The sequence below is a fragment of the Gastrolobium bilobum genome, unplaced genomic scaffold (assembly GCF_033153095.1).
Source record: "Gastrolobium bilobum isolate Gb01-03AN ecotype WA unplaced genomic scaffold, APGP_CSIRO_Gbil_v1 utg5629, whole genome shotgun sequence".
Taxonomy (NCBI): domain Eukaryota; kingdom Viridiplantae; phylum Streptophyta; class Magnoliopsida; order Fabales; family Fabaceae; genus Gastrolobium; species Gastrolobium bilobum.
In genome coordinates, this window is record NW_026897402.1 from 276,663 (window position 1) to 329,574 (window position 52,912).

A 52,912-nucleotide genomic window follows, 5' to 3' on the forward strand; every position below is an offset into this window, starting at 1 on the left:
TAGTTTGTGAGATGGTTGAAAAGGTGTTGGAGAGATCTGCTTGCGTGGGATAGATGAGGACACTTCCGAGGCGCTCTAATGCTGAAGTTAGTGTTTGAGTAATGAGCTTAAATAAATTAGTAGAGATGATCATATATGGGCTTTGAGCTTTACTTTTATATTAACGACATGACCTATTTATGACGCCTTGGTATGGAGGCATGTATTCTTATTGGTGGATTGTGGTGGCTTTGTCAGCCTATCCCGTTTGCAGGATGTTTTTGGTGAGCTATGATCATAGCCTTAGTTGGAATCTTATGTGTGTCTCTTGGCCATTGGCTATTAAGGGGGCTTATGAGCTATGTACTGCTGCCAATCCTAGTTGTGCATGTGTGGAATTGCGTGCACACATGGCATACATGTTTCCTTACTTCTTAAGTGTTTATCCTTGGACTTCTTAGGCTATTATTGGACTGGACCTTACATCCCACTTAGTATGGGTTTGGATTAAGACTATTTCTCTTATAGTAAAAATTTAAAAGTTTTGAAATAACAAAGAATAAAAAAGCTTGAAAATAATTGTTAGAGAATAATATAAACCATTAAAAAGACCCTCACCCAACACCTTAAGATTTTGAGTTAAAACGGTTCTTTACATGGTATCCGAGCTTCAGTGACCACAAGGTCACGAGTTCGATCCTTGCCCCCCCTCACTTTCTAGTGAAATTAAAATAAACATAAGGTAAAACAAAAAATTGGACCTATGTAATATCCACCTTCAGGCCCAAAGGGCTCTTTCATGAGAGGATGTTTTAGAAAATAATGTAAATCATTAAAAAGCCCTCACCCAACACCTTACAATTTTGGATTGAAATGGTTCTTTACAAGAATGCTGAAAAAAAGTTATTCGTGCCCTAAAAAAATTAATCAATAGATTTTTTATGTTTATACCCATGCATATTACTAACAAGTAAAAATAGCTTTTATAATGAAAAAACTCTCATTTGTTGTGAAATACATTTATGGATGTTTCACTTTCCCCACTTCTATATCTCCTTATCTATGATGAATAGTGTAACCATTTGAATACAGGTTAAAATTTGTGAGGTTACTATTCATACGGTACTATTCATACGATCATTGTTCATACGACGACTTTACTGTTCACCGAAGTGTTTACTATTCACGATTATTGTGCAAATAGTGAAGTTACAATTCACGGTTACTGTGCAAATAGTAAAATTTTCTTTTTTTATAAATAGGAGCTTTATGTATTTTTTTGTAATCAATTCTCAATACACTCATTTCTCTTACATCTATTTCCATTTTAGAACACGTTGTCAGCACGATAGCCTCTACCATATCATATAAGAGACCTCTGCACCGTTGTACACTCATTATCATAATCCTTCATTTTGTTATTCTCTCCCTTTACACGATAGTCTATGCCATATCAAACTAAGGTTATCATATCCACAAAGGGAAGAGCAATTTTGCATCTCCAAGGTTGGTATTTTCTTATCAATTTCAATTTATCTTCTTTTACCCATTCTCTTTTTATTTTTATTATTCCTGCTCTTGAAGTAGCAATTGGTATAATATTGACAATGTTATGGCAAACATTGAAAAACCCAAATTCCACATCCTTGAAGTGAATGGAAGTAATTATTTGTCTTGGTGCCTTGATATGGAAATGCATATACAAGGGCTACGTCTCGTGAATACTATTACAAAAACTGGAACTTCTAATGAAAAGGATAAAGCAAATGCACTGATTTTTATGCATCGTCATTTGCATGTGAGCCTATAGACTCAATATTTATCTGTTCGAGACCCGCAGATCCTTTGGAAGAGGTTGAAAGATATGTATGATCATACTAAGACTGTCATCCTTCCTCAAGCACAGTATGATTGGAAGCATCTCATGCTGCAAGATTTAAATCAATGTCTGATTATAATTTTGCTTTATTTGATATTTGTAAGAACCTGCACCGATAAATTAGGAATTTAAATAAATTAATTATGAGTTTAAGAAATAACTCAATAATTGACCTTGGATAAATATAGAAAGATTAGAATAATTATCAAGAAGAACAAATAATGCTTAAATTATTTTTCTGATGAAAAGTGTGTACCGGTGAAGTATTCCGAAAAATTAGAATAAAAATATAAATATTTCTAAAAAAATATCTAGGTCTAGGATATCAAGTTTGGAATAAGAATAATGATCGGTGATATCAGAACTAATAGAGGCTACGTATAAAACACGTATCGGCAAAGTGCTTCGAAAATTATAACAAAAATGTGATAATTCATAGAAAAATGTCTAGGTTCAGAATATTAACTTTGGTAGAAAAATGATTAGTGGAGCTATTAGAACTAATACCGATGGATTAATTAAGTGCAACTATAAATAGGAATTTGCACACAGCCATAGGTCAGAAATTGCAAATCCTACGTAGCTGCATTGCACTCCCTCATTGTTGCCACCTTCTTCCACCGAACCCCATAGCCTTCCATGCAAGAAACCACCAAAGACACCACCTTTTCTATTGGTTCTTCCTCTCTAATCTTGTAAACACTTGAGAGCAGACTTGGTGAGGGGGGAAAAACCACTTCTTGAGATGTTTTGAACTTTGTTTGTGGGGGTTAAGTTGCTGACTTCTTGGTTGAGAGTGTAAAGCCCATTTTCACTCACTCTAGTGCTTCAAGAGACGATTTTGTGGAGGAAAGAACATTGTGGCGAGACCAAATTCGTGGCCTTGTTGAGTCAAAGTTGTAAGGTGGTGAGGACAGATTCAAGACACTTCCTTTTTCTGTATTCAAAAGCCTTAAGGTGTGAGTCCTTAAAAAGAAGAACTTTGATTGTTTAAGTTAAGGGTTGTTAATCTATGTTCAGTAAGTGGTAATAAACTTCTATTTATGGAGAAATTAGACTTAGAACCATTGGGGAACCCTTAAAATCAAGTTTATGCAGAAACTATTAGAGTTTCTGCATTCTGTCTGAAAAGTATTCGAATACTTTTCGTGGAGTATTGGGATACTTTTGGTATTCAAATACTTTTATAAAAGTATTTGGATACTTTTATGGGAATGACAATATTCGAATACTTTAGTACAAGTATTGGGATACTTTTGGTATTCGAATACTTATAATGGAGTATTGGGATACTTAGTGGTATTCGGATACTTTAGTAAAAGTATTGGGATACTTAGTGGTATTCGGATACTATAGTAAAAGTATTGGGATACTTTTCTAAGAACAAGAAGTATTCGAATACTTATCGAGGAGTATTCGAATACTCTTGGTAGATTGAGCCTAAAACCAATTTTAACAAGTTGGGAAGCCTTAAATACAATATAGGAACTCAATGAATCAGTGTGGGCTTGTCCTAGAAGTGTTCAAGTGATAAAAGTGAAATAACCCATTGTTAAGGCTTTGGGAGAAGCCGATAATCATTAAACAAAAAGGAAACGGTGTCCTAATGCAATGAAATTCTAGACTATGGATATTGACGATGTGAATGTTATGAAAACAGATCCTTGACTTTGTTGGACCTTGTTATTACTTGTGACCCTGTGGACACCGAGTTATGAGGGAGGATTTAGCTTGACAGGTAAGCTTCTGGTCCTCGGATTGATCTGTTGCTTGTTCCACCGACCTCCATGGGGGGGGTGATTTATATGCATGGTATGCTTTTATGAAAATGATATATGCATTGCTATATGCCTGAGATATGTGGATATGCTTGTTGATCTAATGTATGGATGTGATGTTGGGTACTTACATGATCAGGCAGCAACCCTGGTGTGTAAGGCATAGGGCAACAACCCTCATGTTTTGGTAGGTGGCAGACGTGCGTAATGCCTATCCTGTTCTCTGGCCAGTTGAACCGCACTTGCATACATCACATGAGATATGAACTGCGGTACATGACTTTCTGAGTATTTGGATACATTGTCATAATTATATTGCCCTAACATTGAACATGCATTGTACTTAGTGCTTCTGAACTTATTATACACTTGTAAGTGAGTTTGGGGCGGAAGAGTCCTTAACGACTCCTTGCCTTACTGAGATTTCTTGTTAGAAATCTCACCCCGTGTGGGGCATATTTTCAGGTACAGGTGTTCTTGAGGCTGAGACCTCTGGTGGCAGGAGGCCAGAGTTGAGCTGATATGTTGCATATTTTTACTCGCATGTTAGATATGATTATGACTGATTTTTATTATATGGATATTGTATTCGAGACATGATCTTACTATGTTGTTCTATTTGGTAAGCATGGAAGTTGTCCATGCCACATTGGTATAAGCTATGTTTAATTTAGACTTGAGTTGTAATGTTGTATCAGTGTATTGTCTGGTCTACGTATTGTAGTTCTATGACTTGATACTTATTTATACTATGAGATTATTCAGTGTAGTTATTTATTGCATTTACATACATACGATATTTTGAAAAAGAATAAGTAAATTCACTTGGTTAATTGTAATAAGTTTCATAATTGAAAAAATTTAGCTTCTGCATTTATTGAGTTGCGCTATTACCATTTATATGTTTAATGCACCGGGTGCATACAGGGTGTTACAATATTGTCTCACAACTTGAGTTATGTGATAAAATGCTAACTGATGCAGAATTGCTAGAGAAAATTTTTTTCGCCTTTCATGCTTCTAATTTAATATTACGCCAATTTGCCATATATTTCGAGTTAATCTCAATGCTCTTGACTGTTGAACGAACCAATGAGTTATTATTGAAAAATCATGATTTGAGGCATGCGAGTTCAAAAGCATTGCCTGAAGCATATGCTAATTCAATGACAAATTTTAGTCGTTTTAAGGGCTATGATCGCAGGCAAGAAAATTATCATCATAGGAGTGGTAGAAAATTTAACGGCCCTAGAAAGGCCAATTTTGGCCTAAATCATGATAAAGGGAAAAAGGAAATGAAATTGGAAAATGAAAGGAAATTGGTCAATGATAGTGTCTGCTATCGTTGCGACATTATTGGACATTGGTTGCATACATGTCGTACGCCAAAATATCTTGTTGATTTATATCAAGCATCTGCGAAAAAGAAAGGTGAGCGTGGTAAATCTCACGCTATTGAAATTAAGCCCACTGCTAAGACCAATAATACTTTTGTTGGTGGGACTCCTCATGCTCCTGAAGTATCAAATACATCTTTAGATGTAACTGATTTTTTTGAAGACCTCCAAATGATCTAATTAAGCATCAGACTGAAAATAGGTGCTTGCATTATTATTTTGCAATATTTTATTTTGTTTGTTCATTTTTATTATTTACTTCCTATTGAATTTCCTTATTATGTTTTTTATTTTCTGCTATTTTATTTGGTTATGAATGAAATGCTTATATGTTTATATAATATGTCTTAATTGTTCATATTTTATTATTCTATAACTAATACGAATATTATGTTATATGACACCTGTAGTTGTCAATATAAGTGCAAATGGATAATGTTGAGAAAAATATGGATATATGTCTGCTTGATAGTGGATCAACACATTCCATATTTCGTAATAAATATATTTTCTCAAATATGACATTGCGACCAACACATATTCATACAATATCGAATCCTATTGAGATTATTGATGGTTTTGGAAATGTCACAACAGTATCAGCGAATAATACTATTCTGCATCTTGAGAATGTTTTCCTAAGCAATAAATCTGAAAGAATCTGCTTAGTTTAAAGGATATACACTGAAATGGGTATCATATTGAGACGATTTCATAACAAAATAAGGAATATCTTGTCATTATTATTTCTTTTAAGATAGGCCAAAAGACCATCCATGAGAAGCTAGAAGCTTCTCAAATGGGTTTATATTATGTCATGATTAAGACAGTTGAAACATATGTTACCATACAACGAAAATTTATAAATCCCGATGAATTTTGATTATGGCATGATTGTCTTGGTCACCCAAGCGCTACAATGATGCGCAGAATAATCCATAATACAAAGGGACATCCTTTGAAGGATACAAAGATATTGTTATCCAAAGATTATAATTGTGAAGCTTGTTCGCAAGGAAAGTTTATTACTAAACCTTCTATGACAAAAGGTTCATCTTGAATCGCCTTTATTCTTGCAAAGAAATCGGGGTAATATTTGTGGCCCAATACATCCATCAAGTGGACCATTTAGATATTTTACGGTATTATTTGACCCATATTGCATATGGTCTCGTGTTTGCCTATTATCAACGTGCAGTGCTGTTTTTGCACGATTACATGCACAGATTATAAAGTTACAAGCATAATTTCCTGATTACCCATCAAGAGCATAAGGATGGATAATGCTGGTAAATTTACATCAAAAAGTTTTTATGCATATTTTGATTTATTTAGCATTGAGATTGAACATCTGGTCCCACATGTTCATACTCAAAATGGATTGGCGGAATCATTGATTAAACACCTTCAAATTATTGCTCGTACTCTATTATTGAGAACAAATCTCAATATTCCAGCATAGGTTCATTCAATTTTGCATGTGGCAGCTTTAATTAGATTGCTCCATACTGCTAGTCTATTACAATCTCCCCTTCAAATGGTTCTTGGCTATGAACCTAATGTTTCATATTTACGCACTTTTGGATGTGCGGTTCAAGTGCCTGTAGCACCACCAAAAAGGACAAAAATGGGTCCCAAATATCATTTGGGATTTATGTTGGCTTTGATTCACCATATATTATAAGGTTTTTGGAACCTATTAGTGGTGATCTATTTACGGCTAGATTTGTCGATTGCCATTTTGATGAGATATTGTTCCCCTAAGTTGGAACACCTGAGAATACAATGATTGCAAATAAGAAACCATTTGAGGATATCTCCTGGAATACAACAAATTTATCTCAATTAGACCCAAGAACTCGTGAATGTGAAAATGAGGTACAACGTATAATTTATTTGCATGTTATGGCCAATAGACTTCCTGATGCATTTAATGGTGTTGTTAAGGTAACGAAGTCTTATACTCTAGCTGCAAATGTTTTAGCTAGGATAGCTTTTCCTGAAGAACATGCTGAAATGAATCAAAATCCACCACAATTGAAGCGTGGTAGACTGATAGGATCAAAAGACGTTGTACCTCAAAAATGAAGGGAAAATAATCACTAACATGCTCCGGCAGAATCTGATGTTATGATTAATCCTTAAGAGCTTAATCATGAACACAATTCACCCCCTATTGTGTAATTGTTTGTGATTGTTTAGCCATCTTTACTTTACACTTATTGCCCCCGAAGAGGTATATACCAATGCAAAGAGCTCTAATATAACACCTCGTAAATCTAAATATGAAATTATATGCTATAATGTGGGTCAAAAGGGAAGGATTAGTGAAAATCCAGAAATTAAGGCCAAACTGAGTAAAAGGGCAAAATGGTAATTTACCAAACACGTATCCCTAGGCATAAAAAATTGAGTAGAAGACCTCAAATGATACAAATAATGCCGGAAATGGATTCAGGACGAAAAATCGAGTGAATAGGCAAGTTTTGAAAATTTTGATGAATAGTAATTTTACTGGTGTAGAAATATTGCGGTATAATGGTACCGATAAGAGTGAAATTTTTATCAGTATTTTTAGGAAACAAAAATATGTCATGAACCAAAAAAATACGTAGGTTATGAATTTGTGGTTGAAATTAGTAATTGATTAAAGTTAAATCGCGTGTGGGACCCACCTAAGGAACTAAATCACTTAAGTTACTCATGACCCATGTTTTCCCTCATTTTCTCTCTCTTCCCTCTCTTCTCTCCCCATGCGCGTGTTCTTCCATGGAAGGGGCTCCAAGCTTTGGATTTTGGGGCTCCCTTCTCTAGCCACCCAACCACAAAACACCCAACATCAAAGTTGTTCCTCTACCCCTTGTGATCACCTTTCATCCTAAGAAATCTTCCAAAGAGTGAGTGTGTGAGGAGATCCTCCTTGGTGATGGGGTGGCGGTTTTGAGGAGTTTGGGGGCCATTGGTGGTGCTTTGGCTTGAATGGACCCTTGATCATTAATGTTTGGAGCCTTAGGAAGCTATTGGTTGTAAGTATTCCTAGTTTCATGGAGTTTTTGTGGAAATCACAATTTGGGTTTGTGTTTAATGAGGTATTGATGAATGTGATGTTTAGGAACTTTTAATGATGTTACTCCTTTATAAATTGTTGCTTGTAATGATGAATAATGATGATTGAACCAATAAAATTTATGGTGATATATAATTTTATAACTTAGTGAAATTTGGTGGAAATTGATGAAATGGTGGGTTGTGATCATGAATGTATTGGTTGAAAATTTTTGATTGTTGGTTGGTATGAATAAATGGTAGGATTATATGAAGTGCATAATTGTTAGAATGGATGAAAAACCTTGGGAGTACCATCTAGTGAGGAATTCGAACCATGTAATGGTTGGAAGGAATTATGGAGGTGAAAAATGTGTACAATCGATGGTTGGTAATGTGTAAATAATACGATTATATGATGAGTATGAGTGTGGAATTGGATTGAATACCCCTAGGTTGATGGGAATGAAGAATTCGACCTATTGAGGTCATGGATGGTTAGATGATGCAAAAATGTTATAGTTGATGCTATATGATAGTGGTTGGTGTTTAAATGAATGGTAGGTTGGTTTGATGTAGTGAAATTGAAAGGAGAAATGTTGGATGTGTTGTGTGTGTGAGATTTCAACCATATTGAAGGAAATAAGGAAAATGATGTGAAAATGTGGTATAACCATTGAGTGATGCCTTAGTGCATAAATGGTGATTTAGTTTAAGGACTAAAATGGTTGAAGTAATTGGAGTAAATGTAATTGGCCATTAGGCCTAAGTTTTTTTGTTGAGAATTATTGTATTTTGAAAGTGAGTTGGTTGTCTTGAAATTGTATTGATGATCATGTTGATTGATCATTATAGGTTTCCCCTCTCGGACTCAATAGAGGAGAATTAAGCTTGGAGCTTACGTTGACGAGCATTGGCTTCAGAATGAGGTAAACCTTTAGAACTTGGGTTTTATTCCCTCATGTGTTCCACCACACCTAGTGGAAGGTTGTGGTTGGATTTGATGCCTTTGATTATGTATAAATGTATGTTCATGCATTATTGACATGATTGTGTGACATGCTCTGAGCATGTTGTGTGATATAATTGTGATCTCTGGCCAGTAGATGTGTGTTGGTTTGGACTTCTGGTAGAGATATCCTTTGGGGATTCCGGTCGGGTTTTGCCGTGGAACCGACTCTGTGAGCGGTACCAGGATGATCCAAACGTGGGACTTCCGCTGGATAGGGCTCATGAGGAGTTCCAGTTGGGTTTTGCCATGGGGTCGTCTCAACCATGAGAGAGGCACCAGGAAGATTCCGGGAGTTATACGATGGGGTCCTTTAAGGGAATCCTGATGTGGATGTCCTTGGATTTGTGCCCAGTTGTTGTTATGTGATATTGTATGTTATGCATTTTATATGATGATCATTGTATGCACATTGAGTGAGCCATGGGGTGGAGTGATCCTCTAGTACCCTTAGTTTACTGAGATATATTTGTATATCTCACCCCGCGTTTGGGGACATCATTTCAGGTCTTGCTGAGCATGGTGGATCTTCGGGCAAGAGGCCCGCTTAGTGGAAGAGTAGAGCGTGAGGCGCATTTGGAGAGCATGACATATTGAAAGAGTCCATTTGATGTACATAATGTAGTATGTGATATTTTGGACTTAGGATATGAACTTGTTGCATGTGGATATTGCCTTGCTTTTGTATATTATGACTATATGCTAAGTCCTTTAAAAATTGATGTATAGTTATGCCTCTTGTTATTTTTGTATCTTGAGTGAGCATGGGACTTGTCCATGGCCACATAATTGTATTTTGAGGCATTGGAAGACTTGAGTTGTAAATGGACCATTGGTTGTGTAAAATTGCTATGATATTGCAAATGGTTGTAATGATGCATTGATTAATGAATATGCATGATGGAAGGGCCTAGAGCCTACGTTAATACTTGTGTAAGGTGTATAATAAGTATCAAGGTGTTAGGAGTATGTTACATCACTCATTTTGGGTCTTAAAAGCTGTCATCTGTCATTTTTGTTGCATAGTAATCGATTACTTTTCACTGGTAATCGATTACCTGCAACAAGGAACGAAAAATTGAGCTTCTGTCTTCAAAGTAATCGATTACCAGAGCATTGGTAATCGATTACCTAGTTCAGTAATCGATTATCAATCCTTGGTAATCGATTACCAGAAAACAGGGGAGCCCAAATTGAGGTTCTGACTTCTACAGTAACCTTTGGTAATCGATTACCTCAAGGTGGTAATCGATTACCACAGTGTAAATTTTGAAAATGTGTTTTTCTAAACTCTAAAATAAATGGTATTGCTTAGAGAGATTATATTTGGTATGTTTTATTCTTCCGTGAGCTTTGCATTTACAATTATGGCGTTGTTTTAATTGATTACGGAAATGGTTAATGTTTAAAGCAAAGAATGTAAGAAAGGAAAAAGTTTACCCGTAATTTAATTAACTCAATTACTGTGATTGTAACTGCGCTTAATACCATATGCAATGATAACATTACCGGTACGTAACAGGCTGTTACATCTAACCCCCATAATACTAAGAATTCCATTGCATATTATTATGAAAGTTGGGACCGCAATGAAATCATCATTGATGATCTTTTTGCATTCTCAGTTGCTCATAAAATTATGACAGATGATTATGAGCCACACTCTATAATTAAATGCCATCAAAGGCAGGATTGGCCTAAATGGGAGGAAACAATTAAGGCTGAATTAGCTTTCTCAGCCAAATGAGAAGTTTTTAGGCCCATAACTGAAATCCCAGACAATGTAAAGCCTGTTAGATATAAATGGGTATTTGTCTGAAAATGAAATGATAAAAATGAGGTTGTGAGGTATAAACCTCACCTCGTTGCCCAATGGTTCTCTCAAAGACCTGTGATTGATTATGATGAGACATATTCACCTGTGATGGATATAATAATATTTTGTTTCCTAATTTGCCTAACAGTCTTTGAAAGACTGGAAATAAGCCTTATGGACATTGTGACAACATATCTATATGGCTTATTAGACTCTAATATTTAAATGAAAGTTCCTAAGGGGTTCAAAATGCCTGATGCATACCTGCAACTTATTCTCAATTAAGTTGCAAAATTTTTTGTATAGTTTAAAGCAATTCGGTCGCATATGGTATCAACGTCTAAGTGATTACCTAATTAAGGAAGGGTACAAAATGATCTTATCTACCCATGCGTGTTTATTAAGAATCAGAAACTGGATTTGCTATTGTAGCAGTTTATGTTGACAATTTGAATTTAATTGAAACTCCATAAGAGTTAGAGAAAACTGCTGAATATTTGAAAAAGGAGTTTGAAGTTAAAGATTTGGGTAAAACCAAACTTTGCCTTAGTCTTAAGCTTGAGCATAAAAAGGACGAAATTATTGTCCATCAATAAGCATATATTGAAAGAATACTAAAACGATTTAACACGGATAAAGCTCATCCATTAAACACCTCAATGGTTGTAAGATCTCTAGATCCCCTAAAGGATCCATTTTGACCTAAAGAATCTGATGAAGAGATCCTTGGTCCTGAAGTACTATATCTTAATGTAACTGGGGCTTTGATGTACTTGGCACAAAGTATAAGACCAGATATTGTTTTTGCAGTAATTTTATTAGCGCGTTTTAGTTTTGAGCTAACTCGAAGACACTTGAATGGAATTAAACATATTTTCTGTTATCTCCGAGGAGCCGCAGATTTGGGATTATATTATTTCAAAGGTTACATTATTTATGGTTTAATTGGATATGCTGATGTTGGATATAAATCTGATCCACATAAAGCTCGTTCTTTAGCCTGTTATTTATTTTGTTATAATAGTACTGCAATTTCTTGGTATTCTACCAAGCAAACGCTAGTAGCCACATCTTCCAACCACTCTAAAATTATTGCTTTATAAGAAGCTAGAAGAGAGTGTGTTTGGTTAAGATATGTTATAACACATATTCACAATTCTTGTGGTTTAACACCGGTTACAAATTCTGCCACTATAATTTATGAAGATAATGTTGCTTATATTACACAAGTTAGGGTAGGATATATCAAAGGTGATAAGACTAAGCATATCTCGCCAAAATTTTTCTATACTCATGAACTCCAAGAAAGTCGACAAATTGATGTTAAGCAGATTCAATCCATGAATAATCTTGCAAATTTTTTTACCAAATCATTTCCAACATCAAGTTTGGAGAAGTTGATATATGGCGGGTATATAAGATAAATGATTGATTAGCTCCAGAAGTAGCTATATGGCTCAATTGAGGGGGAGATATTATCAATGATGATCTGTACTCTTTTTCTTTTGTCCAGATTTTATCCCAATGAATTTTTCCAGCTTAAGTTTTTTAATGAGGAAGAGTCATTCAATATGACTACAATGAGGATTATATGCACTGCATTCTTTTTCCCTTTATCAAACCAGATTTTTCTTGGAAAGGTTTTTAACAAGGCCGTCTAAATTAACATATAATAAAAGGTGAACATCCAAGGGAGAGTGTTATGGAATATATTTATGGATGTTTCACTTCCCCACTTCTATATCTCTTTATCTATTATGAATAGTGTAACCATTTGATATGGGTTAAAATTCGTGAGGTTACAATTCATATGGTATTGTTCATACGATCACGGTTCATGCAGCGATTTTACTATTTATCGACGGCTTTACTATTCATGGTTGTTGTGCAAATAGTGAAGTTACTATTCATAATTATTGTGCAAATAGTAAAATTTCTTTTTCTATAAATAGGAGTTTTTTGTATTATTTTCTATAATCAATTCTCAATACACTCATTTTTCTGTGGAATTCTACTACTTTCTCTCATATCTATATCCATTTTATAACATCTTTCAAAATATTTAAACATTCTCAAAACATGCACTTAATATCTCCCAGCACCCGATTAACCCCAAGGAAAAGTGAGAAAGTAGGATGAAAAAGACACAATTGGAGATGTCAATTTGGATTAGGTCAAACTTTGCTAAATTAAAATTTTGACTAATAAATTGTTAGTTTAGTTTAATCCGATAGAGATCCCTAGGTGCCGCCTTATGGGACTCAAAATGGGAGTAAAGATGGCAAAATGAATAGAATTTGATAGCTCAATCCATTTAACATGAAAAAAAAATTATGATTATTGAATTACACAAGGCATTTTTTTTTTTTTTGATAACATACACAAGGCATTTTTTAAGCTGATTATTTTAACTCATTCTTCATAAACATGTGGGTTGTGGTGGGGTACGGCGAGTTGACTTCTCAAATCATTTTTCCTTTTTTTTTATTGACCAAAATAAAATTGGCCATTTTTTGTTTTGTTTTGTTTTATTTGTTCTGTTTTATTTTTTATTTATAGACGAATTTGCTTGTGACACATTGGGATAGCTAGGTTGACTTTCACTGTCATCTCTAAGAAGATGAAGAAAGAAAAAGGGGTGGAAGTTTGGCCAATGATATATTCCCCTAATCTACTATTTTAACTATGAACATGGGCCAAAGTCTTTATTTTAGACTACTAAGACTGGCTTAATGACGAGGAGTTATATAGATAGTTTGCTTCAAACTTTAGTGCTAACTTTATATTAAAAATAATAATAATGAGGGCTTTCTTTTTTTAATCTTCTATGTACTCTCTCATTATTTGGGAAAGTAAAGATTGATTTTAGGTTTATCTATTCATTTTAAATTAATTTTTTTTTTATCAATTCTTAATCTTATGCACAAACTTCATTTTTCATAGAAATTTCATAAATTTAAAATAAATGGTCAAAAGTTTTCTTTCATCGTTTCTCACACAGCTACAAAGACTTTAGATCATTTATTTATTTATTTATTTATTTATTTATTTATTTATTTATTTATTTTTGAGTTTTCTATGTGATTATAATCTTAATCACTATCGTTTTCCTTTATCAATTTTAATTAAGTGAACAAGTAGCATCTTTGTTTTATATATACCCTCTAAATCTTAGAAAACATGGTTCCTCTCCAACTCTACATCATACAATTAGGAGAATTTTTTTTTTATCTCAATTAATTTAATCAAGTTCAAGCACCGTTGGACTAGTTACTCGTATTTAGAGTGAGTGACTCTTCCAATATTATTTTCTTCGTTCTCAAAATTTGAATTCAAAATATTTGATTAAAAGAAACAAACACTTTAGTGAATAATTTTTTTAAAATGAAATACTTTTAATGTAAGAATTTTCTTAATCTAGAAGAGATCTGTAAAGAACTTGGGATACACCACCCCAAAAGCTAGCTCAAAGGGTGGGAGTACCTAAGACCTTATAAATTCCACATTAGTTGCACATACAATCAATGTGGGACTATATATCTCAACACGCCCCCTCACACGAGAGTTCATTGAGCTTGAAGAGTGTACAATGCAACAGACTCAGCCTACCTGTGCTAATAAACGCCACAAGAGAAAATGCCGGCTTATTTAACACTTCCGGCAGAAATACAAAAGAATTCTTCGAGGAAGGGAGGTGTATCTAGCTAGCTAGTATCTGTATAACAATCAATGTTAATATTAAATACCAATTGCATGTGTTAGATACACCGCGGAATGTGTTAGGAATTTTTTTCGACGATATCGCTGTGTATCATTTTTTGGGACTGTTTTGGTTTACTACGACCTTGACTCCTTCATTACACCAAAACAAAATATATTAATTTTGAAAATAAAAGCGATCCGTATCTTATGATACAGAATAACTCATTACTCACAAGAGTTTCGCCTACGGATAAGCAAATGAATTGTGTTATAGATTTTTTTATTAATTAGCAAATATATGTTATATATTGTATAGGTATTTTTAAATTCAGGTAATATCTAAACAGTATAGTTTAAAAGAACAGATATTTTTTAAAAATATTTAAAAATATAAATGTAGTATGCATGATTAATTAAGGTGAAATCGAACAAAAACAGATTAAAAGAAATATATATATATATATATATATATATATATATATATATATATATATATATATATATTTAAGGTTATAAAGATATGCATAATTAATTTAAAAGAATTTAAATTAAGAATGATGCGCCATTCTTTAGAAAAAAAATTAATTAAAAAATAAAATTATAAGAATGAATATAAAATACTTCACCATTCCATACTTAAAAGGTATGCAAATACCATAAGAAACTCTCTCTCTCTCTCTCTCTCTATATATATATATATATATATATATATATATTTTTATATATATATATATATATATATATATATATATAGATCGAAATATAGATATATATAATAGCCCCTGGTCATTAAATAGGTGCATAGGTTTCAATAATATCCTCCTCGCAACCAAAATGGGTCCCAAAAGAAATGTGCAAAAATAGTAAAGTACTCATTTCTATAAATTTTTACATTTTCCGTGGAAAATATTGTTTAGGCTAGAATATTTAGAAAATAAAACTTTTTAATGTAGAACTATCAAAAAAAATTATAAGTATCTTAATTAAATAAATAAGATAAAATAAGAAAGTGAGACTCAATATACCATGTTCTCTTTTAAAAAAAAATAAAAAATCACCAAGGATATAAGATCATATCCTAATATATCTGCTAAGAATGAGAACTTTGATGCATTTTAGTTCTCCATGAATACCAAAACTAGTGTGCAAGTAATTAATTAGAATTTCTCCATGGATAATAACTCAAGATAGAAAAACACACATAGTAATCTCAGAAGCCAAGAGTATTTGGAATCTTTAGAGTCTGCACTTTGCTCTAACAAATTAATACTACCGAAATCAGAAAAGCCAAAGTTCATGACCCAAGACTTGGCACAGAACTAAATAGATAGTAGCAACCATTCCACATTCTTTCTTGAAGAATATTGATTTGGCTGTTAAGGCTGCACGTACGTGCAAATCAAATGGCACATGCGAATTATATCCCTTATAATCTTATATATGATCTGGTCAAATCCATTGTCCATGCATGTTTCCCGCACCTTCCAGTGCCAAATGTTGTTGCTGTTGAAAAAAAGAAAGAACAATTAAAAGACGGTTTCATTTGATGGTTCTTGAATTTTCCTATGACGATTATTATATACTAAATTTCCTCTATGGATAAATGAAAACCACTTGTTAAATAGAATTTGGTATATATATTTAATAAACAATTAACTAGGGCGAAAGTAATCAAGTTTAATAATAACTTGATATGTATACAACAAGGGCTCAAATTCACACACATTTGATACAGATCTTTCAATAATTAACAAAACAAAATTTGCCACAATTTAAAGAGTGAGGATGTTTTAACTACCAAAAATTCTTACTACTAGCTTATTACCCATCACATCACCATTGGATCAAAGAGAGAGAATGTTAAAAAGTTTTTGCAGAGAGAGAAAATGTTAATCTAATGGTGATTAGATAGGTAGTAAGTTGGTAGTAGAAAATTTTGGTAGTGAGAATATTCCTCCTTCTATTTAAAAGCTGAAAGCATGAAACTATACGGTTTGTTTAATCACGGTATACACATTGGAGAAAATAAGATTAAGGATTTACAATTATGCTAACAAATCCACTATTTCATCAGTACATGGGCTTATAAATGTGTTTCATTAACCATCTATAACATGAATGATAGAAGTAGCGAACCCATTAATACATAATAATATTCCATCATGTTACTAAAAAAATAACGTCGTTTTGGGACTCAGAAAAAAAAAGTTATAATAATGAAAACTAATATAACTCCTTAATAAATTAAAATTACAAAAATATATTTCTTACAATCTCTCGTAATGACATTATTTCAAGGTTATGAAAGAAACGTTACTTACCATAAGGAAATTGAGTTCCCTATTTTCATCCTCCAAAATCTTGCCCTAAGCAGTATCAAAGGAATTTCAAGAGTCAGTATCCTTACTGATGATCAGATATTCAATTCCAACGAGTTTGTTAAACGTATTATTATTATTATAATCACACACACACATATATATATATATATATATATATATATATATAACCAAGAAAAAATCCACATACGTTTCTTTTGAACATCCTGTGCACTTCCATCTGTTGCACAAACAAAAATGTATATGAGATGAAACTTGTTTAATTTTGACTAACCAATGATAAAGTTATGATGATAAGTTTTTTTTTCTAAACAAAAAAAAAAAAAATTGCCTTTTTCTCACGGACACCATCGAGGCCATTTTCAAGGGCATCCTCTAGAGCCATCAGTTCTTTGTAATTCAGTGAGGTAATGTCCTCCCCCTTCAAGTGCCTGAAATGTATTCTTGATATCAAAGATATGATATGATTTGTATAGTGATATCTAGCACAATTAATAATCAAGGTGCAATGACTATATATACCTGAGCTCAATTTGCATGCTGTCATTCTCTTTTTTGAGTCTATCAATTTCATTGCTGAGGTTCTGTGAGTTCAACAACACTATTGTAAAAATCAACATGCATTTTGTCTCCCAAAATTTTCTAAAAACAATGAACATTTTGCAATAGATCTGGCACTAAAAGCTGGTTACAATGTCAGTGAAGAAACATGCACTCAGGAGAGAGATCCATCCATCCATCCACAAAGTAGATAGGCTTTGTTCCTAATTCCTATAAACTCCTAATCATTCAGCTTTTGCAAAGAAAAGGAAGCAAGTGAATATTGTTTTATTGCCAGATCCGTTCATATGGACATATCTTATTCTTATTATTGCTCATACCTTTATTTGTTAATAAGATATATGAGAATATAATATAAAATACTCAGATATAGAGGGAGAGAGAGTACATGTTCCAAATGTAGATCTACTCAGAGATTTATTGGTTCATGCTCCTGAACATATTTTTAGCAAAAGATCTATGCCATTTTTCCATAGACAAATCAAAGCAAAAACTACTATATATGCTTTCAAGTTTTTTATATATTTTTTATTTTTATTTTTTTACAACTATCAAAACCTACCTCATGCTTAGCATCCCAGAGGGTTTTCCCAGAGGCTCTTTGGTATCTGTCCAGGATGTCAATCAACCTTAACCAACACAATGATCCAAACCCAGAAAGAAAAGAAGTGAGTTTTTCAGATTAAAAGAAAAAAAAAAGTTTTTTTTTTCCTGCACTTGAGGTAGCTAGGAATCCAGAAAGAAAAAAAAAAAAAGTTCAAAAGAAGTAGTAGAAGAAAAAAAAAATCCTTACGTGGTGGAGGGGCTAATGTATTCATGCATCTTTCCAGAGGCACCATAGATGATAAGGGAAAGTTGAGCATCACATAGAACACTAATTTCCTTTGCCTTCTTTAGGATACCATTCTTCCTCTTTGAGTAGGTAACTTGCCTATTGCTTGAGTTCTCAATCCTTTTGATCTCAATCTTACCCCTTCCCATGATCTCTTACACAATCTAATTCCTCTTCTTCTTCACCTCTCCTTTTTTTTTCTCTCTCTCTCTCTTTTTTTGGTCTTCTTAAAGGAGAAGAAGAAGTGGGGTAAAGAGGGTATATAGAAAGCAAGAAAAGTAATAGCGGAGCATTCCATTATGGGTTTGAGGATGAACAACTTTCTGAGTGGCACAGAAAGGAAGGGTTTGTTTAGGGGTTTGTGACAAAGCCAATTCAACTGCTTTTATTTTATGTTTTAATTAATTTGGCTTGGTATTTTATTTAGTTTCAAACTTGTGATGATCCATTTTCTTAACCTTTGGTTTTCTCTATGCTGGCTCATTTGATTGGAATGGTTTTTGAGATCTTTTTTTTTTTTTTTTTTCCATTTTTTGAGGAGTTTTGATTGCAAGTTAAAGTGTTTGCGGATTTATAGGGTGTGCTTATATATATATATAGGTAAAACAAAGGTTTTGGAGGATATATTGGTGTTTAACTTGTATTGGTGTCTGTGATTAACTTTTTTTCTAGGGTTTGAATGATGGGTAAGTACTAGTTATGGTGTAATGGCCGCTCAACCATCAAATCGAAAGGAAAGGGATTATTATTCCCGTTGTGTGCAAGGAATAAAGCTCTTTAAAGTAATGTGTAAAAGGGCACAGGAAAAAACAATTCAAATGTTCCAACCACAATGGAAAGGAGTGCCTCAAAGGTTGTCCATCAAAGAGAGGAAAACCAAAAATATGATGATTTGGAGTTTGGGCAAGCTTCACTAGTTATTTATTTTGTGACTCACTGAGTGGAGCCTCTGATTTGAAAGGTCCGCACCTAAGTTGTGGTTGGTAGAAACTGCAACCCTCAAATCAGTAGCTATGGCTGGAAGATTGCATGACATGACAAACTCAAGAGGAAGAAGCTATAGTCATATCTTCAATACAAGTAAATGTTCCTTGAGACTACTTCAGAGTCCTGTATATACATTATTTACAGTCCCCCACCAACAAAAAGGAAAAAAGAAAGAAAACAAAAAGGAAGAGAGTATATATTATGAATAAAACATTCTTATTTGGCCATTAATGAATATTTTACTGATGGAACAATAGTAATTTCAATATTTGGATTGGTCGATGTTATTAAGTTGGTTGAAATTTGGGAATCTCTTCTTTTTTAAGATTAAACTTCAGTGCTTGTATATTAAATATTCTGATTTTTCTACATAGTTAGAATATGTAAATCTTTTTTTTTTGGAATACAGAATATGTAAATCTTATCAATGATAAATCAATATTGCTAATTAGCTAATTGACGACCCATTTTCTGTCAATAATAGAGGCTATTAATACTTGTATAATGACCTATTCCAAGAAACTATTCACTAATAAAGAAATATTTGTCACTTTGTGACTTAATGGTCACAGATTTGGGAAATAGTCTCATTGTAACTTGTAAATATGCAAAAGTAAAACTATGCATATACAATTACCAAAAAAAAAAAAAAAACCGAAACTATGCGTATACGAATTGTCATTGCCCCACTCTCACTACTTGGAATTCAATGTAAAATTGTTTTTATTTATTTATATATACATTGCAAATTACATCATTAAATTAACATTCAAATTTTATATGATAATATCACGTATTCACACACGCATATATCGATATGCTAAAATTTTATTGCCTAGACTTTTTGCATAATTGATATAAATTTCATTTAGCATATAATCGGAAGATTGATTGTCTCTCAACGTCTCGTGACTTTGGAGATGAAAAGCCTCTCTTAATCAGCAATTGTCAGGTAAGTCCGGAAATTTTATTTTGCAAAATACAAGGCTTAAATAAGTGATTTGTTAATAGAGTAATTGTTTTCTCCTTTTACAGGAGAAAAACATATCTGTTATGCTGACATAAAATAAAACATGGGTCTCACTTCTTTTTGTAAAAAATAAAAATTCTCAATGGATCCTACCTATGATTTGGATTAGCTGGACATAAATATTTTTTCTATGTAAAAGAAAAAAATAATTACCCTTATTAATAATGGAACCAGATATCTTAGATTTTTCGTTTCTCTCTAGACACACATGATATAGAAACAACACTAAGTTGTTGCATATTTATTTCATCAAAAGTGACAAAAAAATTAGGACAACTGAAAAACCACCCACGAATCACCTACTACACTTAATTATAGTTACAACCTTTAACATGCTATTCGAATTATACATGCATTCCCAACAGTATTTGATTCAACCAATAAAAACCAAAGCATTTTTGCTTGAAAGATTTGCTATCAGTATTATCTTTGACAAGCAATTTATTAATGCAATGTAAGGCATAGACATGGCTTAACAAAAATCATACATGTATAAGCTCCCAAATATCATACATGTATATTTCATTTGGGGAACCACATGGATCAATATAGCATTGTTTAAAAAAAAAAAATATGAGTCCGTAACCCACGTTTCTTAATTCAACTAGTTCTCATGTTGATTTTACTCTCACAAATATATATAAAGTTTAATAGTTTCCCTAGTTTGTAGACTGTAGTTGCAGGAAATCAATATAATTAACGTACAAAAAAGAACTACTGTTGTGGTAAAATAAAATAAATGATAGGGTAGTATTTAAAGACTTGTCTATACCCAAAAACACTAGTGTTCAATTCAATATCAATATCAATTTCAAGAGGAGGTACATGATTCTTACCTGTTGTGTGCAGTGTGTTGAGATATTCAAGTGTGATGAGTCTCACATTGGTTGGTAATGAGCTAAGTGAAGAGTATATAAATGAAAGGACCCATGAATCTAATGCCTTAAGGTTTTTGGTTGAGACTATCGAATCCACTTGCTACGGTTGGTGTAGCCTTAGCTCATTGGTGGTGGCCCCCGCCACGGACTTCCCCTGGACCCGCTTGACATTGGAGTTTGAGGGAACGAATTTCCCAACACAGTGACCAGTCTAAGGTGGAGGCCAGTCAAAGAGATTTTGATAAGATGAAAAATATTTTCAGTGCTACAGGATCATAGAGTATTTGATACTTTTTTTACCAAATATAATAAAAAGTAGCATTTTTATACTATTTTTGTCTTTATATTTATTTTCATTGATATCCCATATTTTTTCATTTAATGAGATGATAGGAATGAAGTTTCAGGCTTCAGCCAATGCCAATCTACACTTCAGAAAATATAGATTGCCCTTTTTTGTGTTGCTTTTTTTCGAGCCCTTTCAAGTTCAACCTTTTCTAAGTCAGTTTCAGAACGCTGTTCATGTTAGAAAGCCCGTATTGTACGGGAAGGATTTAATTTAAGGGGTCCAATCTGAAGATTGTGAATAGCCTAAGACCATTTATGTGCAGGCTAGCTAGGAGGGTTAGGCATTGGACTCAAAGATAGTTGACTAGTACGAGTGTAGCCTCAACAGTTTGACCCGAGGTTAAAGGAATCGTTCCCTGTTTCCTTTTTGCATGCCACTATTTCAACGTCTCAAAGTTGCATTCCATCTTATAGATTATAGATTAGATGATGGGGTCATCGATCCCCCGTTTATTTATGATTCCGTCGTATGGGTAGGCCTGGAGTGGTAAGAACTGGAAACATAGGCAGACCCTAAAAAGGAATTGAAGTCCAGGGATTTTAGTTATATATATTATACCTAAAGTAAATGACTTAGGATCCACTTACACCACCATTCAAACCGCAGAGTATTACAGCAAGAGCCTTTAGAGGGAATTTTGTATTATTTTATTTATTATACACACATAGTGGTTTTTCTTATTTATTATTTTATTTTTCTTTGATATGTTTTTATTTTTATATGAGTTAGTGTTGCCTCCAATTGGTCTTATCCCGGATGTTGATAATGTTGTTGATGTCTCAAATGAATTTATGTTAGAAACTGATGCGTCCTGAATATTTTTTAGCTGATCACGAGTCATGAAACTCTTACTGTTGGTGATTTGATGCAACTCTTCCTTGGACCTTCAAGTGAACAAAGTGGGGGATGTATCTGTAACACATTCCAATGCTCAAGTCAGAATTTATTTAAGTATAGAGAGAAGATCTCATATTGTGTTTAGAACATTGGTATTTATAACGGGAATGGCTAATTTTAGGGGATTCTCATTATTGTTCCCAGCAAGTGGATGTAAAGGCAAAGTCTCTTTATTAGCAATTGGTGTAGGTGACTCGACATTGATTTTATAAAAGAATTACATATGAACTGGAGCAGGTATCAAAGCAGCCATTGTTGACTTCAGAAGCTTGTTTCAAGATACTTTCTTCATAATGAAATATGAGTGAATTTTTAGATTTGGTAATAAGATATCTAAAATTATGTAATATGTAAGAAACTTTCCAGAACAAAAATTGATAATTATTTGTTGAAAACATTGCCACAAAGTCTATATTAAAAGACATTTTTTTTGCTGAATCAAAAAAGGCCTTTTTTTTTAACTTATGTATAGACGTGTTTGATTTTGTGAATTTAAATTTGAAACATTGTTGAAAATATGGTCAAAGAAGATCGAGACAGTCAGCGTGAGTTAGAAAAGCAACACAGAAGAGAGGGCTTGTTTGGTCTTTCACCGCTGTAAGCATATAATGTGAACATACTTCCGAGATGCGACGTGATGACTTGGCTACAGTTATTAATTCTTAATTAAAACCAAAAAAAAAAATTCGCCGTAAGGAACTAAATGAATCAAGTAGAACATAAAAAACAAACAGACATCATTTTAATAAAATCCATGTCAAGCTACGAAGCATTAATTTATTATTGCATACCCATCCTCCGCTTCCTTGACATAGGAACCAAGCAGTTGTAGGAATAAGCGCATTGCTAACTTGAACCAGTAACAGAATAAAAGCAGTGTATAACTAAATGCTTTATAAATTATCTCATCTGTGATTTTTAATAATCCAACTTACCACTTAATCAAGAATCAATTTTCTTTTAAAATAAAAATTATTTTAAAAATAAAAGAACAACTTTCTATCTCATTTTCATTTCCTTCTCTATCATCCACCTTCACCCCATCTAACAAGGACAGCCTTAGAATCAATTTGTTGAAGTTCGAACTGTGATTACATGTGCTCATTAGCAGATAAATACATCAGTGAAGAAACAAAAACATCATATTCTCCCCTCACAAATAGGTTTGATCAGAGGTTGACCCAAGATCCAAGGCATATATCCAAATAGAGAGAACATTCAACTGTAGGTCACAACAGTATATTGGCAGATCACTCTTATAGATCACTGAATTCCAACAGCCGCATCTCTAACAAGTTACAACAACAGAATATACACAAGATCAGGCAACTTGCACACAATTTCAAAAATGGCAGGTTAAGTCAAATTGCCTGTATACGAGTGCCCACGCTGGACCTCCCCATCATGTTGTGCATACCCATGGGGCAGTCTTTGAATACGTAATCATAAATCAAAACCAATTTGAAATGCTGAAGTCTCTTAGCTTTCTAAGGTGCCTCTCCATGTCTTGTCTAGTAGTTTTCCACTCCTCCCTTTCTATGATAGTTGTCGGATCATCTTGTTCACTCTGCACATAAAATGGCATATAGCTCAGGTGTAATGTAAAGATAAATAACAAGTGCTCCAGGAAAGAAATGGTCACCGCATGTATTATTTTGAAGGAGTTCCCATTATCAGATATAACAAGCAAGTCGCTCTTTCTATCTCTTTTTCTCCCTCCAGCTCCAGCTGTGACCTACCAAAGACATATTGGTGATTAGTATAAATACTAACACTGCACACAAATCCAGATTGATTGACAATTATCCATATCAATTAATATTGCCTGCCTTACAAAGATGAGCCAGAGTGCGGGTGTAGGTATGGGGATAAAAGAAAAAAAGGATTCCTCTGTTTATGAACTTATGTACATGCAAGCAACAAGTGAAAGAACCATGCAAGCAGAGAAATTCAATCAGGGTAATGAGTTCTAACACATCCACCAGAATCTCCAGTTTCAGTTGGACTCTTTTCTTTTCATCAAACAGTAAGGTGCAAAAAAGAAGTAAGGTCATTGCCAGAAGCAGTTAAAACAACTATAAGCTTTTGGAGACATTCTTCAAAAATAGTTCACCTCATATTGAAACTTTGTAATAGCAAAAGTTTTGAATTACATACAATAAGGGCATGTTTGGTGCATAGTATTGGATAAGACCTGATAGTATAAGATCTGATTGTATAAGACTTGATTAAATTTTAATACTATCCAGCGTTTGGTATGATATTGTATAAGATAATATCCTCCAATATTTTAAAAATTAATATATAAAAACAATTATTTTAATATATTAATATTGAAATGATATATTAGTTGTTGAGAATTGTACTTGTAAGCAATATTAATACATCAACCCCTTATCAGGCCTAATCCCACCTCATTAGGCCTGATTAAGTTATACATCATTTTGATGTATTAAGGGGTTCTGCTGTATAAGCTTATACTATACGATAGTCACACCAAACAACTAAAAATGTCATAATGTATAAGCTTATACTATCAAGCCTTATACATCACACCAAACAGACCGTATATAAAATAACAGCTAACCGCTAAAATTGGAAAAGTCATCCAGAGTTATCATGTTTATTATAGTGTAAGAAGTAATAAAGCAATTAACATACCCAACATACACAGTTGCTTCAAAAAGCACAATACCATCTCAACTCACAACTAGAAGTAAACACAGATCTGGGTAACAACAGGATTTCTGAGCTTAAATCCAGTCTAGGGCCGAAAGTTTGGACACAGGTTCCTCTATGCGTGTGTAAAAGAGCCCTGCGGCTTAGAACTTGGCATGAATCAAATAAATTCAAACAGAGCTCTCTATTTTTTCTAAATGGTATTCGATGATATTTTCCAGGCTTTCGAATAAAATTGTAGAGAAATCCGAAAGAATATTTAGCTTAAGCAAAGGTGCACCTTCCATGAATTTATGATCTAACTCTTACAAAGAAATTGTATATACAATAAAAGTAATCTAAATTCAAGGCTGAAAAAATATGAACAGGCAACATGCAATTGCAAATAAGCAGCAGAAAATTCCAATTTCCAAAAGCAACTAGAGTGAAAATTAACAAAAATGTCTTTACCAGAACTTTGGCTCTGGTAATTGACTTAGTTTTGGAATCAATAACATAAATCTCCTCAAAATCTAGCACAAACTCAGGGTCACCCAGCCTCCGATTTTTGTAGTGTTTTGTCAAGTATGCCTGAAACAGTAAAGAAGTCTAATGAGGGAAACATCTTTGGCAGAGAAGGGCATCCTTTCAGTAACTGTTAATTTTTTTTTTTTTCCGAAGCTTGGACTTTTTGTAATAAGTTTAAATAAATTTTCCTCTACTAGTAGGAGTAAGTACAACAATACCTACAGGCAAAGGGGTAAGAATCAATTACAAGGAGAGTTGGGGGAGGGGAATTCCCCACATAGTCAAAGCCAGATCAGAATTTTCACAGCTTATATAGAAATAGGAATAAATTATCCACAAAGGCATGCAGATGAACGAGATCTATCAGCCTCATTAGTTCATATCTTGTTTAACATGCCACCTAACATTCCTAATGGCTCGCCTTCCAACACACCCTCAAACTAAATAACTAATATGAAGGATGAGACCTATATCTGTCAATTTTTCACCTTAACTAGCAATATAGAACGGCATCTCCCAAATCAAAAGTGACACATCAAGCATACCTTTCATAGCTATTTGATAAATAAACGTATGGAATGAGTTCCATTCTTTATACTTTATAGTCATATAAACTTACTTAAGTCATTCTTCCCTCACTTGTATGATCTAATTAGTGCAATTATCCACTGTCTTAATTCCTTAAGCACAAAAAAGAAGCTAACATGAATGTTCTTCACCAACGATCCGAGGTTGGAGCATAGTTGACAGTGAACCTAAAGGATCTACTGCTAGATAGATACCTTTGGCAGCTAATCCTCTTGATAGTACAGTAGTAGCATCTAAATGTGCAAATGTTCTGGCATGTAAATACTAGTTGTTGAATTCCATATTTTCAGTGAGTAATAATCATGAACAAGGACAAGATTCATAAATACAATTAATCAGTCAGAATGCCCCTGGGTCCCAGGGGAAGATGCTTTGTTGATAATTGATCAAGCTCACACGTATGGCAGTCCTAATTCCTCTTATCTCACCCTCTATTACCTAGAATAGAAGTGGGAAAGATACAACTGAAGTAAAGCTCATTGTAAGACTGGATCGCATAAAAGATTTGTTCAGCAAAATTTGAAGCACTGCAATCATTGAAACAGTCACCTACTCACCTTTACTCTTCTTTTAATAAGTATCCATTTTATATCACATTTTTATTTATTTTGATATTAACATCTTTAGACTAGATCCAGTTAAAAGACAAAATTGTAAGAAGCACAGTAATTCAGATATTACTTAAAGCCTCAAATCCAACAGTTGCCCATACCTTCTGGATCTCCCTCTCTGTTTTATATAGAGGATCTCTAGGTGCATCAATAGGTGGCTCTGTCACATTGTAGCATCCATAATCACTTTGCGCACATCTAATGTACTACAGATTTGGGCAAAAAGAAAGTGAGCATTAAATCTGGAAGTAATATATGAATATGAAAAGACAGAAACAACAAACAAATTGAATGAAATGAATTACTCTGAGTATGCTTTGCTCAACTTCATAAATTGCCCAGCATAAACAATATATATTGTAGATTATGGATGGAATCCACCATCTAATGCACCATGATATGAAAGAAACACTTAACATTGAAGTAAAACAAAGAATTTTTTTAAAAAATAAAATAAAATCCTATGATACTATTAGTTGAAGCAACATTTTATAGGAGAAAAAAAAAGGCTTTTATGAGCATATAAGCAAAAAAATCCTAGGACTTGTGATAAAATACCTATAAATATAACAGGAATAAGGGGTCCGATATACTTACCACCAAAAAAGTTTACCACTCTTAAAACCAACTTAATTACCGTTGATTTCCGTCAATCGAACGGTTATAATTTATTGGGAATTAATAATTAATTAATAAGTAATTAATAAGTGTGACTCAATAAATATTATTAATTCCCAATAAATTATAACCGTTAGATTGACGGAAATCACGGTGATTAAGTTGGTTGTAAGAGTGGTAAACTTTGTTGTTGGTATGTGGATCCGTTCCCTAGGAGTAGTCGAAGCAACATTTTATAGATTAAAAAATAAGTAAATCTATAAGCCTATAAACAATAATTTCCCTGATTTATGATATTCTGACAAGGCCTCACCAGCGGGGCCCTATTTTAATCTATCTCACTTTTCAAGTGGTGCAAGATCATGCATTCCCTTCTTCACATGACCATGTTATGTCAAAAACTAACATCCATTCCCAAAACGATAAAATTGCTTCGTGGCAATGTTGGAGGAGTTAAGCAATTCGAATGGCATAACCATATGAAACAAACAATGTGTGGTGGAGCATGAAAACTCCGGAGAATAGTACCTTTTGAGGCATTGGAGCGAGAATCTTGGGGATCGAATAAACATCTGTATCTGGAGGAGTAACATACATCTACAGCCAAAGATTCCACAATGAAAAGCCGAACAAAAACACAAAAGAGATTCATCTGAAAGCAGGGTACCATCAACGAACCTCCCTGAAATCATAGACATCATTGTCAGGGTCAGGTGGCTTCCTTATGAAGAAATCGCAATCTAACAAGCTAATCTTGTGAAACTCCTCTTCGTTGATTCTGTAATCCACGACCGTCTCGGAGTCCCAACCCTGCGTGGACACGAAGCTATTGCTCGGCACCATCGCAATGTCCTCGTCGCCGCCGGCAGCTGAAGCGGCGGCGGCCGCAGTCAACGGCTCGTACTCGATGTCGAAGTCCTTCTTGTTGTCGACCTCTTCCAATTCGTCCTCGTCCATTTCGTAGTCGTCGGGGCCGGCGCCTTCGCCGTCGCCATCGCCGTCGTCGGCGCGGGTTAAGAACGGGTTGTTTTTAGACCTAGAGGGAGGTTGGGCGATAAGAGAAGTGTTAGAGATAGATTTGAGTGTGAAGGGGAAGGAGCGAGTTGGTAATGGTAATAAGGGTTGGGAACTTGTAGAGAAACGTGGTAATGGTAATGGTAATGGTGGCGATGAGAGGAAGAAGGTAGAGGTAGTAGTAATAGTAGTAGTAGTCATGGGTTTTGAGAAAAAGAGAGTGAAAAAAAAAGCACTGAAATTAGAACTGAAATTTTGTTGGTAGAACAGAGGAAGAGAAGATGGTTCGTAATTGAATGTGGATTAGATTAGGCGACGGTGTTGTGTGGGCGGATCTATATTCAAAACTTTGTACCCGGCATGCTATTAAAACTTCATGAAATAATATTAATATTTTAATCACATGGGTAAATATTTAGGATACACGGGATAAGAAATGGAAAATATATATGAATTGCAATGGAAAATATATACATATGGCAAGGATGAAATTTTTTTCATGAATAAATATAAATATGAATTTTTTTTTTATAAAAAATGTATTAATATCTAAACCATAGAGATAAATATATATTACACAGAAATAAAAATATTTTGTGAAAATGTATTAATGTTTAAATAACAATAAAGATATATACACTACGTAATTGTGTATTATTTTAAAGATGTAAAATTGTGTCATTTTAAGTTAGAGAAAGAGATAGATAAAAGAGGAAAGAGAGTGAACAAAAAAATATAAAGATGTAGGTTCCACCTCTTTGTGAGAGTGAAAGGATATAAGTTGTGTCATTTAAAAGAATAAACATTTTTCCTAAATAAGAAAGAGATTAATTGAATTTAGAGGTGACAACATAGGAAATGACAATGAGGAAAAACTATTTAAACTCAAAAATGATTTGATATATTATAATTGTTGATTTATTATTAAAAAAATATATGATTGGTTTGAGGAACAGTGATCATAATGCAAATGTTTCAAAAATCATTTGCCAATATGTCACGCGAACTGTAAAAAATTTCAATATGCCATGCATCGCTACAACCAGTAGCAAATTTGCCTTGCTGATGTGGCATATTTCTGGTGACCACCTATTTACTAGTAGTAACGAACTAGGTGGTCAAAATCAATATTTTAAAACCCCGCCCCCGGGTTGACCCGGGTCAACCCTGACCCCTCCCCTCTGAGGGTTGGGGTCACAAGTTGGACCCTATATGCACATCGACCCCTCCGACTCCCAAAACCCGGCTGGGTTTCAGTGACTCCCAGGTCAGAGGGGTCAAAGGGGGTCACTGCATGTTTTTTTTTTTAAAGAAAATTCCATGAAACAACATTGTTATATTAAAAAAATAAAATAAAAATGCTTGCAAACCTAAATCTAATCGTTCTCTTCTCTCCCAGCGAACTAGACTTGTGGTATCTTGATACTTTGGTATCATTAGAATATGAATTTTGTACTTTGGTATCTTGATACTTTAATTAGATTGTGTAATATTGACTTGTGGTTGTAATTGATGAATTATGTTAAATATATTTTGAATCTTTAATGATTGGTGATTTGTTTTTTAATATTTTCATATAGGATATATATATTTATATTTTTTTAATATAACCGGGTCAGCGTAGTGACCCCGTGACCCCCTGGTTGAACCCGTGACCCCATGACCCCTGACCTCGGCCAGGTCGATTGTGGGGCCGAGTTTTTAAACACTGGTCAAAATATCAATTTGCTCTGAGTAAAAATAGGACACATGGCAGCTAGTGAGGAGTTCGCTACAGGGTATAACAAACTAGGTGCAACTGTAAAAAAAAAAAAAAAAAAACATTGGACCACATGTCTAATGTGGACAAGTTCGATACCTCATGTAGCAAATTAGGTTAAATAGGTTTATCAGTTTGTGTTTTGGAGATTGTCACCTCAACTTGACGTGGACAAGTTCACATGGACAATATAATGGCCCACTTGTTCCACTTTTGCATATAAATTTGAATTTTGTTTAAGGGTAATTTTACGTAATAAGAAGAAATTAAACACATTTTTGATAAAATTTAGCATGATTCAAAGAAGACTGTTGAGAAGTGAAAATTCTTTATTTATCCAAGAGTAAAAAAAGTGACTTTTCTGTATTTTTTATTTTTTGATATCTAACATTTTTTTTCCTAGAACAACATGTAAACAATGGGGGGAAGCCTTATGCACACATATCTAGGAACTATAAATATTGTGAACTTTAGACAAGTCTGAAGTCATACACTTTGTATATAGGCCTAGTTCGCTATTCAACCTAGTTCTGGGGTAACGAACTTGTCCACATCAGACACGTGGCCCAATGGTGTTTTTTTACCGTTGCACATAATTCGCTATGCCCCGTAGTGAACTCCTCACTAGCTAACACGTGTCCTGCTTTTACTCGGAGCAGACTGATATTTTTATCACCTAGTTCTCTATTATCAGTAGCAAACTGAGTGGCCACCAGAAAGGTGCCACATCAGCATACGAAGTTCGCTACTTGCTATAGCGAATTTGTACGTGTGGCACTTTGGAAAATTTTATTGTTTGCGTGGTAGTTAGGTCGAAAATTTAGCAAAAAGTGACTCTTTGGTCATTGTTCCTTGGGTTGACAGGCCTTGTCAAAATATCACGTGAGATGATGCATTCTCCAAGTAATTTTTGCCTTGTGGCTACCCAAATTTGACTCTTTTTTCCACCTATACTATTTTAGTTCATGTTGGGATATTCAAGTGTGATTAGGTGCCAAATTGGTTGGACTTTAAGATTTTGGGTTGAAATATGGTGTTGGACCTATTTAGTGTAGTTTATATAACTTAGCTCATTGGTGGTGTTCTTTGCCACGAGCTCCTCCTGGCCTGCCTGACTTTGGTATCAAAGTCGAATTTGGCCCGAGCTAGCCAGATGCTTAGCTATAGGTGGGTTGAGTATTTGGGTCTGGGGTACTCGGTTGAGGGGGAGCATAACAATGGTGGGTTTCACAGTTGAGGGAGAGATTGTTGAAATTTTCCAGTGTGACGAGTCTCACATTGGTGGTTGGTAATATGTTAAGTGAAGTGGCTAAGTGAGGTGGGATGAATATTTAGTTCTAAGTTACTCGGTCGAGGGGGAGCATACCAATGGTGGGTTTCACACTTGAGTGAGAGATTATTGGGTTATTCAAGTGTGATGAGTCTCTCATTGGTTGATAATGGGTTAAATGAATTGCATATAAGTGGGAGGACCAATGAACTCAAAACCTTAAAGTCTTGAGTTATGATGTGGTGTCGGACCCACTTGGTGTGGTTGGTCTGGCTTAACCCATTGGTGGTGGTCCCTGCCACGGGCTTCTTCTGGACCCGCTTGACAGTAAAATCAGAGCTGGGTTTGGGCTCAAGTTAGCCTAGTGATGGGCTAGAGGCGAGTTGAGTACTCGGAAAGAGTAGGAGCATACAAATGTTGGGTTCCCCACTTGAGAAGTAGATTGTTGGGATATTCAAGTGTGATGAAGTCTCACGTTGGTTGGACCTTAAGGTTTTGAGTTGAGACATGGTGTTGAGTGTAGTTGATCTAACTTAGTCCATTAGTGATGGTCTTCCCCCACGGACTTTATCTGAATCCGCATGACAGTTCGCTTAAATACTAATTAGTATCGTAAAGTATCTAATGATTAGGATCAAAATTATTATTTTAAAATTTGACATCAAAATCATTACATTAAATAAACACCAACTTTATAAATCATATTAAATTAAAAAAATGTCAAATTCATTGAATAATATGATAATTATTTATCCCTTTTCTTCTTAAAATCTTAAATATTTCATATTATCTAAGGTAATGAGTGATTTCACACATTATTCATAATTACTTTAATGGTAGAGTTATTTGTGAAACATTACTATTCTAGTATTGTGATTCAAATTTTTTTAGGCAATTAATCAATATGCCCTACCATTGTTTTATTTGTAACATATTCAAAGTGTGAAAAAGAAGATAAATTTATGTTTTATGAGACGAAAGTTTTAAGCACTTAAAGGACTTTGTCAAATATTCAAAAGTTTTAGGCAGATAAAAAAATTAAATATCATATAATTATCATTAATATTTAATTTGACTTATAAGTTTTAAGAGTCAAATTATTATTATTATTATTATTGTCAAACGAGAAATATTTATGATGTTATTTATTATTTCATCACTCAATAAATTTAACGTCAATTTATAAATAATAATTGTAATATTAGTTATCAAATATTATTTATTATTTATTACATTAACTGCAATGGGAAATAAAGTTGAAAGGGTGAATGAAATTTGAGTGGAACAGTCGCATAAACATGAACGTGATATAATTATATTAATTAGATGAGCAAATTTTTAAATAAAAAGGGTCAAAAAGCCCGTTTTGGAGAAAAAATTTGGTGCTTTCTTTTATTGAATAGGGTAATATTTTTTCATTTTTTTCCAATTTTTTTTTATATTTCCTTTAAGTGCTAATCTTTTCCCTGTTTAGAGCTTGTTTGGATAATTTTTTTTAAGCTAGAAGCTACTTATAAATTAAAGTTAAAAAAAGAGTTTAAAAAAAAGATAAAAATTATTTGATAATTACATATAATTTTTAGCTTAAAAGTTATTTAAAAGCATATATTTTAAGAAATTTATCTCTCTTTCTATCTTTATAGTTTTTTATTTAAAAAAAACACACAATTCAAGAAAAATAAATAAGAATTTAAAAAAGAGAAACTTTTAGCTATAAGTTTTTTTCTTCTTTATAAAGAAGAGAGTTTTTTTAAAAAATTATTCGACCTAATTTATACTTAATAAATAATTTTAGCTAAAAAAAAAATCCAAACATACACTTAATAAAAGGATGCATCGTTTTAATTTGGTGCATTGAAGTTTTTTTTGCCGTTTTAGAAGCTGCACGAAACTGAAATCACCAGTGGATCTTGCAGGAAGCAAACACTTATCGTTTCAGTTTTAATTTGGGGTGGATAAGACCCGGCCCACACGATATTACCCGCCCCAGTTCTCTTTTCCCTCCCTGGTTTTTTCTTTTTCTTTTTCTTTTTTTCCTCGGAAAAGAAAGAGCAGGAAAATTTTTACGACCAAACTCGAATTGCAGTTAAAACCCCCAGGGTCAGGGACAGAGTTCATTTTTATTTATTTTTTTCTCCTTTTATTTTCGTTAATTAATTTTGGAATCCCGCGCAATTTGTCTCGAAGCAAGCAATATCCCATGTTTGTCTCTCTCTCACACCCTAATTCTTGAATCTTGGTATCAATTAATTTGGGTTCCGATGGCGGAAGAGAAGAGGGCTTCGTCGTCGTTCGTTAAGAAGCGAGACCGGCAAATGTTCACGGTGGAGCTCCGGCCAGGAGAAACCACCATAGTTTCATGGAAGAAGCTGATGAAAGACGCTAACAAGTCTAACGGATCCACTTCTGTCCCCCAACACCCTACAATCGCTCCGGTGAGGCTTTTTTCAACGTCACTGTGTTTCTTTCTAGATGTAATTCCCTATTGTATTGTTATTTCACAGTCGTAGATGAAGTCTTCTCAGCTTTCCCTGTTGATATTTTGACTGCGATAATTTGCATTGTAGTAGGATGTGATTCTTCATTCGAAATTTTGGGTTTGAAAGGGTTTTGTAGCAAACTAGAATTGTTGTTCTTGAATGCTTTCCTATTTGACTTCAAATTCATGAGTTTGGAGTTGATATATGTTCCTATTTCGGAGTTTACTGGAGATGATGTTACTTAACGTGACTTGTAGTGATCTTATAAGAGTACTGAAATATGAAATAGGACTATCGGGAAGTCTTATGATTCACTATTTTTACTATTCTCTGCCCATCTTTTTTAGGGACAACCTGTTGAGATTGAAGAAAATGATCCTTCTCAGCCAAACCGTTTCAGTGCAGTAATAGAGAAGATTGAACGCCTTTATATGGTATGTGCATATTGCTTACTGATATTGTTACCATATGCTCTGTATCAGCATGAATTAGTTTGTTAAACCATTGATTCATATTGTAGATGTGTTTGAGCTTTTATATTGTCAATAAATTGGATGTTGAGTCATTTTCAGGGTAAGGATAGTAGTGATGATGAGGATCTGCTTGATGCTCCTGATGATGATCAGTACGATACAGAAGACTCTTTTATAGATGATGCAGAGCTGGTTGGTGTCTTTATATATTTTTTTGGTTCACTAATATGTTAGGGGGTGTTTGGTATGAGTTTTTTGCTTGAAATGCTGGTAAAGTGGGGGGAGGAAATTTTTTTCCCATGTTTGGTATGGGTAAAATGAAAAATAATCCCAGGGAAATTTTATCCCCATCATTTTATTTTTAACTACACATTCCTAAAGAATAATACCAACTCAACCATGGTTTTTTTTTCCCCACGTACTCGGAATCGCACAACAAAGTTTGGAGACGAAATTGCCCTCATTCAATATATCTCAGGAGATGCGTAAAACCTTGTTCTTCAAACCCTCATACAACCTTGTTCTTCGTCAAGGAAGCCCTCCATTCTCCATTACTGTAGATTCAATGAAAACGGTGGACAAACCAAATGTTTTCTCAAAGCTCATTTGTGAAATTAGCATTGACCTCTTATACTCATCATAATCTGCAAGAAAAAGAAAATAAACCAGAAGAACATTCCTCATTGAAGATTCTGCTGTGTGTTTAAGTAAACCAGGTTAACAAAATTAACTGTGGCCTTACTTTCAATCTCCCTGAGGTTAAAAATGGCAGCATCAAGCTCTTCCCTCTTTGCATCTCTATAAAACTCCGAGACATAGGTAATTTTGTAAAACGAACGCTGAAAACAAATATTCAAACACATGGGTAATTTTGTAATTTCAGTCCAGATTCCTACAAATATTTTACAAGCAACCAAACATAGCATTATAAAAATAACTCAACATTCCTGACAAAAATTTTGGTCTACCAAACACCTTTTCATAACTTGCTTGGAAAAAATAATTTCCCACTATATTCCAAGTAATTTTTTTTCCTAGTAAAAAAAAATATTTTCTCTACCAAACGCCCCCTTAGAGAATAATATAAACTATTGAAAAGGCTCTCACCTAACACCTTAAGGTTTTGGGTTGAATTGGTCTTTTACACGTTATCAGAGCTTCGATCCTTACTTCTTCCACTTTTTAGTGGAATTAAATAAGCACAAGGTAAACCAAAAATTGGGCCTGTGCAATATCCACGTTTCAAGCTCAAAGGGCTCTTGCGTGAAGGGGTATGTTAGAGAATAATATAAACCATTAAAAAGACCTTCACCCAACACCTTAAGGTTTTGGGTTGAATTGGTTCTTTACATAATAACACTCTTGACCTATGATTGCTGGCAGTAGTAGTATTTCTTCTGTATTACTTTTTTATGCTCTTAAACTGTTCATTGCAGGATGAATATTTTGAGGTTGATAAATCTGCTATCAAACATGACGGGTTCTTCGTAAATAGGGGGAAATTGGAACGCATGTAAGTTTTGTTTTATTCTAAATATCTGCTTTTGAATATTTTTTTTCTTCCCAAACCACTTAGATTAAGGTTAAAGCAAATCATAGAAAAGTTTGTTTGCAAAGTACTCAATTGTTGATCTTGTTTCATTGCTGAGGTTGGTCTATTGTTAATTTGTTATCATCTTGTTGTATTTGCTGTCAAATAACCTCCGTTTTTTAGTTGACTCATTATTCATCAGTTATAAGTTTTTTTTGTGTGTTGTTGGGTTTTTTTTTTGGGGGGGCAAGGGGAATTCCTATCGACATGCTTGTCTTTATTAGATATTCTGGTGTTGTATGTTCTTTCTTATTGCTCCCGACAACATTTTTAATATTATTTTTCTGGCTTGTAGGTAAATACTCTTTCCTTCGACACTTGTCTACAAATGTTGTTCTGATTTTATGAATATATTAGTTGAAGATTGGAGTAAATGAGTCTAACAAACTATGAATTATTCATACTGATTTTTTGTTGTTTCTTTCTATATTACAAGAATTGAACCTCCTGTATTGCCTAACCAGCAATCAAAGAAAAGGCGCAGAAAAGATATATTGAAGAATCCTGGTGAAAATAATGATGATCATAGATCAAATAAACATATAAAAGTGGGCAAGTCAGCATCTGGAAAAACAGCTTCAATACAGGCGAAGAATATATTTAATCCTTCACCGAATTTGGTTGCACCTGGTGAACATAATGAAGAATTGAAACTTCAGAATCAATCGGATCTCTCTGGAATTAGTTCAAAAAAGAAAACTGCTAATGCAAAACCAATATTGGACCCTTCTGTCTCTTTGAAAGCATCAAGTGATGATATTCTTGCTTCGGTGACAGAAGTAAAAAATGCTGATAAGCAGAAGATAGGAGCTTTTCAACCTAAGAACATCAGTGATAAATATAAGGATGCAAGTGGATTGTTTGATGCATCTCATCAGAAGTACCTTGAAAAAAGTGCATGTGCACCTTCCAAATCCCAACCTGGAAGACCCTCAAGTACTATTGATGATTTGGAAAGTATCAGTCGGTCAAAAGAAAAAAATGGCATCTGCGAACTGCCGGATCTTAACTTGTCTGAGGGAAAGTCTGCTATGCAAGCAACTGTAAGTTTTTATTTCTTTGCTTTTCTGCATCTTACTTCTTTAATTTTGATTTGATAAATAATTTAAAGCAACAAGCGAATACCAAAAATAAAGGTCCTCTGCACTGCTGTGCTTTCAGCAATTCTTTTTTACTATTCAACAAAAGGGTTTTCCTGCTCCAAGTCTCAGACCATAAGTGGCCCACGTCATGTTGCATTCAACAACTGCCTTCCAAATAAGCATTTTCTTTGTAGAACTACTTTACATTGAGACTACGAGATCAAGTCTTACACTGACACTAAGGGATTACATGCTGTGTGCTAGACGAAATGAGAGCCAAATTCCCAACAATGAGCGAATTAATAAAGCCAAAGAATATGCATTGCTGACTTGCTTTCTTTTTTGCATGAAGGATAACAATCACGTGGAAGATGCTATGTAGGTGTTAAGCATGAATTCGTAGTTAAGTAGCATTATTGCTTCAACCTAGTCCTTTGACTAGGTATCTTGGCTGTCATGAGGCATGATCTTTCAATTAAAATGACAGCCACTTTATTTAAAGGGAAAAGCAAACTATCCTTATGACATGCTTTTGGTAAATTATTCATTTTTTCCCCAATTATTGTGACTAGAAATGACGAAAGTTGTGCATATGGATTGTTATGCATGAAACTATTTTTTTTTTCTATTAGTTCCTGTGGTAGTCATGGGTTTATTTGAATGTTATGCAGAAATCTGAATACATGCACAAGAAAGACGGTTCTAGTGTTAGGCCAAAAACTTCAATGCTTGAAAAGGCTATTCGCGAGTTAGAAAAAATGGTTGCAGAATGTAAGTTTTGAAATTGTTATGAATATCCATGTTTCTCATAGGAAATGTGGGAAGTTTGTTGCTAATGCTAAGTTTTGCTCTGCTTTTCTTTTTGTTTTGTTCCTTTTGAATAATATTACAGCAAGACCACCCGCTGTGGAAAACCAGGAAGCTGATTCCACATCCCCGGCAGTCAAAAGGAGGTTGCCTAGAGAAATAAAGCTAAAGCTTGCTAAAGTTGCTAAACTAGCGGTCCTGGCAAATGCTGCTGTCTTGATTTTATGATTCCAGAGATATATACTATTTTATATTTTTACTCAAGGGCTTCAAACATTGTAATATTAACTGTTATGTTTTTGTTGCATCAGGCAAGCCATGGGAAAGTATCAAAAGAGTTTATTAACCGTCTTATGAGTATTCTTGGGCACCTGATTCAACTCAGAACATTAAAGGTATAGGAACCTGTTAAATATAAACAGATAACCCTTTAGTGTCAGTTGTGTCAGTTTCCAACTTTAATCTCCCCCTCCCCCTCTTTTAGCTGACATACATGGTTGGAACCCAAAAGTTATGTGGCTTTGAAACTTGCATATGCTTACTTTTCTCTCAAGTCACCTGTCCAGTGTTGCTTCTCTTTTGTACAATTTTTTGTTAGCTTAATCATTAGGATATGGAGGTATGCTTTGAGTACACTCTTGACCTAATCACTTGCATCTTTAATTTAAATTGTGGATTGTGTCACTTACTAACTGTTGTGTCTCTCTGAAAAGAATGCTTCAATTTTCATTTCCCATTTCCTTTTTTTTTTTATTCCTTTAATGTGATGTGACTATGAAGCTATGACAGTATTATCTCTAAATAAATGGTAGTACTTTGCCATTTTTTATGTCAATAAAAACTGTTCTCATGAGGAATAAATTCCCTCCTCTTATTTACCTTTTTAATTTTTGATGTCATAGTACTCTTGACAGTTTCTGTAACTTATTCTTGTTTCTACACTTTTTAGTTTAGGTATATTTAGGTTTTCTTAGTTCCTGAAACTACTTATCTTCTTATATGATGTTTTCCTACTACAGAGAAACTTAAAAACAATGATCAATGTGGGTCTGTCAGCAAAGCAGGAGGAGGAAGATAGGTTTCAACAGATAAAGAAGGAAGTTGTTGACATGATTAAGATGCAGGCTCCAATTCTGGAATCCAAGGTTTATTGTAGTTTCACTTGCTATTACATTTCTTATCAAGGATTGGTAAATTGGCTTACATGTGTTTTATTTTTACTCAGATTCAATTCTGATGAGCTCTTTATGCCTCCAGTATTACTGCATGACATAGCACATATAGATTCTTTTTTTGTATCTGTCAGCATCACTGGATATGTTCTTTGGTGGTTCTTATGTTTTGCATGTTCTCCATCTTTGTTTAGCTTTGCTGATTCTTCATTACTGATTTTGTTTCCCCCATCATAATTCATCCTATTTTTCCTGTTATTCTTTCTTTTGGGTGCTTCTCTTAATGGATCCAATGCAATTTTGTGGTTGCAGTGCAAAAACTAGTTATGGCAAGCTTACTAATGGATCATTTACCTGTAAAGGGATTTGATTGCTTCTAATTATGATACTCAATTGTGTTTTTTTTCTATTTCTTTTTAGTTTCGCACTATAACAAATTTTCAGGAAAATTTCAATCATATGTATGCTGAAATAATGCTTTGATTATTTAATTTGGATTGCATGGTGTTTTTGGACACATCAGCAACAGCAGAAAGCTGGACCATCTGGTGATTTTCAAGAATTTGGTCCTGATGGAAAAGCAATAACTAAAAGGAAGTTTAGTATGGACACAGCTTTGGAGGACAAGATTTGTGATCTATATGACCTTTTTGTTGATGTATGGACCTGAGCTATAAATATTCTTTTGGAAAATTCTGTTGTATGTGATAAAGCTTTCTTATTGAACCTTGTTTGCAATTGCTGTAGGGGTTGGATGAAAATGCAGGTCCCCAAATCCGAAAGTTGTATGCTGAGGTGATTCAAATTTTCTAAATCTTTCTCTAAATATTGGTCTAGCAGAGCTACTGGGTTGTGTGCTTTGTGTTTTTCTGGCTGAGGACCAAAAAATTAGTCAACTTGGTTTTTGAAGTTTTTCACTTGCTTTCTCCAAGCTTGATTGGTTTCTTAATGCCTCATTATATTATGAGCTAAACTTACATATTGTTTGCATATAAAACAATATAACGGAGGGTGCTATTAATTATTAAACCCCCCTTTTATCCCTAGATGACGTTGAAAATAAATGGTTTGCAATTTGTTTTCAGAATTTTTTGGTGTTAGAATTACTCAGTCATGGAATTTTTCTTGACTGCCATTTTGATTTTTTTTTTAATTCCAAAAAACAATTCTCTTCTTTCCGGAAAATTGGTGCTACTTAATAGTTGATATATATGTGTATGTGACTATCTTTGTAGTGAATGTGTTATGTTGTGTCTAAGTTAATGTTTCCATTTTATAAACAAATATGTTTATATTTTTAAAACTTTCAAGTTCCTTTTCTTCATCAGCTTGCAGAATTATGGCCAAATGGTTACATGGACAACCATGGGATCAAACATGGAATTTGTAGGGCAAAAGAGAGGCGTAGAGCACTGTACGACAGACATAAGGTATGCCTTTTGCAGCGAATAATGGTTTTTAATATTAGTGAAGCATTATTCAAATCTCACCTCTCTAAAGTAGAAGAAAAGAACTATTTAAGCCACTAGGATTTGTCTAGTGATGAGGGATTTGAGTAGTTTCTATGAGGTCATAATTTCAATTGTTCAAACCTCAGTGCCTCCATTGTATAAAAAAAAAGAAAAGAAGAAAGAACTATCTTCCCTTTTTTGCAAATTTTTTGACATAGGTAAGGAAAGAGTTTCTTGAACGCTCTCTGTGCCCTAGACTGTAATTGCCTATATGGCATCGTCGTATTAGGAACGGCACATGCTCGGGTTGGTAGTCAAGGTCATAGGTCTTACCCAAGATTATATGAGGGAACAAGTATAGTGGATTGTAGGACCTATACAAGGATCATAAGATTCTTCCTCTAGTGGAATGTTTGGATGGAGGAAAATGGAGGGGAGAGGAAGGTTTTAGGTAGACCTTCCTCTTGTTTGAGATTTTTATGAAAAAAATGAGGATTTTTCATGTGATCCTCCCAAACCCTCCCTTGTTCACTTTATGAATATTTCGAAGTGCCCCCTATTTTGGAGGTCTGTTTGGATGTTGGAAGGGAAAGAGAAGAAATCAAAGGAAAAAGGAAGAGAGAATTCATGGAATGGAGGGCAAGAGAATGTGGATTTTTTTGGGTTGAGGGTTGGATTTAGGTAATTTAACTCAAACAGAGTAATAGTAAAACTACAAGACAAAGGGTTTCTGAAAGAGAAAGAGAGAATTTTTTATTTATTTTTATTTGGATACATAAGGAAAAAGAAGACAGCATCAAAACTAAATACACATCCTGAAGTCATAACTCCCATAACATCATTCTGCAAGAGCGCAAGGCAACCCTCAGGAGGTTCTATAAATTCTTGTGTAGATCAGCTATGATCCTGGGCATTTTGAGCTACCAATCAACCACTTGGTTTCCCTCTCTTTAAGTGTGGGAAAAGAGAGAAATTCTTGCACCAAACCAATACAGAGCAGCTGAACCCTATTGAAACCCCAACCTAATCTGAAACCCAATGTGCAACTGTAAGATGAAGCTCTGGTTCTAACTTTAAATCTGAACTCAGAGCTTCAAAACCCAAGGCCACGCTATTTATTTGTTCATAATTCTGATAATGACAGCCTACTTTTTGTTTAGAAGGAACTTTATATCTTATCACACTTTTGTTTTTGGACGCAAGTCTAATGTATATTTGGGTGGACATCTCGTCTCCTATTACCGTATTTTGTTTTTTCTCATATTGGAAGTGTTAGAAATGATGAAATACCCAAACGAAAGTTAGTAACGATGTAGATAGCGGAAACTCTTTTCATCGTTTTCATTTCACTGGTTTTCTTTTTGAATTACATTCAGTGTTTTATCTGTCTACTTTGTCTATTAGAAGGACATATCCCTTTCCAAAATTAGTTTGCCTCGAAGATCATGTTTTATCATGTTCCCATGAAGTCACTGAAGTGTTGATTTCTTTATTAGTCTCTCTTTGTTGTTCAAACTCTATACTTTGATCAAGGTAACATGGATGACAAAGAGTTAAATCATCTTGGCATTTTTTATAGAATTTTTTAGGATTTTTCCACCGGTTTATCAATTATCTGACTAATCTATTTCCAGCTCAGTCAGACCCATCTAAGGGTTATGACTCTCTCAAGACTTTTTTTTTTTTTTTTTTTTTTTTTCCATTCTGTGGATTCGAACTCGAGACATCTTGTTAAGTGGAATAAGGTCATTACTGCTTGAAATAATGATTATTAGTATAAATAATGGAAGAACAATGTTGTCCTTAAGAGAGGGAAAAAACATTAAATGAACCTAATTAATAATGGAAGAACAACATATGATTCTTTTATACTCAGATGATAGCCAGGATCTGATATTTGTAAGGACAATATTGGATTTTAGTTCATTATCTCATTGTTTCGTGTGTTTTTAGAATCAGGAAAAAATAAGGAGGAAAAAGTTGTTGGTACCTAAGCAAGAGGAGAATGTTCAATTTGATACTAGTTCGAGTACTTCACAGCTGAACCAGCGAGAGAGATTAGCAGCTCCAGAATCTAGCAGTCATGCTTTTACTTCAGTGAACAAGCCAGTTTCTAATACGAGCTCAGCTGTCCGGATCTCTAGTCCTATGAATGGTCTAAAACAAGAAAAAGCAAAGGGAAGTTCAAGCAGTTCCCTGGATGATGTAAGGGTTGCAGATGGCGTAATAACAAAGAAGATAAAGAGAAAACCAGAACTTGAGTTGGAAGGAGAACATTTTGGTCCTGAGAAGGTAGCTTCTTTGCAGGGTGAAGAAAGGTCTAGGTCACTAAAGCAGTCTGCAGTTCTTCCTACCAAATCAACTCTTCAGTCAACGTCTCTACCGGGTCTTGAGCAGTCAAGCTAACATGAGATCAAGTAGGAGGTTTACATAACACAATGTCAAACATTTTTTTTTTTCCCCCTAATCTCCCCTCTCCATCAAATTGCTTTCTACTTATTTTTACCATTTTTGTAATTACATGTCCTTGCAATGCTCCACGAAATATAGATAGATTTGTTAATTGTTATTAGTTATAGTAGCTCTGGCAAACCGTCTTATGACCTTAACGCTTCTTTTAGGCAATGTTGCTACTGGCCTACTGCACCCCGAATGCAATTTCGATGATAAGTTAAACAAGCATGACTCATCTAGAATGCTGGTTGAGTTGAGAAGTTATATTAAACTTGTTCCAAATGACAAGTACCAAAGACTATCGAAGGAAGTTTGTTCGTTTCCACAACAGGGGATCATTAAGCAATAAGTTCCGCTCCGCCAGATTAGAGGTCATAATCTTATATTAAATTTTCTGTACTTTGTTAAAAAAGAAAATAAATCTAGGTTATTGGTTTAATATATATAGTTTTATTTCATTGTAAATAAAATCATAAATTTAAATCACTAATTTTGTTGCACTTTTTCTAATTTTTTCCCCAATGTATTAAATCTCAACTCTTCCATATATTATATAGACAGTGGCTAATGTGTTATTGAGACTGCAAATTTTTAAGAAACATTGTTAAGAGTAAAAATAAAAGTTAGAAAGAATATTGATAGAATTTAAATACTATCTTGCATTGAAGTATAAAATTGTATTTTTAATAGAATTTTAAGTGCATATTTGTATTGATTAAAAAATGTAACTTCTGAAAAAATTAGAAAATAATTATCTTTTCATAAGCGCTTTCAAACGCGCTGGGAGACTAAAAAAATAAAAACCATTTCATTCAGGAAAAGTTGATAATAGAAAGAGAGAGAAAAACAGTTACTTTAGACTATCTGTGGGCTAAATTGTTGACTTAATTTCTAGTTAATAGGAAAAGACAAAAGTCACTTTCTTCAATTTTGTGATATAAAGTAGTGGAAATTTAATCTAGGTTTCGACATCACATGTAAAAATTTAATCTATGTTTGGCATGAGTGGATGGAGAATGGAACTTCGAACGCATTGGACACTAGAAATTGCGCTAAGCGAGGTCTTTTTCCACTATTTCTTAAATTCAGATAGGCAACTATCAATGGGGCATGCTCATGCTCATGATGAAAAAAAATATAAAAAGGGAGTTAAACCTAATAGGGCATCCTATATTTTTACATTGAAGTAGTTATAGGTGACCTAGCTGCAAATATAATTATTTATATAATAATCCTCTTATTACGAGTTATTAAGAAATGACCTACACTTTGACACTCTTCCTATAGCCACACTTGCCACTTTTAGGAGTGAGATGAAAAGGTGTTGTGAGAGCTTGCATGTTGATCTCGAGAACTACTTAATTCCTGATGATGATCGAAGCTTGGATGTGTGGAGGAAACTTGAGAGACTGAAGAATGTCTGCTATGATATTGGTTTTCTTGGCAGCGAGGATTATCAGTGTCCGGCACTAGCTGCAAATCGGAGTCCTGTATATTTATCCACTTCCAGAGAGGATAGAGAGTCCAAAACAGAAGGAGGCCTAAAGAGGGTCGTTATCCATGGCAGGGAGATCAACTCTGGTGAATTCTATTTTAGCTTTTATTCCAACCTACTCAATGCAATCCTGCTTGCTTCCTATGAAGACCTGTGATGCTATTGAGAAGCGATCCCGTGACCTCTTATGGGGATCTGCGCATGATAAACAAAGGATTCATACAGTGGCTTGGACAAAGGTGTGTCAACATAGAGACAATGGTGGTCTAGGCTTCAGAAGAATGAGAGGGATAAACCAAGCCTTCCTCATGAAGGTTGGTCATGCATTGTTGACTCAAAAACACTGCTTATGGGCCAAAGTACTGAGGAACAAATATGCTGTTGGGGAGGATCTTATTCCCAATTTGTCTCAAGCCAGACAAGCTTCCAATCTTTGGAGAGGGATCCTCAAAGTGTGGCCAAAGGTAATCTCAGGATCGAAGATTCAGCTTGGAGATGGGAAAAAAAACCAAATTTTGGACTGATCCTTGGCTCATTGGTAACTCTTGCATCCATCCATTACAATCGGCACACCTTACGGAGGAGGTTACCACCTAGATGGTGGACCAACTAGTTGACAGTAATGGCAATTGGAATTGGAATTTGTTATGCCAATTTGTCTCTGTTCATTCTTGCGAAGCAATTGCCAAGATTATGCCCCCAAGCACCGAGAATGGAGAAGACTTAGTCATCTGGGGTAACACCAGTGATGGTGTCTTCTCTGTTAGATCTGCCTATTATCTCCTAGAAGAAGAAGAAGTTCAGCTTTCAGGGACATCCAATGTTTTTACCCGTGGAGATGGAAGGGACCAGCAAGAATTCAATTGTTCCTTTGGAAAGCCCTTGGTGAATACCTGCTAACTAATGTGGAGAGAGCAAAGAGTCAATTGACAAACTGTACTCTCTGCCCCAGATGCAACACTGAACCAGAAGACCTACTGCATATTCTCAGAGATTGTAATTGGAGTAGAGACATATGGAAAGAGCTTCAGATTCACACTCTTCAACTGACTTCTTTGACAGTAACCTAAAAGATTGGATCCGACATAATCTTCTTTCTGAGTATGCTCTTCACCTTCCTTTCCACTGGAACCTGCTGTTTGGAGTCACCCTTTGGTACATCTGGAGAGATAGGAACAATTTGATCTTCAACCAGAAAATTTACAGCCAGGACTCAGTCATCCGAAGAGCAAAATTTTTTGTCACGAACCTTAAAGAGGCACAACAGGTAATGGGGATGGTTGGAACTGAAAGAAGCCTTAGAATTGAGAAACTAATCTGTTGGGACTTTCCACCACAACAATGGATGAAACTCAATGTCGGCGGCTCTAGTAGTGACAGAGGAACCCACTCTAGTTGTGAGGGAGTCATCAGAGACGACTCAGGTAGATGGATCATAGGCTTTACTAGGAATCTGGACAGAGGATCCTCCTTAAGAGCTGAGATCTGGGGTCTCCTGAATGGCATTCAACTAGCTTGGAACTTAGGCTGCACGAAGATTTTGATAGAAGGGGACTCTCAAGTTGCTGTTAACTTAGTTATTAATGGTTGCGAAAAAAACCACCTGGTTGCTCCTATGGTTTACCAGGTGCAAGCCATGCTTGAAAGACAGTGACAAAACTATCTCACATCTATAGAGAAGGGAACATGGTCGCAGACGCCCTAACTCATCATGGGACCAAGTGGACAGATTGGGACTGCCACATTCTACAAGAACCTCCAGCTGAGTGTAGAGAATTTCTATGTAGGGATTTGATGGGTACCTATAGCCCAAGAATTTGTAACCTTCTGTAACCTTTTATTGTAATTCCTCTTTTTGCAAAAAAAAAAAACTATTGTAGATCTTAGAGAAGAGCCTGTAAAAGATAACTTCTATCAAGCAGTTGTGCGTGATGTGATGCTAATTTTCTGTACGTAAATAAATCTAGGTTATTGGTTTAAGAAATATAATTTTATTTTGTTGTACATGAAATCATACATTTAAGTTACTAATTGTGATGCACTTTTCTTTTTTTGCATTTTAATGTTGTAAATCTTAACTCTTCCATATATTATATAGACAGGGTGGCTAATGTGTTATTGAGACTGGAAAATTTTAAGAAACATGGTTAAGATTAAGAAAAATTTAGGAAGAATACTGATAGAATTTAAATACTATCTTGCAATGAAATATAAATTTGTATTTTTAATAGAATTTTAAGTGCATATTTGTATTGATTTATTTTGGATTGAAAAATATAACTTCTGAAAAAAATTAGAAAATAATTATTTTTGCGTAAGCGCTTTTAAACACGCAGGGAGACTATAAAAATAAGATCTGGATCCTCTAATGTGAAAAATCACGTGACCATGTCATGTGGGAAATCATAACTATACAAAAGTAGATCAATGGTAATAAAGGAGGAGAAAGAAAATATATTAAAATAGGTAGTTACAAAATCATAACCGTTGATTTACCTTTGTATGGTTGTGATCTTCTCACATGATCATGTCATGTTTTTTTTCACATTAGAGGATCCATTTCCATAAAAATAAAAACCATTTCATACATAACAACTAATAATAAAAGGGAAAATCAATTGTCATGTTACTGTAAACATGTTTTTTTTCCAGCTCTCCCATCGAAAGCAGCGTTTTCTGTTTTCTTTATTTTTTTATTTTTCTCTTGCGTGGGACCCATATCTCACTCTATCAGCAGGAAAAAAAGTAATTGGCCCTGTTACTTGATACAAATAAAACCCATAATAAAAAGAAAAGATTGGTGAGCGATGAGTGAGAGAGAGAAAGGTGATCATGGGAAGAATCCTGGCAAATCAAGTGAAGAACTTGACATTCTTCAAAGAAGTAATAAGAGGAATAAAGGTGAGGGAGATCAGTTTTCAAATGATGTATCTATGATACCTAGACATGAAGGTTGGATGGAAGATGAGAATGGCCAACGTTCAACCTGGAGGGAAATTCTGATGCGTCATAATGGAGAAGATGATGAATGGGAAGGAGAGGCGTCTGCCGAGGAAGACTTAGATGGGGAGGAACCTGCTGAGGAAGAGGATGTCAACCATGGAGGAATTAAGATGTGGGAGGAAGATGATGGGCGTACTTATTTTAGTTGCACCAAAAGAGCAAGGAAGAGAATGAGGAAACCTTGGGAGAAAGCTCTGATTGTTAAACTCCTTGGGAAGAAAATTGGGGTGGAGTTTATGAAGAAAAAAATAAATGTCTTATGGGCTAGAAAAGGCAAAATCAATGTCACTGATATTGGTAATGACTTTTTCGTAGTCCAGTTTAGTGAGAAGGATGATCTCAATTTTGAGTTGAACGGTGGTCCATGGATTGTTTTGGGTCATTATTTATCGTTGAGGAAGTGGGAATCAACTTTCAGACCTAATAGTGCTGGAATTGCTAAGATTGCTGCTTGGATTCGTCTACCGGATATTCCCATTGAATTCTATGATGAAGCTTTTTTTAGAAGGATTGGAAACTGGTTAGGCAAGATGATCAAGGTAGACAGCAATACAAATGCTCATGTAAGAGGACGGTTTGCAAGAATATGTGTGGAACTGGACCTATCTCAGCCATTAAAGGGTGACTATGTGCTGGAAGGATTTACCAAACAAATTGAGTATGAAGGATTAGGGCTCATTTGTTTTGGTTGTGGGAAATATGGACATAGCACCGAGAATTGTTCAGCTGCTCCAAAGCAACGCAGTTCATCCGATATTCATAATGACGATCAAATTCATCAAGAGGAACCTGGCAACTCAGAATTCCATCGAAGCAAAGGATTGGGACCTTGGATGGTTGTTAACCGTCAACGCAGGAGCCGGCAACCTCCTCAGACGGCCGGTGCAGTCCAGCCAGGCGCTGGTTCAAAAACGTTACAAAGGAATAATGATAAGGGAGTTATGACTAGCGATAATCATGGAGATAATCATGGTGATAAGAGAGTTATGACCAGCGATAATCATGGTAATCATTGTAATAAGGGAGTTATATATGACCAGCGATAATCATGGTAATCATGGTAATAAGGGAGTTATGACCAGCGATAATCATGGAGATAATCATGGTGATAAGGAGGAAATTACGCAATCACGGTTTGCAATCTTAACAGCTGGACCTATTAATGAGGAGGATCATAATCAAATAATTAATTCTGTTACTCCTCATATGGGGGCCCCTCAGTTTGAAATTCCTCAGAAAATATGGACTAAATCCAAAAAGTCCAAAGATACCCCTAGGACTAAATCAACGGTTCCTACTATGCATGCGGCTCATTCTTCAAGCACGGGTAAGAGGTGTCCAGTCCAGAGTGAAAATCGTGAAGATCATACTCCTGTTCCACCATCTCCATCAATTGCTACTCCCATGGCGGTTAGTCCTATGCAAGCAAATCAACATGATCAGGAAAATGGGATGAAAGCAGATAGCACTTTGAACCAGAATCAAGAGCAGTTATATGACACATTTCATAAAACTGGTCCTGATATATCAGTTGACAACAGCAGCGACATCCAAAATCCTAAAACCTCAACCATCTCTACGTGCATGGAGGTGGACAGAGTTCACCAGGAAGATATTTCAAGAATGAAGGATGCAAGAACCTTGGAGTCTTGCATTCAACATAGTTTTTAATGAATTTATTCTTCTGGAACTGTAGGGGAGCAGTGAAACCCCAGTTTCAAAAATCGCTTTTTCTGTTTACTAGGAAATATAAGCCTAGTATTGTAGTGATTCTAGAACCTCGGTGTAGTGGTCAAAAAGCTTCTGACATTATCCGAAAATCTGGGTTTAAGCATGCTTTTGTTCAAGAGGCAGAAGGTTACTCAGGGGGTATTTGGATCCTCTGGAATGATGAGATTGGTCTCGTTGAAATTGTTAATCACACAAAACAGTTTGTTCATTTTAAAGTTCAGAATTTTCACGTTCCTTCCTTTTCTTGCACGGCAGTTTATGCGAGTCCTAGGGAAGAAAATAGAAAGGAGCTATGGGATGATCTGCTAAACATTAGTCTCCATTGTAATGGGTCGTGGTTGGTGGCTGGGGATTTTAATGAAATAGCAAATCAGGATGAGAAGAAAGGTGGCTGTAGAGTTAACTTAAACAGATGTTCCAATTTTGCAAATGTTCTTCATAATTGCAAGCTGCTGGATCTTGGAGGATCAGGTCCTTGGTTTACATGAAAGGGTCCGAAGTTTCTTCATCTTGATCGTGTTTTTAAGAGGCTGGACCGAGCCTGTGCTAATGCAAGTTGGAAGACTGCCTTTACTGATGCTGGCGTTAAGGTACTTCCACGGATTTATTCTGATCATAGTCCCATTTTGGTCTACTTGTCTAACTTGGACACAGGTTGGAAAAATCGTCCCTTTCGCTTTGAGATTGCTTGGATGGAGCATTATAACTTTACTCAGTTTCTGGCTAGGAGCTGGAATATTGTGAAAGACACTAGAACGAATCTGCATGATCTGACTCCAAATTTAAAAAGATGGAACAAGATAGTCTTTGGCAACATTTTCAATACGAAGACTAACCTATTGCATAGTATTGCAGAAATTCAGAATCATGTTGATTATCATACCAACTTATCTCTCCAATCTAGAGAAAAGGAGGTTAGGAAGGACCTTGATGCGGTTCTCATACAAGAAGAGATCTTATGGTTTCAAAAAGCCAGGGTGAAATGGATAAATGATGGGGATAGAAACACCAAATTCTATCACATTAAAACAGCTACTCGAAGAAGTTCGAATAGGATTCTTGAGTTAAAAAATTCTGATGGGATTTGGGTGAAGGAAGCTAGACAACTTCATCAATTGGTAACAGATTTGAAGTCCTTAATCGTGATTGGGTGAAATCAAAGACTACTTGGCCCCTTCTGCACGATGATCTGCTATCTAATCTGACTCGTAATCTTTCGGATGACGAAATTTCAAAAGCTGTTTTTAGTATCAATGGGTCAAAAGCTCCAGGGGAAGATGGTTTTCCAACTGCCTTTTTTCATAAGAATTGGAGTCTTATTAAGACTAATGTTATTAAGGATGTTAACATGATGTTTCAGAATCCCAATCTGATTCACCTTGTGAACTCGACTCTTCTGGTCCTCATTCCAAAAGTAAAGAGACCTGAAAGTGCTAAGCAGCTCAGACCAATCTCTTTGTGCAATGTCATTTATAAAATCCTCAGTAAAATTCTGGTTAACAGAATGAAGCCCCTAATGGAAGAGATGGTGTCTCCCTTCCAAGCTTGTTTTGTTCCTAAACGACATATCCAGGACAACATCATCATCACCCAAGAGCTGATCCATTCAATGCGTAGAATGAGAGGAAGAAAATGTTTCATGGCAATTAAAATTGACTTGGAAAAGGCTTATGATATGTTAAATTGGGAGTTTGTTCGTAAAATTTTGGATGAAACTCAAATCCCACACTGGTTCACAAATATTATCATGAATTGTATCAACTCTGATAAGGTCTCAGTGCTTTGGAATGGAGCCATTGCAGGTGACTTCCTTCCTTCAAGAGGAGTTCGTCAGGGTGATCCTTTATCTCCCTACATTTTTGTTCTAGCCATGGAAAATTGTCTCATCTCATTCAAGATGCGGTTGACAATAAGAGATGGAAGCCAATCTCCGTGGGATCAAAAGGTCCTAAGATAGCCCATCTGATGTTTGCTAATGATTTGATGTTGTTTGCAGAAGCTTCTCTAGATCAAATCAAAGTTATAGTGGATTGCTTGGAGACTTTTAGTTCAATGTCTGGCCTAAAGGTTAGTATTCTGAAATCTAGTATTTTTTTCTCGAAAAATACAGATGCTCACATTGCAGATGATATCACAAATATGTGTGGCTTCAAGCAAACTCACAATATAGGGAGATATCTTGGGTCCATGATGAAACATGGTCGAGTAACCAAAGACCATTATGCTGATGTTGTTGCAAGAATTAGGCACAAGTTATCTGGTTGGAGTAACCAGGTCTTATCTTTTGCCGGTCGAATTACACTTTCCAACTCCGTTATTTCAGCAACTCCTATATTTCAAATGTAACACAGTTTGCTTCCTGTAGCCATTTGTGATGAAATAGAGAAGTTGCAGCGTGCCTTTATTTGGGGTGATAAAAATGGTCAAAGGAGATCTCATCTGGTTGCATGGGATAATATTTGCAAGCCTAAGAGCATCGTGGCTTAGGGGTGATTAACCTTCGTGTCCAAAATATGGCTTTCTTTCACAAGCTTGCATGGACGATACTTACTTCGCCCGATTCGTTGTGGGTTCGAGTTGTAACAAGTATAAATAAGAGAGGTTTGGATCTTCGGAGGGAAGTAAATCATAAAGCATATGACTCATACTTCTGGAAAAATATGTGTAGTGTTTGGCCATCTTTTCTTCAAGCAATGCAATGGGAGATTGGAGACGGTAATGATGCATTATTTTGGACAGACAATTGGTTGGGTTTAACTGAGTGTCTTGCCTCTCTGGCTACTCGTACTCCAACTGGTTTGGAGTTGAATCTCCCTGTTAGTGCCTTCGTGAACAGCAATACTGGTCAATGGAACTTTCCCTATATTCGTCAATATCTCAATGATCAAGCTGTTGCAAGGATCCAAGCTGCTCTCATTCCTAGCGCATTGGATGGAAATGACCGCATTATTTGGAGAAATCAAAAGGTTGGCTGCTCTTTAGTTAAAACCGCGTATTATAACATGCTTGGTTTCCCTCTCATGCCGTTGAAAAATTCTTGGACTACCATATGGAAATGGCATGGGCCTCAACGTGTTAAATCTTGTATGTGGATCATAATGCATGGCCGCCTTCTTACTAAAGACCGCACATCTAGATGGAGTGGGGAATCTGGTCATTGTAAAATATGTCCTGGTGAGTTGGAAACAAACCTCCATGTTCTAAGAGATTGTAAGCATGCTAGAAGTGTTTGGAATTCTCTGGTTTCAGCTAATCGGCAAAGCTTATTCTACAGCTTGGATCTGAGAGATTGGGTTGAAAATAATATCTCAAAAGCTTGGAATCAAAGTAATTCAGATGATTGGCGTGATGTCTTTTTTATCTCTTGTTGGTTCATTTGGGGGTGGAGGAACAAAAGTGTCCATGATACTAACTTCAAGCATCCAACCCATGGAACGCACATAATTGCTATGTATATAGAGGAAGTTCGTAACTGCATGGGTAGGAAGGCTATGGCTACTACTAGCATTCATCCAACTCGTATGAGTTTATGGAAACCTCCAAGGCTAAATTGGGTGAAGATTAATATTGATGGGGCAGTTGAATTGAATACTGAGGTGGCTGCTTGTGGTGGGATTATCAGATCTGATGATGGCTCTTGGTTGGCTTC

At 34.9% G+C, this 52,912-nt stretch overlaps 4 protein-coding genes across 5 annotated transcripts; 2 read left to right on the forward strand and 2 right to left on the reverse strand.

Annotated features, from left to right (window-relative positions):
- The first annotated feature begins 4,604 nt into the window (after positions 1 to 4,604).
- On the forward strand, positions 4,605 to 5,213 carry LOC133306639 (uncharacterized). Its single transcript, XM_061506959.1, has one exon. It carries the CDS (start codon positions 4,605 to 4,607, stop codon positions 5,211 to 5,213), a length of 609 nt encoding a protein of 202 aa, XP_061362943.1.
- A 10,831-nt stretch (positions 5,214 to 16,044) lies between these two features.
- LOC133306657 (agamous-like MADS-box protein MADS9) lies at positions 16,045 to 18,486 on the reverse strand. The gene is made up of 7 exons (XM_061506986.1): positions 18,299 to 18,486; positions 18,068 to 18,134; positions 17,467 to 17,528; positions 17,276 to 17,375; positions 17,135 to 17,164; positions 16,927 to 16,971; positions 16,045 to 16,108 (listed from the first exon to the last, which is right to left on the reverse strand). The coding sequence occupies exons 1-7, from the start codon at positions 18,484 to 18,486 to the stop codon at positions 16,055 to 16,057; spliced, it is 546 nt and encodes a 181-aa protein (XP_061362970.1). The 3' UTR covers positions 16,045 to 16,054.
- Positions 18,487 to 23,459: 4,973 nt separating this feature from the next.
- LOC133306656 (PLASTID TRANSCRIPTIONALLY ACTIVE protein 6, chloroplastic) lies at positions 23,460 to 28,778 on the reverse strand. Its single transcript, XM_061506985.1, has 6 exons — positions 28,160 to 28,778; positions 28,010 to 28,078; positions 26,965 to 27,069; positions 25,608 to 25,727; positions 24,121 to 24,213; positions 23,460 to 24,045 (listed from the first exon to the last, which is right to left on the reverse strand). Exons 1-6 carry the CDS (start codon positions 28,694 to 28,696, stop codon positions 23,929 to 23,931), a joined length of 1,041 nt encoding a protein of 346 aa, XP_061362969.1. The 5' UTR covers positions 28,697 to 28,778; the 3' UTR covers positions 23,460 to 23,928.
- Positions 28,779 to 33,546: 4,768 nt separating this feature from the next.
- On the forward strand, positions 33,547 to 43,191 carry LOC133306647 (ubinuclein-1-like). 2 transcript variants are annotated; one of them, XM_061506975.1, is made up of 13 exons: positions 33,547 to 33,959; positions 34,352 to 34,438; positions 34,577 to 34,669; positions 35,914 to 35,990; positions 36,505 to 37,111; positions 37,822 to 37,921; positions 38,043 to 38,152; positions 38,269 to 38,352; positions 38,977 to 39,102; positions 39,653 to 39,787; positions 39,877 to 39,924; positions 40,458 to 40,559; positions 42,540 to 43,191. In XM_061506975.1, the coding sequence occupies exons 1-13, from the start codon at positions 33,786 to 33,788 to the stop codon at positions 42,984 to 42,986; spliced, it is 2,190 nt and encodes a 729-aa protein (XP_061362959.1). In that variant the 5' UTR covers positions 33,547 to 33,785; the 3' UTR covers positions 42,987 to 43,191. The 2 variants fall into 2 exon arrangements, with proteins under 2 accessions (XP_061362959.1, XP_061362958.1); XM_061506974.1 differs by having other exon boundaries at positions 33,548 to 33,959; positions 42,534 to 43,191.
- Positions 43,192 to 52,912: the final 9,721 nt, after the last annotated feature.

Bases quoted from the DNA above. Each gene is read 5' to 3' on its own strand.
- LOC133306639 (XM_061506959.1), top strand. From the start codon at position 4,605: ATGCTAACTGATGCAGAATTGCTAGAGAAAATTTTTTTCGCCTTTCAT.
- LOC133306657 (XM_061506986.1), bottom strand. From the start codon at position 18,486: ATGGGAAGGGGTAAGATTGAGATCAAAAGGATTGAGAACTCAAGCAAT. The intron at 17,376-17,466 runs GTATATATAGTC...AATACATTTCAG, and splicing joins AGCATGCAAATTGAGCTCAG to GCACTTGAAGGGGGAGGACA. The intron at 17,165-17,275 runs GCAATTTTTTTT...TTTGTGCAACAG, and splicing joins ATGGTGTCCGTGAGAAAAAG to ATGGAAGTGCACAGGATGTT.
- LOC133306656 (XM_061506985.1), bottom strand. From the start codon at position 28,696: ATGACTACTACTACTATTACTACTACCTCTACCTTCTTCCTCTCATCG. The intron at 28,079-28,159 runs GTTCGTTGATGG...CTTTGGCTGTAG, and splicing joins ATGTCTATGATTTCAGGGAG to ATGTATGTTACTCCTCCAGA. The intron at 25,728-26,964 runs GTATGGGCAACT...TTACTGTTTCAG, and splicing joins CAGAGAGGGAGATCCAGAAG to GCATACTTGACAAAACACTA.
- LOC133306647 (XM_061506974.1), top strand. From the start codon at position 33,786: ATGGCGGAAGAGAAGAGGGCTTCGTCGTCGTTCGTTAAGAAGCGAGAC. The intron at 38,153-38,268 runs GTCCTGGCAAAT...TTGTTGCATCAG, and splicing joins CTAAAGTTGCTAAACTAGCG to GCAAGCCATGGGAAAGTATC. The intron at 39,103-39,652 runs GTTTATTGTAGT...TGGACACATCAG, and splicing joins CTCCAATTCTGGAATCCAAG to CAACAGCAGAAAGCTGGACC.